Here is a 70,213-nt window from a genome sequence, read left to right as displayed (position 1 = left end):
GTCTCCTTACAACTTTTGAGCCGAAGCCATCAACACCGCATGTCATGCCTCCAATCGGCTCTATCTCCGCAAAGGCTTGAACAAGACTCCCTATGAAATACTCACCGGTAACAAGCCCAACCTCAAGTACTTCCGGGTGTTCGGGTGTAAGTGTTTCATTCTTAAGAAAGGTGTTCGTTTGTCTAAATTTGGGGCTAGAGATCATGAGGGCATATTTGTTGGTTATGCTACAAACTCTCATGCTTACCGTGTCCTCAACAAGTCTACAGGACTCATTGAGGAGACGTGTAACGTGGAGTTTGACGAGAATAACGGCTCCCAAGTGGAGAAAAGTGGTACTTGTGATGTAGGTGATGAAATTCCTCCCCAAGCCATAAGAATAATGGGTGTTGGTCATATCCTACCCATTGAGGAACCCCTTGTGGCCGAAGGAGAAGGACAATGCTCCACTCAAGTGGAGCCATCACCGACCCAAGACCCACACGCTTCCAAAGAACAAAGTGAAGGCCCTCAACCACGTGAACAAGATCAAGGGCAAGATCAACCTCAAGATGTTGGTGAACCACCAAGTGATGCCCAAGGTCAAGTTCTTCCTTTCGAGCAAGTTCAAGATCAAGAGCAAACTCAAGATCAAGAACAAGCTCAAGACGGTGCTCAAGATGATCAAGTTACCCCTCCTCTTTTCACACCCGAGGAGGAATTAGAGCGTCGTGCCGCGAAGATCGCTTCCAAGCTCACAACCAAAGGTCATCTCATGGAGAATGTGGTTGGAAGCCTAAGAAAGGGGGTAAGCACTCGTAGACAATTAGCAAACTATTGTGAACATCATGCGTTTGTTTCTTGTGTCGAACCCCAAAAGGTCTATGAGGCGCTCGAGGATCCGGATTGGCTCAATGCCATGCATGAAGAACTCAACAAGTTCGAGCACAACCAAGTTTGGAAATTAGTGCCAAGGCCAACCGGGAATCATAATGTCATTGGAACCAAGTGGATATTCAAGAACAAGCAAGATGCTCATGGAATCATTGTTCGCAACAAGGCTCGTTTGGTGGCACAAGGCTACTCCCAAGTCGAGGGTATCGACTACGGTGAAACCTTTGCTCCCGTTGCTCGCCTTGAATCTATTCGTTTGTTGATTGCTTATGCTTCTCATCATGATTTCAAGTTGCAACAAATGGATGTGAAGAGTGCTTTTCTTAATGGTCCCATTAATGAGTTGGTGTATGTCAAACAACCCCCAGGGTTCAAGGATCCCTATTTCCCTGATCATGTGTACCAATGCTACGTCTTGAGCTTGCGTTGGTCTTCCTTGAAGAGGAAAGGGTGATGCAGCAATAGTAGCATAAGTATTTCCCTCAGTTTTTGAGAACCAAGGTATCAATCCAGTAGGAGGCTCCTCAAAAGTCCCACGCACCTACACAAACAAACAAGAACTCGCATCCAACGCAATAAAGGGGTTGTCAATCCCTTCACGGCCACTTGCAAAAGTGAGATCTGATAAAGATAATATGATAAGATAAATATTTTTTGGTATTTTATAATATAGATTGGAAAAGTAAAGATGCAAATAAAAGTAGATTGAAAGCTTATATGATAAAAGATAGACCCGGGGGCCATAGGTTTCACTAGTGGCTTCTCTCAAGATAGCATAAGTATTACGGTGGGTGAACAAATTACTGTCGAGCAATTGATAGAAAAGCGAATAATTATGAGATTATCTAGGCATGATCATGTATATAGGCATCACGTCTGTGACAAGTAGACCGACTCCTGCTTGCATCTACTACTATTACTCCACACATCGACCGCTATACAGCATGCATCTAGAGTATTAAGTTCATAAAGAACGGAGTAACGCATTAAGAAGATGACATGATGTAGAGTGATAAACTCATGCAATATGATATAAACCCCATCTTTTTATCCTCGATGGCAATAATACAATATGTGCCTTGCTGCCCTGCTGTCACTGGGAAAGGACACCGCAAGATTGAACCCAAAGCTAAGCACTTCTCCCATTGCAAGAAAGATCAATCTAGTAGGCCAAACCAAACTGATAATTCGAAGAGACTTGCAAAGATAACTTAATCACACATAAAAGAATTCAGAGGAGATTCAAATATTTCTCATAGATAAACTTGATCATAAACCCACAATTCATCGGATCTCGACAAACACACCGCAAAAAGAGTTACATCGAATAGATCTCCAAGAAGATCAAGGAGAACATGGTATTGATATCCAAAAAGAGAGAAGAAGCCATCGAAGGTCTGTGGTAAACTACTCACAACTCATCGGAGAGGCTATGGTGTTGATGTAGAAGCCCTCCGTGGTTGATTCCCCTTCGGCGGAGCGCCGGCGAAGGCTCCAAGATGGGATCTCGCGGATACAGAAGGTTACGGTGGTGGAAATAGTTTTTCGTGGTCGCCTTTGATGTTCTCAGGGTACGTGGGTATATATAGGAGGAAGAAGTAGGTCGGTGGACGCCCGAGGGGCCCACGAGATAGGGGGCGCGCCCAGTAGGGGGGCGCGCCCTCCACCCTCGTGGCCGCCTCGATTGCTTCTTGACTTGCACTCCAAGTCCTCTGGATCACGTTCGTTCCAAAAATCACGCTCCCGAAGGTTTCATTCCGTTTGGACTCCGTTTGATATTCCTTTTCTTCGAAATACTGAAATAGGCAAAAACAGCAATACGGGCTGGGCCTCCAGTTAGTTGGTTAGTCCCAAAAATGATATAAATGTGTAAAGTAAAGCCCATAAACATCCAAAACGGGTAATATAATAGCATGGAACAATCAAAAATTATAGATACGTTGGAGACGTATCAAGCATCCCCAAGCTTAATTCCTGCTCGTCCTCAAGTAGGTAAATGATAAAAACAGAATTTTTGATGTGGAATGCTACCTAGCATAATTCTCAATGTAATTTTCTTTATTGTGGCATGAATGTTCAGATCCAAATGATTCAAAATAAAAGTTCATATTTACATAAGAAATAGTAATACTTCAAGCATACTAATCAAAGTAATCATGTCTTCTCAAAATAACATGGCTAAAGAAAGTTCATCCCTACAAAATCATATAGTTAGGCTACGCTTCATTTTCGTCACACAAAAATGCTCCCATCTTATACACCCCCGATGACAAGCCAAGCAATTGTTTCGTACTTAAATAATCTCAAACTTTTTCAACTTTCACGCAATACATGAGCGTGAGCCATGGATATAGCACTATGGGTGGAATAGAATATGATGATGGGGATTGTGTGGAGAAGACAAAAAAGGAGAAAGTCTCACATTGACGAGGATAATCAACGGGCTATGGAGATGCCCATCAATTGATGTCAACATGAGGAGTAGGGATTGCCATGCAACGGATGCACTAGAGCTATAAATGTATGAAAGCTCAACAAAAAGAAACTAGTGGGTGTGCATCCAACTTGCTTGCTCACGAAGACCTAGGGCATTTTGAGGAAGCCCATCGTAGGAATATACAAGCCAAGTTCTATAATGAAAAATTCCCACTAGTATATGAAAGTGATAACATATGAGACTTGCTATATGAAGAACATGGTGCTACTTTGAAGCACAAGTGTGTAAAAAGAGATAGTAACATTGCCCCCTTTTTATTTTTATTTTTTCCTTTTTTTTCTTTGGGCCTTTCTTTTTTTTTTTTTGGCCTTTTTAATTTTTTTCTTTGGCCTTTCTTTTTTTTGGCCTTTCTTTTTTTTATTTGGGGACAATGCTCTAATAATGATGATCATCACACTTTTATTTGTTTACAACTCATGAATTACAACTCAAAACTAGAACAAGATGTGACTCTATATGAATGGCTCCGGCGGTGTACCGGGATGGGCAATGAATCAAGAGTGACATGTATGAAAAATTATGCATGGTGGCTTTGCCACAAATACGATGTCAACTACATGATCATGCAAGGCAATATGACAATGATAATGTGTGTCATAATAATAAACGGAACGGTGGAAAAGTTGCATGGCAATATATCTCGGAATGGCTATGGAAATGCCATAATAGGTAGGTATGGTGGCTGTTTTGAGGAATATATAAGGAGGTTTATGTGTGATAGAGCGTATCGTATCACGGGGTTTGGATGCATCGGCGAAGTTTGCACCAACTCTCAAGGTGAGAAAGGGCAATGCACGGTACCGAAGAGGCTAGCAATGATGGAAGGGTGAGAGTGCGTATAATCCATGGACTCAACATTAGTCAAAAGAACTCATATACTTATTGCAAAAATCTACAAGTCATCAAAAACCAAGCACTACACGCATGCTCCAAGGGGGATAGATTGGTAGGAAAAGACCATCGCTCGTCCCCGACCGCCACTCATAAGGATGCACAATCTAAGAACACCTCATGTTTCAAATTTGTTACACAACTTTAACCATACGTGCATGCTACGGGACTTGCTAACTTCAACACAAGCATTCTTTAAATTCATAATCACCCAACTAGCATGACTCTAATATCACTACCTCCATATCTCAAAACAATTATCAAGTATCAAATTGATCATATCATCCAATTCACTTCCTATGATAGTTTTTATTATACCCAACTTGGATGCCCACCATTCTAGGACCAATTTTATAACCATAGCAAATACCATGCTGTTCTAAGAGACTCTCAAAATAATATAAGTGAAGCATGAGAGACTAGCAATTTCTACAAAATTAAGCCACCGCCGTGCTCTAAAAGATATAAGTGAAGCACTAGAGCAAAAACTATCTAGCTCAAAAGATATAAGTGAAGCACATAGAGTATTCTAATAAATTCCAATCAAGTGGGTTTCTCACAAAAGGTGTGTACAGCAAGGATGATTGTTTAAACTAAAAAGCAAAGACTAATATAATACAAGATGCTCCAAGCAAAACACATATCATGTGGCGAATAAAAATATAGCTCCAAGTAAAGTTACCGATAAACGAAGACGAAAGAGGGGATGCCTTCCGGGGGCATCCCCAAGCTTAGGCTTTTGGCTATTCTTGAATATCTTGGGGTGCCATGGGCATCCCCAAGCTTAGGCTTTTGCCACTCCTTATTCCATAGTCCATCAAATCTTTACCCAAAACTTGAAAACTTCACAACACAAAACTCAACAGGAAATCTCATAAGCTCCGTTAGTGAAAGAAAGCAAAACCACCACATAAGGTACTGTAATGAACTCATTATTTATTTATATTGGTGTTAAACCTACTGTATTTCAAGTTCTCTATGGTTCATACCACTTAATACTAGCCATAGATGCATCAAAATAAGCAAACAACACACGAAAAACAGAATCTGTCAAAAACAGAACAGTCTGTAGCAATCTGTAACTCCCGAATACTTCTGGAACTCTAAAAATCCTACCAAAACAGGAAGTCCTGGGCAATTTGTCTATTGATCTACATCAAAAAAATCAACACAAAAGCACGTTTCTGTGAATTAACAAAATTATTTTCGTGCGTGCACAGTTTCTGTTTTTCAGCAGAATCAAATTAACTATCACCATAGGTTATCCTATAGGTTCTACTTGGCACAAACACTAATTAAAACATAAAAACACATCTAAACAGAAGGTAGATGCAAAATTTATTACTAAACATAAACAAAAACAAAAAACACAAATAAAATTGGGTTGCCTCCCAACTAGCGCTATCGTTTAACGCCCCTAGCTAGGCATAAAAGCAAGGATAGATCTAAGTAGTGCCATCTTTGGCACTCAATTCATAAGTAGCTCACATGATAGATTCATAAGGTAATTTAACTTTCTTTCTTGGAAAGTGCTCCATGCCTTTCCTTAATGGAAATTGGAATCTAATATTCCCTTCCTTCATATCAATAATCGCACCAGTCGTTCTAAGGAAAGGTCTACCAAGAATAATAGGACAAGAAAGATTGCAATCTATATCAAGAACGATAAAATCTACGGGCACCAAATTCCTATTTGCAATAATGAGAACATCATTGATCCTTCCCATTGGCTTTTTAATGGTGGACTCCGCAAGGTGCAAATTTAAGGAGCAATCATCAAGATCATGGAAACCTAGAATATCACATAAAGTTTTCAGAATCGTGAAAACACTAGCACCCAAATCACACAAAGCATAACACTCATGATCTTTAATTTTAATCTTTATAGTAGGTTCCCACTCATCATTAAGTTTTCTAGGTATAGAAACTTCCAAATTAAGTTTTTCATCATAAAATTGCATCAAGGCATCAACAATATGTTTGGTAAAAGCTTTATTTTGACTATAAGCATGAGGAGAATTCACAACGGATTGCAACAAGGAAATACAACCTTATAAAGAACAATTATCATAATTAAATTCCTTGAAATCCAAGATAGTGGGTTCAATGCTATTTAAAGTTTTGACCTCTCCAATCCCACTTTTACCAAACTTAGCATCAAGATCTAAAAACTCCGAATCATTGGGACGCCTTTTAACTAAAGTTGACTCATATCCAGTCCCATCATTATTAAGATTCATATTGCAAAACAAAGATCTAATAGGGGACACATCAATAACTTTAAGATCTTCATCGTTATTTTCATGGAAACTAGAAGAACACGCCTTTACAAAGCAATCTTTCTTAGCACGCAATCTAGCGGTTCTTTCTTTGCACTCATCAATGGAAATTCTCATAGCTTTGAGAGACTCATTGATATCATGCTTAGGAGGAGTAGATCTAAGTTTCAAAGAATCAACATCAAGCGAAAGTCTATCAACGTTCCTAGCCAAATCATCAACTTTGAGCAATTTTTCTTCAAGCAAGGTATTAAAATTCTTTTGAGAGATCATAAATTCTTTCACACTATTCTTAAAATCAGAGGGCGTCTTATTAAAATTACCATAAGAATTATTGTAGGAATTTCCATAATTATTAGAGGAATTACTAGGGAACGGTCTAGGATTAAAGTTTCCTCTATAAGCATTGTTTCCAAAACTATTCCTACCAACAAAATTCACATCCATAGATTCATTATTATTCTCAATCAAAGTAGACAAAGGCATATCATTGGGATCAAGAGGAGCACTCTTAGGAGCAAACAATTTCATAAGTTCATCCATCTTTCCACTCAAAACATTAATTTCTTCTATAGCATGCACTTTTTTACTAGTAGATCTTTCGGTGTGCCATTGAGAATAATTAGCCATAATATTATCAAGGAGTTTTGTAGCTTCTCCTAAGGTGATTTCCATAAACGTGCCTCCCGCGGCCGAATCTAAAAGATTTCTAGAAGCAAAATTCAATCCGGCATAAAAATTTTGTATGATCATCCATAAATTCAAACCATGAGTAGGGCAATTGCGAATCATCAATTTCATTCTTTCCCGAGATTGGGCAACATGCTCATGATCAAGTTGTTTAAAATTCATAATATCGTTCCTAAGAGTGATGATCTTAGCGGGAGGAAAATACTTAGAGATAAAAGCATCTTTGCACTTGTTCCATGAATCAATGCTATTCTTAGGCAAAGATGAAAACCAAACTTTAGCACGATCTCTAAGTGAAAATGGAAATAACTTCAATTTAACAATATCATTATCCGTATCTTTCTTCTTTAGCATATCACACAAATCAACAAAGTTGTTTAGATGGGTAGCGGCATCTTCACTAGAAAGGCTGGCGAATTGATCTTTCATAACAAGATTCAGCAAAGCAGTATTGATTTCACAAGACTCGACATCATTAAGAGGAGCAACCGGAGTACTAAGGAAATCATTATTATTGGTATTGGAGAAATCACACAATTTGGTATTATCTTGCAGCATTGCGACAAGTAATCCAACACACAAGCAAATAGAAAGGCAAGCGAAAGAGAGAGAAGATTGGGAAAGAGAGGGCGAAAAAACGGCAAGGGTGAAGTGGGGGAGAGGAAAACGAAAGGCAAATGGCAAAGAATGTAAATGCGAGGGAGATGAGTTTGTGATGGGTACTTGGTATGTCTTGACTTGAGCGAAGACCTCCCCGGCAACGGCGCCAGAAATCCTTCTTGCTACGTCTTGAGCTTGCGTTGGTTTTCCTTGAAGAGGAAAGGGTGATGCAGCAATAGTAGCGTAAGTATTTCCCTCAGTTTTTGAGAACCAAGGTATCAATCCAGTAGGAGGCTCCTCAAAAGTCCCACGCACCTACACAAACAAACAAGAACTCACAACCAACGCAATAAAGGGGTTGTCAATCCCTTCACGGCCACTTGCGAAAGTGAGATCTGATAGAGATAATATGATAAGATAAATATATTTTTGGTATTTTATAATATAGATTGGAAAAGTAAAGATGCAAATAAAAGTAGATTGAAAGCTTATATGATAAAAGATAGACCCGGGGGCCATAGGTTTCACTAGTGGCTTCTCTCAAGATAGCATAAGTATTACGGTGGGTGAACAAATTACTGTCGAGCAATTGATAGAAAAGCGAATAATTATGAGATTATCTAGGCATGATCATGTATATAGGCATCACGTCCGTGACAAGTAGACCGACTCCTGCCTACATCTACTACTATTGCTCCACACATCGACCGCTATCCAGCATGCATCTAGAGTATTAAGTTCATAAAGAACGGAGTAACGCATTAAGAAAGATGAGATGATGTAGAGGGATAAACTCATGCAATATGATATAAACCCCATCTTTTTATCCTCGATGGAAACAATACAATACGTGCCTTGCTGCCCCTGCTGTCACTGGGAAAGGACACCGCAAAATTGAACCCAAAGCTAAGCACGACATGCTCAAGAGATTCAAGCTAAGTTATGTCAAGCCGGCCTCCACTCCAATGCCCGTTAAATGCCAACTTGACATTGATCCCAATGGTAAAGCGGTGGATCAAAAGGTATATCGCTCCATGATTGGATCCTTGCTTTACCTTTTTGCATCTAGACCGGATATCATGTTGAGTGTGGGAATTTGTGCACGGTTTCAAACCGCACCTAAGGAAAGCCACTTTGTGGCGGTCAAGCGAATCTTTCGATATTTGGCTCATACCCAAACTTTGGCCTATGGTACCCAAGGGGAGCCAACTTTGATCTTTTGGGCTATACAGATTCAGATTGGGCGGGAGACAAAGTGGATAGGAAATCCACCTCCGGAGGGTGCCAATTGCTTAGTTACTCCTTAGTGAGTTGGTCTTCTAAGAAGCAAATTTGTGCATCTCTCTCGTCCACCGAAGCGGAGTATGTGGCTGCCGGTAGTTGTTGTGCTCAACTTCTATGGATGAGGCAAAGTTTGAAGGATTACGGTGTCACTTGTGACGAAGTGCCTCTTTGGTGTGACAATGAAAGTGCCATCAAGATCTCTCTCAACCCGGTGCAACACTTCAAGATGAAGCATATTGAGATTCAGTATCACTTCATCTGGGATCACATTAGGCAAGGGGAGATCAAGCTCAAGTATGGCAACACTCATGATAACCTTGCAGATATTTTCACGAAGCCCTTGGATGAAGCAAGATTTTGCGAGTTGAGGCATGAGCTAAATATCATTGATTCGAGCAATGTGGCTTGAACTCTTGCACACCCCACCACACTCTTCATGATGTCTTGTTTAGGTGTAGGCATGGACATAGGGGGAGTGTTGTTCTCTCAATGAACTCTCCCTCCCCCCATTATGCATAAATTGATCGAGTCTTTCACATTAGCCATTTTCGATGGTACTTGTGCTTCAAAGACGAGTTATGGTCATGGGCCCAAGGATAATTCTTCGCGGTGCCATACCATTTGCTCAAACATAGGTGGCCTCGGCCACCGCCCTCTCTTCTCGAGAGTTTGTCTGTGTGTTGTTTCTTGTTGCTTGTGCTTCTCTCTTTTGAGTGGTTGTGTTTTGGTGTGGTCGTGTTCGGGTTTGTCTTGGCTTGTCTTGTGTCTTTTGTGTTATTTTTCTCTCGCGAGTCGTGCGTAAGCCATCTTTTCCCCTTGTTCCTGCTTTGGGGCGTCTGAGCGGTACTACCGCGGCGGCAGAGCAGTACTACCTCTTATAAGCGGTACTACGGCCCTGCCGACACAGTACTACCGCGGAGCGGTACGGCTGGGCATGTTGTGCTTCAGATCTGCACCAAAGCAGTACTACCGCGCCTTGCGCGGTACTACCGCTTAGGTCTAGCTGTGTGGGGTATGTATCAGGCAGGGGGAGTTTCCACTCCCCCATACCCGTTCAGTTTGCCCCATCTCCTCGTCCTCTCCTCTCTCGGGTGACTCCCCAAGCACCGGAGTCCGCCGTCGGGCCGCTGGATCCAGGCCGTCTCCCTTGATTCCATCTGGTGGGATCCTTCCCCACCCTCTCCTCTTGCCATGGATGCCGGTATTGCCTCCGTTCTTCTCTCCCTTGGTTCTCTTTCTTGAATCTAGGTTTTGGGCTATACTTGTTGCATCCCTCGATTTAGTTGTGGAATCGAGGCTTAGGAAGGACTTGGGAGACTGGTAGACTAGGTTGTTTGATGATTAGGTATAGAAATATGGTCTTTTGCATCTCCGGTAGTACCGGATCTTGTCGCGGCAGGTGTCAGCCCGCTAACAACCGCTGCATAGCGGTACTACCACTCTGGTGCGCGGTACTACCGCCCTGAGATGCCAATTCCCCTGTTTCTCTACCTAATTCTCATCTTTGGTGTTTGTCTTTCCTTGGCTTATGCTCTCTTGCTCTTGTGGTTCTTGTGTGTGTGTGTGTGTGTTTTCAGGTGGTAGTAGCTCCGGGCATCAGGCTCGCCGCAAGAATCCAGACCGTGCAACAGGTTCCAAGCGTTATCGCTCGTCGGATGTTCCAGAGTCTGCTGTTGCTGGTGATGCGGGTGGCTCGTCAGAGCCGCCCAAACGCAAGGCCAAGGTCCCTACGTCGAAGACCTCCGCTGGGCGCAAGCGTGCTAATCAGATGTCTGCAATGGAGTTCTGTACCAAGAGGAAGCACAATCCCTACCATGTGGACCAGGAGCCTTCTCTTCAGAGGCGTCCGTTCTGGAACAGGTTTCAGCAGTCCATCTATTGCGATGTCTTGAAGCAAAAGAAGAGTTTGTTTGTGAAGGTCAAGTCTGTCGATCTCTCGCACATGGAGAAGGACCTGCCATACTTTGGGAATGCTCTGTAGAGGTGTGAGGAGTTGGACATCAAGAGGATCATTACCTTCAACAAAGACTTTGATGCCGAGCTCGTGGCCCAGTTCTTTGCCACCGTTCACTTTGGGCATGATCAGGCCCGTACTCTGACTTGGATGACCAATGGTCGTCTTCTGTCCGCACCATGGAAGGACTTCATGGTCAGCTTATCGTACAATGATGAGGGTGCCCAGATCCCACTTGGGTTTCGCCCTCATAAGGAGATTGCCGCTACTCATAAGGAGAAGCTTTGGCCATATTCTACCAGGAAAGTGTCTGAGACTGGGAAGGTTACTTATGAGCTCTGGCCCTTTCTAGACATCATGTATCGAATCTTCTGGAACACCCTGTTCCTTGGATTGGCAACTTGGATCAGGTGCACTCTTACCTAGTTGACATGCTTCTATTCTGTCAAGAAGCGGAGGGCTCTCAGCAGGTGCTGGATGTGTCACATGTGATGTGCTCTGAGCTTCACTCTGCTGTCATGGAGCGCAAGTGCATCATTTATGGACCCTATCTTATGCAGCTTATCAAGGACACTTGGGCAGCCAAGTTTCCAGATGAGGAGCATGTCACAGACAACATGGTTTCTCATGACACTATCGAGCTGCGTCAGAAGGAGAAGTGGAGTACGTCTACTCCGACACCTCCAGTGCAGGAGACTGTCTTAGCCGATGAAGATGATGAGGATGATGATGGGCCGGAGTATGTGCCCCCATCTGAGGAGCCCTCTTGGGCGAAGAAACTCAAGGAAAAGATGAAGCGTCGTTTCTGCTTTCAGGCCAATGGCCAGTGCAAGGCTCACAAGGAGGCCAAGATGGCTCGTCGTCGTGACAAGGCCATTATGAGACAGGTTGGCCTTGAGGTTGCAGATGGCTCTGAGGAGCGGATCACTGATGAGGAGTCTTGGATCAGAGTGCACTTCCCGTGGTCTGACACTGAGGAGGACACCGGAGTTCACGCTTCTCCCCATGCTGCAGAGGTCTCTGAGGAGGAGGAGGAGGAGGAGCATGACTGGTGATGCCATGGAGATCTACTACCATCGTGTGTCGTGTCGTCCCTTTCCCTTTGGTGTCTTGCTGCCAAAGGGGGAGAGTTAGGGATTTGCTTTGGGTTTTGTGTTTGCGTGTTCGTGTTCGTTGTGTTCGTTCGTTTTCATTCGCTTTCGTTCGGCTGTGAGTGAGACCATATGGTGTAAGACATATGTGAACTACCCTATCTTATCTACTTCTTTACCAGCACTTATATTATTGCTCTCATGCTTGTCCTTGCTTAGATGTACTTGTTGTTATTCTTATATGCAAGGATGTTGTTGTCTACAAAATATAGGGGGAGTTTGTTCCTAAAGATGTGCACATAGCCTTTCATGCTAATTTCCTTGGTGCACACCTCTAGGGGGAGCCCGTCTATATTTTGTTGGGAGTGGGTTTGCTTAATTTCCAGTAACTATTTTGTGCAAATCCCGTGTTGTCATCAATCCACCAAAAAGGGGGAGATTGTTAAGGCATTATTTTCCCCGGTTGTTTTGGTGATTGATGACAATACGTTTGCGGACTAATCATGTGCATTAAGCTTTTCAGGTTATCTAATATAAGAGCACTATGCGATTGTTACCCCTCAAGGACTTCACTTTAGACGGATTATTTTCCTTCATTTCTTTTCGGTGGAATTGAGTCGTAGGGATAACCGTACTATCAAGAGGGGATCCGTTTCGGAAGAGTATGGGTGGAATCATCACGTTCACATTCTCCTTGCACCCTTGCTTTCTTCCTGCTTCTTTGGAGTTTCCGTGATGTGCAAAACAAGGGGTGATTTGCACTAAGCGGTAGTACCGGCAAGGGCGGTAGTACCGCCTATCGGCGGTAGTACCGCTTGTTAGTGCCGCTGGTACTACCGCCCCTGCTCTGGTATTGATTTTTTGTGTCGGGTTTCCATAAAGGACCACGCACGGGAGCGGTAGTAGGGACGGCAGTAGGGCGCGGTAGTACCGCTCCTACATCCGCTGCAACTGCCGCTCAGCTCGCTGCCTTCCCCTATTTTCCAGCGGCTGTAGGAAGCGGCAGTACCGCCTATCGGCGGTAGTACCGCCCTAGTGCGTGTACTTCTTCTCCCTCAGCCCTGGTTGCCCTATGTCTACTTGCCACAGTGGTAGTACCGCTGTGGCAGCAGTACTACCGCTCCAGCAACGGTAGTACCGCCCAGATGCGGGCTGCGGGCTGCATAACGGTTGGATGTGTCCCCCCATTATATAAAGGGGTCTTCTTCTCCAAGAAGACCTACCTCTTCCATCCCCAAACTCCATTGTTCCTCCAAGCTCCATTTTCGCCCGATCTCTCTCCCTAGCCAATCAAACTTGTTGATTTTTTAGGGATTGGTTGAGAAGGCCCCGATCTACACTTGCACCAAGAGAAATTTGATTCCCCCCACTAATCCCTTGCGGATCTTGTTACTCTTGGGTGTTTGAGCACCCTAGATGGTTGAGGTCACTGCGGAGCCATATTCCATTGTACTGAAGCTTCGTGGTGGTGTTGGGAGCCTCTAATTAAGTTGTGGAGATTGCCCCAACCTTGTTTGTAAAGGTTCGGTCGCCGCCTGTAAGGGCACCAATAGTGGAATCACGGCATCTCGCATTGTGTGAGGGCGTGAGGAGAATACGGTGGCCCTAGTGGCTTCTTGGGGAGCATTGTGCCTCCACACCGCTCCAACGGAGACGTACTTCCCCTCAAAGGGAAGGAACTTTGGTAACACATCCTCGCCTTCACCGCTCCACTCTTGGTTATCTCGTACCTTTACTTGTGCAAGCTTATATTGTGTTGCATCTCTTGCTTGCTTGTGTGCTTGTTGTTGTTGCATCATATAGGTTGCTCACCTAGTTGCATATCTAGACAACCTACTTTGATGCAAAGTTTAAATTGGTAAATAAAAGCTAAAAATTGTTAGTTGCCTATTCACCCCCCCACCCCCTCTAGTCAACTATATCGATCCTTTCAGGCGCCATCGCAGCATCGCCGCTACTGTCATAGCCGAGACACCAATGGAGCATCCATTGCAGCACGGTCATGTCGAGGAAGCACACCGTTGTCGCGGCCCATCGAGCATCACTACACCGCTGTGTCGTGGAAGCATGTGCTCATCATGGTCATCGAGCGTCGCAACACCGTCCAGCCATCGAGCGTCGCATCACCGTCGTGTGATGGAAGCAACCGGGCCATCGCCGCAGCTCCAGCGTCCCCCGCAACATCGGCTCACGACAGCAACTCGCAACAATGCCGTCCATCGAAGCAGCTCGGCCGACCTCGCAGCATCGCCACCCATTGTACCAACTCCGACGGCCTCGCGGCAAGTAGCTCGCAGCTGCGCCGTCCGTCGTACCAACCCTGGTGACCTCATAGCAGCTGACAACATCACTAAACGGCCTTGCAGCAGCGGCTCACAACATCACTAAATGGCCTCGCAGCAGCAGACGACTGGTCGATGTTTTACGGCCCTTGCAGCATTACGTCTCAAGGCTTGTAGGTGCGGTGGCCGGCCTTTATAACGTCAGCGTCTCGTCTTGAGACCGGGATGCCCACCACTTGCAACGTGGCCAGTCATCGAATCACACACAGTGTGTCTCGTGCTCAATACATCCCACGATTCCCCTACCCGCGCCTCCCCCTCACAACATGGTCGCCACTCGCAACATGGATCACAACATCAGTGACGCTTCCATAGCATGGCTCACAATACCTGCTCGTAGTGTGCCTCGCGACACGAAGATAGTCCCTGTAGCATGGCAACTCCGATTGCAACATCACCTCGCAGCACCGATGTCACTCCCGTAGCATGGACATGCCCCTTGTAGCATTGGCTTCAGCATGCCTCGTAGTATATGGCGGTGCTCCCACGACACTGGCTTTCAACATGTTTCACAAGCACGGTGTAATAGTACATCGGCGTCCTCGCAACACCGGGTACAAGCACGGTGGTGTCCTCGCAATACTAGCTCGCAGTGGCGCGGCCGCTCGTTGCAACACTTCTCGTAGCAACTCCGATGACCTCGCAACAACAGCTGATGCTGCCTTGTAACATTCACTCGGATTGCCTCGCAGCGCCGCAACTGGAGCAACATCATTGGCCGCCATCACAACGTCGCTAGGAGTAGCGGCCATCAACCTTTGGAGAAGCGGGCACCAAACAACCTTTCTTGATGCAGAAAACAAAGGCAAGGGTCGGCCATAAAAACATGTGAAAATGGAGTTTTCGAATGAATATAAAATTAAGATGGGAGAGCGGTGGGCGGGCCCCACATGAAACATAATCATTTGGCCGCTAAATATTAGTTCCTATTTGGCTGCTAAACACTGTCCATTGGTGCGAGCCTAAATTGGTCTATCGGTCTAAATATTTTAAATTAAAAGTACTCACTCTGTCCGAAAATACTTGTCATCAAAATGGATAAAAAGAGATGTATCTAGAACTAAAATACGTCTAGATACATCCCTTTTTATTCATTTTGATGACAAGTATTTCCGAACGGAGGGAGTAGACACGATTTGACCACTCAATACCTGTTCTTATTTATGCCTTAATTTGTAGAGTTAAGGGAGTAACAACGGTACTCCCATTTTGTCGTAATTACAGCGAGTAGCTATCAGCTTGCACACGATTAGTACTTAGGATGGGGGGTGCTGGAGGCGTGTGGTAATTTCAAGAACATCTTGAGTTGAATTTCCAATGTACACACATGCATCATCCAGTTCTGTAACTTGTTTATACAATTTTGTCAACTGTTCATCTCCTAATTAAAACTGCAAACTAAGGATAAAAGAATAATAATTATAGGAGTTCACATTTAACAGTTTTGAGCATAGAGATGGGGTCCCCAAATCCGGGCCTGAAGGACTAACATTTAACAGGTCTGAGCATACATAGAGATTAAACTATTTTTGCAACAAAATTATCAGATCTGGTGACTAGTATTGCCTTCTAGTTCGAACGCACCAATTAGGCGGTGTGTTTATCCTTAGAAAGTTAGAAGACAAGGAGATTATTCATCTGCTATATCATAGGCTCCTCATGAAGTGATGCAACGTCTGGCGAAAATGTTGCAGAAGATGATCTTTTAAGCCCAAAGATCATTCACACTGGTAACAATATCATGTATTGATTACTAAGAGATTGATTCATGAATTTCTAATATTACCTCAGCAACATTGTTTCCTAATCCAATCCGATATGCTGGTTTTTTTCCCTACCGCTAAGATCCAAAAGCGCCATTTTGAGTGGTACAAAACTACAAATATCACAACATGCCTCACATAAAAAACATGCATGTATCAACTACCTCGGGGTGCCTTTTTATCACGTCTCGGTGCCTTTTTCCAATGTGTAACACATTGCTGCATCATTCGGATATATACAATTGCATCATCCATATAAATCTGACACTTTCTGTTTGGTTTTTTGTAGGGTTCTGTCTAACCAACAAAGGCACCATTTTGAGCAGTACAAACATCAGGCAATACCTCACACCAACACACACACATGTATCAACTACCTAGGGTGTCTTTTATCACCCCTGAGAATGTCTTTTCTTCAATGTACAATGTATCGTTGCATCTTCTGGATATATACCATGCATCATCTAGATAAATATGACAATTTCTGTTTTTTAGGGTTCCACCTAAGCAACAAAGGCACCATTTCACGCACGCGTGCGAGCGCGCACACACCAACCCACAACAACCTATAGTGTCTTTTTCAATTTACACAACACATCATTGCATCATCCAGATATATACAACCTTTTATGTTTGGTTTATTGTAAGGTTCCATCATCCATGTCTATAAGAAGGGATCAGTGGTGCACTACTAAGTTAACCTATTTGGAATTCCATCCTTCTTTGCTTGGGTGTTTATTCCTGGAGACATGGAGGTCGACAAGGTCAAGATGGCAAGCTTGTGCTTAATTTTGCTCATGGCACTCCTCTTGCTTCCTGGTAAGCCTTGCCTGGAATAATTATCTGAATAATATAATAGTTTCTCAGTGTTTTGTTTTCTAATGTTGTTATTCAAATGTTGCCCATATTTTACAGTAGGATCTGAAGGCCCCTGCAGGCGGTTAAGCAAGACGTACCCTACTGCGCAATGCAAGGGTGACCAATGCACAGAGCACTGCGAACATGAGGGTTACCCGTATGCGGAGTGTGACACGGACCATCAATATCCTGAACTTAGTTACTGCGCCTGCTTCTTTCCATGCTGATTCTGCCTCAAGTTGCTTCAGGATGTGAAGCAACATGCAATAAGATCTTAAGGCGAGCCGTCTGTAACATCCAAATATTTCGAAATTTGGAATGTTGAATAAATTAGCCAATCAATAAATATAGTTGATTTCCCTTGTTTGTGGTTGTATTTTCGAAGGTATTAAAACTTATTATGGGCTTGTTTAAATTTGTCTGTAACCTTATTTGAAATATTCTTCAAGAACGAACTAACACCATTATCAAAAATATAAAATATTGGTCAGTAGTTATATCATAAAAATCCAAGTTATTTAAGTTGATTGTGTTTGGACTCAATTGGAATTTTAAAGCCATTAAAAAAGGACGCCAGGGGGTGGGGGCATTTTTAAAAACTGCCATGGCAATTCGTTTAAATCTGGGGATTTTTTCGTCCAAAAGTGCCACCATCGCACACAAGAAACTGGCTTACTGTCCAAACTTCGATGAAATGAAAACCGGCTGCAACCATACATAGGATTGAGATGAAAACCGGCTGCAACCATACACAATTTTCTGTTTTTTTTTTCTTTTCCATCATTAGTGGCTACCTAGCCTCTGCAACAAACCCTGCTGAATCTGATGCTGCCTCAAGATGTTGCGGCCGATGCAATGAGTGATAAGATCCATCTTAACGTCGATGCACAACTTATAACTGCAACAGATTTCCTTCTCTACATACAATCTTTGAACTCCCAGTAACAACTGCAAGCTATATAAATTTATAACACATCCAAGTAAAAACTGTTTCTGCAACAAAGCTATCAGATCAAGGGCATGTGCCTTCTGAAGCAAACCACATGAAACAAATCAAGTCATCTGCTATATCACAGGTTCAGTTCTGAAGTAATTCAATGTCTCACAGAAATGCTGCAAAGTTGATTCTGTAAACTACAAATGTAGTAGCTGAAATATCATTGCACAATCCTTGCAAATATTCAGAGATTGATTCATGAGGAGAACAGCAAGCTTTATTCATCAACCCGGATGTCTTCAGACATATGTTTCATAGTATTTATGCATAACACGCCAAACACGGGGAATGGGAGAGCATGATACACGATATGTTTATAGTTGCAGTAACATTCTGGGTGATTTTACATAATGAACCGCTGCACACATTGTTGATGCTTGCATACGGTGCAGGCTTAGGTAACAAGGCCATCAGCTATAGCGCAGCAGAGTTTCTTCAAGTCTTCAAAGTCACCATCTTGGAACGAGAACGAAGCCATCCTATTGGAAATTCCGGTCTCAAGAATCCATTTCTCAAAGTAATGGAAACCATTCTCTTATAGGAAATGGTTCGAAAATCGCTATTCCACCTTTTAGGTATCGTGAAAAGTGATACCTGTGAAGATCGTGCATTTCAGTCAAATTCAGATCCGTTTTTGCGAGTCCATGATATAATATAACCAAATTGGATAGATCTTCCACCTGTTTAGCTAAGAAAGAATAGATACAGAGGTGGACAATAGATCGATATGAAGATCATGAGCTGCCCCATAATGAAATCGCCAGTAGTCGCGAATATCTCCTTCTTCCCTAATCCAAGATTGGAGAAAGAAGATCTAAGAGGGACCTATGGAGAATGTAGTAGAAATCCATAATAGAGTCCGACCACAACGACCGAATTAATTATCCTCATCGAGAAACTTAGACTACTAAATAGAAAAGATTTGAAAATCATGGCAGGGATACTACTAATTGATTAAGTAATCAAATTGTTGTATCAATTCTTTTCTTTAATGGATCATTTTGCATTAATCATTTTGTCAAACGTTATTCTTTAATCTTTTTTTTTAGTTTTGTTTCACTCCTGTAAGAAACTCTTGTATTGTAAGTTGTAATGTAAGAAAGAGCCATTATACCAATTCAGAATTTCTACTAGAAGCTCGGTCGAAATCAACTTTGGTGTGATAAACAAAGTAGCCACAGCACTCCCAGGCAGAAAGACAGCAGCCAGTGACCAGATTTTTCACCTAAAATCAAACACCAGAGATTAACACCTAACAATTCCTTTGTTGATAAAACATTTATTTAGAGATGGAACACAATGTATTAGCGAGTTTCACCTGGGGAATAAGAAAACATTTCTGCCGTGGTTGGACATCATTAGGCTGTGCACAATATTGTTCTCGTGCAAAGCCAAGCATGCTTCACTTACTACATCGACAAGTGCAATTACCCCAGCAACATTATTTCCTAATCCAATGCGTGATACGCTGGGTGTTTTTTTCCTACTGCTAAGATCCAAAGGCACCATTTTGAGCGATACAAATATCATGACATACCTCACATAAAAGACATGCATGTATCAACTAACCCGGGGTGCCTTTTTATCATGTCTCGGTGTCTTTTTCCAGTGTGTGACACATTGCTGCATCATTCGGATATATACAATTGCATCATCCATATAATGACATTTTCTGTTTGCCTTTTGTAGGGTTCTGTCTAACCAACAAATGCACCATTTTGAGCAGTACAAACATCAGGCAATACCTCACACCAACACACACACACACATGTATCAACTACCTAGGGTGTCTTTTATCACCCCTGAGAATGTCTTTTCTTCAATGTACAATGTATCGTTGCATCTTCTGGATATATACCATGCATCATCCAGATAAATATGACAATTTCTGTTTTTTAGGGTTCCACCTAAGCAACAAAGGCACCATTCCACGCACGCGTGCGAGCGCGCACACACCAACCCACAACAACCTATAGTGTCTTTTCAATTTACACAACACATCATTGCATCATCCAGATATATACAACCTTTTCTGTTTGGTTTATTGTAAGGTTCCATCATCCATCTCTATAAGAAGGGATCAGTGGTGCACTACTAAGTTAACCTATTTGGAATTCCATCCTTCTTTGCTTGGGTGTTTATTCCTGGAGATATGGAGGTCGACAAGGTCAAGATGGCAAGCTTGTGCTTAATTTTGCTCATGTCACTCCTCTTGCTTCCTGGTAAGCCTTGCCTGGAATAATTATCTGAATAATATAATAGTTTCTCAGTGTTTTGTTTTCTAATGTTGTTATTCAAATGTTGCCCATATTTTACAGCAGGATCTGAAGGCCACTGCAGGCGGTTAAGCCAGACGTACCCTACTTCGCAATGCAAGGGTGACCAATGCACAGAGGACTGCGAACATGAGGGTTACCCGTATGCGGAGTGTGACACGGACCATCAATATCCTGAACTTAGTTACTGCGCCTGCTTCTTTCCATGCTGATTCTGCCTCAAGTTGCTTCAGGATGTGAAGCAACGTGCAATAAGATCTTAAGGCGAGCCGTCTGTAACATCCAAATATTTCGAAATTTGGAATGTTGAATAAATTAGCCAATCAATAAATATAGTTGATTTCCCTTGTTTGTGGTTGTATTTTCGAAGGTATTAAAACTTATTATGGGCTTGTTTAAATTTGTCTGTAACCTTATTTGAATATTCTTCAAGAACGAACTAACACCATTATCAAAAATATAAAATATTGGTCAGTAGTTATTTCATAAAAATCCAAGTTATTTAAGTTGATTGTGTTTGGACTCAATTGGACTTCTAAAGCCATTAAAAAAAGGACGCCAGGGGGTAGGGGGCATTTTTTAAAACTGCCATGGCAATTCATTTAAATCTAGGGATTTTTTTGGTCCAAAACTGCCACCATCACACACAAGAAACTGGCTTACTGTCCAAACTGCCATGAAATGAAAACCGGCTGCAACCATACATAGGATCGAGATGAAAACCGGCTGCAACCATACACAATTTTCTGTTTTTTTTTCTTTTCCATCATGCAACAAACCCTGCTGAATCTGATGCTGCCTCAGGATGTTGCGGCCGATGCAATGAGTGATAAGATCCATCTTAACGTCGATGCACAACTTATAACTGCAACAGATTTCCTTCTCTACATACAATCTTTGAACTCCCAGTAACAACTGCAAGCTATATAAATTTATAACACATCCACGTAAAAACTGTTTCTGCAACAAAGCTATCAGATCAAGGGCATGTGCCTTCTGAAGCAAACCACATGAAACAAACCAAGTCATCTGCTATATCACAGGTTCAGTTCTGAAGTAATTCAATGTCTCACAGACTGCAAAGTTGATTCTGTAAACTGCAAATGTAGTAGCTGAAATATCATTGCACAATCCTTGCAAATATTCAGAGATTGATTCATGAGGAGAACAGCAAGCTTTATTCATCAACCCGGATGTCTTGAGACATATGTTTCATAGTATTTAGGCATAACACGCTAAACACGGGGAATGGGAGAGCATGATACACGATATGTTTATAGTTGCAGTAACATTCTGGGTGATTTTACATAATGAACCGCTGCACACATTGTTGATGCTTGCATACGGTGCAGGCTTAGGTAACAAGGCCATCAGCTATAGCGCAGCAGAGTTTCTTCAAGTCTTCAAAGTCACCATCTTGGAACGAGAACGAAGCCATCCTATTGGAAATTCCGGTCTCAGAAGCTCGGTCGAAATCAACTTTGGTGTGATAAACAAAGTAGCCACAGCACTCCCAGGCAGAAAGACAGCAGCCAGTGACCAGATTTTTCACCTAAAATCAAACACCAGAGATTAACACCTAACAATTCCTTTGTTGATAAAACATTTGTTTAGAGATGGAACACAATGTATTAGCGAGTTTCACCTGGGGGAATAAGAAAACATTTCTGCCGTTGTTGGACATCATTAGGCTGTGCACAGTATTGTTCTCATGCAAAGCCAAGCATGCTTCACTCACTACATCGACAAGTGCATTTACATTGGTGCTCGTGAACACAAGTGCTTTTAGAGGGTAATCAACTATTTCAGACACACAAATGCCTGATCTGGTTGCCCCATCATATAATGCAACAGTTGAGGAAGACTCCACTGGTAAAGGATTGGCAAAGTAACAGGCCTGTAATATTTAGCAAAAATAACACCATGAGATTCTCCTTAAGCAACCACTGCAAACTAGTAGTTCTAGTATCTTAGCAATATCTTATTATGGAAAAAAATCTACTCAGTTATTTTGATTCAGTAATAACAGAACAATAAAACAATTACAAGGATCAATCTTCCCTTTAAAATCTTACTCATCATGGCAATTAAAGTACTTTGAAGTATGCTGTAAATCGGTGACAATACATTACAGCACAAAGTCGAATGCTTAGTGAAGATGAGACCACCAGACAACTAAATGAGTACTCCCATTATATTGGGTATTCAGGTCTGTATAGCACATGGCAGGTGAATAGTAATGTACTTTGGAGTAAGTTCAAAACATTAAGCACTAGAACTAGAAGGTATTACCTGAAAAAACATGTGCTTTGGCACAATAGATGTACCATCATCAAAGAAAACCCGGAACGCTGCACTGTTTACTTCAGAGGCAATCTTTGTAATCAGCCCAAACATCCTTTTATCCCAAAAGGAAGATAGCTGATTAGTTGCATTTGGGACCAAGAAAATGTGACCATATTCAACAGGATATGCCTTCAGGAAAAGATGTCCATCAGAAATGGAAAAACATGATGCAGATGGCAACTAGCACTTGTATCTATATTCACATTCACAAAGGGTTGGGGAGGGGTTAGGGGTTAAGGTGCGTACATTCGCGATCAGCAGTACTCCATTGTTTGGGGGTGTAATCGAAGGAACAACCTCCGGTTCATTATTTTCTCCTTCTGCGATGCACAAAAGTAATTCCTCGTAGCTTCTAGCAGAATTTGGCTTCAAGCATCCGAAAGGATGGCCGAACTTGTCATATTTCTTGAGGGAAAATGAATTCCATTTATCATTCATCTGAATAACAAAATCCCTTTGACCTTCAATGACCTGTACAACCATTCAAAACCAATTATTCCAGTCAAGCTCAGGGCATATCATTAACAGGATTGATGGCTTAATAAGCCTTTTGAAAGGGAAATACATAAGTTTAACAGACTGTCAATGGTATGTCTGGCAGAAAAAAATGTTGGTTGGTTGATTACACTTCTAGAATCGCAATATTTCTTCAAAGTTAAACTTCTGCCACCTAAGATGAAATAGTTATGTGCTTTAAGATGTGGATAACTATAAGTGGCAACCACTATTATTTATCGAATCTTTCCCGCTCCTTTCTCTCTTATTTCCCACTGCTATGTTTCCTAACATCCCCATCCGTACTATCCCCCCATAGCCATCACGATTGGCAGCACAGGAAAGGCAGACTGTTCCAATGAGGGCAGCAACAGTGGCAATTAGTGGGAATGTGAACAATTTGGTAGGTGGTGTTGCAGGAATATTTGGTATTAGCATGCCACTCTGCAGTTTGATTGTGGAAACTGAGGAAGGGAAGAGGTTAAGTATAAAATGTATAAAACTATATTTCACATCTCTGGCTTTGTGTTTTTTAGTTTGGGTATCAGAATCCAACATGCACAAGCAAATGTTTAAAGTTACTTTGATCTAGGACACAAGAATTAGGGGGGATCCAAGAAGCACCTTAAGTTCGCAAGTAGTAACATCATATCCCAACTGGCCCTTCTGAGCAAAGTTCTCCCACTGTTACAAAGAAAATCATCTATTAAAAATGGTGCCATGATAACTCATAAAGATTGTGTGAACTCTCAGGTAATACAAACCTGAGAAAGAATGATTGTATCAAGTAAACTTGGGCTGCCTTCACCAGCACATGCAAAGCTTTTGAGGGCATCATGTTCACGCTGTTCTATTCCAAGACGGTAAAGATGTATCTTCACACCTGAAGCTCAAAGAGAAATGTATGAATACTACAATGCCACAATAATATATAACTGGCCATGTGCTGTTATTTTAAAGGGTTAATAAAGGTGATTACACAGCTAGGTTTGGTAAAAAGAAAGTGCTTGTGTAAAATTATCTAGGGATACTTCAGTATTCCAAACTGCAATTGTAGCATCAAAGCAGGCGCATATCATTGAATTCAACTATAACATACTCCCTCCGTAAAGAAATATAAGAGCGTTTAGATCACTAACAGAGGGAGTAGCTATCTAACTCGGCAGAGAGTTCAAATATGTGGAAAAACAAACGGATAAGTTTACATACACAGCTCATCCTTTTTGGTTTTGTTTGTGGTGCCAGAAAATAGTAAAGGATGACTAAATACTTAGACAAGAAAAAAAATACTAATTTTTTTTTCGTGCCAGAACAGTGTAGAGGACAATTACAGTTTTACACAGGCAAAAGAAGAAATTCATGATGCTAGGATTAAAGAATATTATAGACAGTCATTCCGAAAAGAGAGAAACATTTGGAAGTTCAAAGCACTTTTATTTACCTTCAGGTTGATCGAGAGGAGAGTTCTTGCTGTGAAAACAATATCCACCTTCTAGTTTGGTGGCCGACACCATACTTACAACTCTTAATATTATGGACTACTAACTGAACTAACTATGATGCTAAAGGCCTACTTCAGAATTGTGCAGCACCACCACCAGCAAGGTAGGTCAGATCAGAAGGATGCCCCCCTGCAGATGGGAGGGCACCACGGCCACCGTGGAAAGAAGGCGATGCAAGCAGAAACTTAGGAAAGCGATGGACACATTGCCTTTCCCTTCTTGGTGTAACACGGGTTACTCTCCTTAGAGCCGTGGCTGATCTTCTGAAGCCAGCCCTGCCGGACCAGCTATCCAATTTTGCAGGATCAACTTGGCTCTTCTTCTAGGAGCTCCTCACAAGTTCTCCGATCATAAAATGCAGTATTTTTGCAGGACAATCTGAACATGAACAAAGCGTCAGCCAACCGAAACAGTAACCCAGGTCCTAAAAGGAAAATAATCTGAAATTGCAAGCATTCATACAAGCACATACTTCCTCCGTCCTGAATTAGTTGATGCTCAAACGGATGTATCTAGCACTGAAATACGTGTAGATACATCCGTTTGAGCGTCAACCGATTCCAGACGGAGGGAGTAATATTCAATCAAATACCACAAAGGATCTATGCCGGACCATACTCCGACTTGTGAGCAAGCTAGACAATGAATTTCTTCTCAAGTAAAGGTTGTGAAATCACGGCATCATGCCGCCTGTGTCCGCATAGTGCCAACGAAAACATCCTAATTTCCCAACGACAGCATGAAACATTCAGATTTTTTTGCTCCGTGAGCAAATAATCGGGGGGCCTTCAACGCGAACCATCTAACCTAGAAACTGCATCATAGCAGATTGCTCCACACAAGATAATTGAAGGAACAGCACCCCCCCCCCCCCCCCCGCCGTGCATTTGCTTGAACAGGAGCAATTTCGAGAAACCAAAACCCGAATCGGGCGGAAGAATGCGAGAATCTCGCCCACCCACCCTCTATTCCGTGACAAGCTATACCAATTTGCGCCGGCTGGACTCCATGAGGAACACACAAAATCGATCGAGAGAAAACACTCAGAGATTCCGGTGAAAGCTAGCGGATTTCGATCTCGCGGACGCGAATAAACAAGAATGGTTGGATGGATCGGTACCTGGAGGAGGCGCTCGCTCGGGGTGGGTGGGTGTCCGTCCGGCCAAGAAGAGGAAAGGGAGCCGGGGAGAGGGATGTTTGCGCTGGAGAGGAGAGGAGTTTGGAGCCGCCAGGAAGGAAGGTTCCAGGAAAATTGGCACTTGGCTTCTTTATTTGCACAAGTGGTATTTTCCTGGACAGATATTCTTTGGATATAGCCTTAAAAAAATGCTTGGATGAATTTTGGTTAAATTTCCATGGATTTGAAAGATTCCGCAAAATACAAGTGCAAGCAAAAAAGGTAATTATATTTCCTGATTTTATTGAATGCCACATGCCAAGTGTTTATGTTTTTGCAGTGTGTAAAACATATGGTTTTATGCGATTTTGTGCAGGTGGTTATGTGAGGTGGGTCATTACTCTTCACAAAATGTACCATAAAATGTAGGGATTTCCGTATATAAATAGGTATGTTTACATAGGTAATTGTTTTTTTTTTGGTAAGGATAGGAAATGGAAAAGTCATGCAATTATTTGAACACAACTTAGTTTAATCTGGGGTGGGGAGAGAATCGACAATGAGGAGGAAGAATAAAGGGTACGTGTGAGGCCCTCGATCGCCGTGTGTTTCGTTCGTCAGAATCCACTCAATCCGATCTCAAGGATGAAGAGCTCCATGATGTGGTTCTGGTGACGGAGGAAGCCAAAAAGTTTGACTGTTTGAGGTGGCTGACGATGCGGTGCTTCCGGAGCTTATATGCCCCCATGTTCCAGGAGCACATGGGCCATCGGATCAGAGATCCAACGGTGTTCAAACCGTCTGCTATGTTAAAGACTTTGAAGTATGCATGGGGCTGGCCCAGGAACCTAAGTATAGAAGGCTGGGAGAATCTGTTTAGATGTACGAGTAGTGTTTAGGCGACAAAGAAAATGATGCACGAAAATCCTTGGAATGTATCTTCCGAGGTATGGGGACTTGCTAGAACAATTACTACATCTCTCGAGGCGGGGATGTCATGTAAGGGTATCTCCAATAGCAGCCCGCAAAATTTCTCATGCATCTGTCCGCGAACACGGAAGCGAGAGGCCGCCATCGAACCATAGGTGCATACATTTTAACCTCTTTTTTAACAAACCAGATGAAGTTTCTGCAAACACGGCGAGCGAGGGAGGAGGGGTCTCGATGGGCCAGGGAGGTCAGAAGCGAACGTGAGAGTAGCCCGGACTCCCGCAAAGTCCCCCACGTTTGTCTCCGGTTTGCGGAAGAAAGTACATCCTGATCGCACCATGGACCGATACAAAACCGTATTGGATGACTTCCACGGGTAACGCGGTCTCTCCGGACGTATGCGGGAGGTTTGCGGGTCCGTGTTGGAAATTCCCCAAGTAAAGCGTGTCATTGATGCCAAAATGATGGGGTACATGTATCCTCTATAACACTAAGCTTCCTAATTTTAAAGAGCTCACGTTCAATTGAATCACCTGATTTTGACCGGGTCAACAATTTTTCAAAGCTTTCTTATTCAATTCGTTTATACTATACACCATGCTTTCAAATTTTAAGGTCTCACAATTAATTGAGGTATTCAATTTTGACCGGGTCAACAATTTCTCAAATTCTCCCATTTAATTCTTTTAATTCACTATGTTCCCTAATTTTGAAGCTCTTTCATTCAATTGAAATATTCAATTTTGAATTTGATTTACGATTTTGACCGGGCCAACGATTTTTCGAATCAATCAGCAGCAACGGGCCATTAAAACATCAATCCTGCACACCCTCCCACCACCTAGAAAAAAAAATGCCACAATGTGATATTGTAGCACTAATATAATAAATGCAACCACGACGGATTTTTTTCCCCACATAAACATAGGTTGGTTAGCACATAACACAAAATCACATCACAAAAGACCCACCAAATCACCACATTATAAATAAAAATAAAACTCACTCTATCATCTCCCCACCCACCAAACTAAATATTCCACAAGCTCCAAAATATAAAGGGTATTAGTTTTTTTGGAGAGTCAAATTTCTTTAACTTTGACCATGTTCACAGCAAAAATATCAACATCCACAATATTAAATAAAATAAGTATGGAAATTCATTTCATTGATGAATCTAAAAATACCAAGATGATATTATGAATCCTATATATTTCTCCACAAATTTGATCAAATTTAAAAGGTTTGACTTTTTAAAAAGTAATACACCATATATTTCGAAGCAGAGTGATTTTTTTAAGAAACCCAACAATACCAACGGTGCAGCAAAAAACGTCCAACCCTTCTAGTACATGTGATACATGAACGCACGCGAACATGCGTCGAGTACATTAGCTGCGGTGAGAAGGAGCAAAATTAACTAAGTACAGGCCGGAATACCCAGTCCCATCATCGCCTTAGCCTGATTAGTTCGGTCCCTACAAATTATTCATCATGGGCGCATCGTGTGCTGTATTTGAACAGATAAGGGAAAATCATCACGGGCGCATTGCCCTCAACTCATGCCAGATATGAATGGTGGTGGATGCAGTGAACAGGGCACACACCTCTTTATCAACAGCAAGTGGCAAGCCATGCCATGCCTTATCTTGTCTTCCTTGAGTGATTTATGTCTGCTCGCCATCTTGCCTGCTAGCATGGCACCACGCTGGTCTGGAGGAAGTTACGGCGTGTGTGTGAGAGAGATACATTTTTTCTCCGGGACTTCCCTGAGCTCAAGGTTCTAGGACATGAACAACATTGCGATGGTCGGCGCTGCAGAGGAACTCAAGGGCGACCTCGTAGCCATCCGAAAAGGAAGCAAACCCCGTACATCCCAGCAGCCTAAAATCAGAACCAACTACTGCAGGGGCTGGGATCGGATCTATCTTCATCGCCTCGAGCGCGACAGAGTTCCTCAGGATGTGAAGCGCCAGCTCCAGCTGACCTTTCCAGCCGTAAAATCCCGTGATTTCGACCAGCCTGAGATGCAGGTGAGGCTCGGAGGGAAGGCTCCGTAGGTCTCCCTGGTCAGTGGTGTACCTTGGATGCTCGCAGCGCAGCACCATCTGTAAATAAAAAGGAAGAATGTGACTACTTTTTACGCATCGTCAGTGAGCTTAGTAATCATAAAATACAACAGTTATAAACACAAGACAAGACTTGGTGAAGTGAAGAACTTTGTAAGTATCGCCAGTAAAGACATCGGATTGCTGCTATATATAATAGCGCCCTGTTTATTCCACAAGTACAACTGATGATAGGCCCAAAACAGTACGTACTCAATTTGCTAATGGTTAGTTCATGACTTCATCTACAAATGTATATTTGAAGACTGTTTCCCCTTTATTTCCATGGAACGAGCCAAATATCTTCCAAAATATATTTGAAGACTTGAAATGCAGACTTACGTGAAATTCCAGCTTTTCCAGGAAAGGAGCAGCAATTTAAAGGCAGGCGAAATCGAGGATATCACTCTTGCTTCTCGGAGCACCCAAAAAAGTCAACTCCAGTCTCAGGTGCTTCAGATAAGAAAATTTGTGCAGCTTTCCTGGCAATGAAGCCCTCTGAAACACACAGATAAATAAATATGAAAACCGATAAGGAAAATTCACCTCAAGAAAAATCAAATAGGGATGCACAAAAAACTGGAAATAGGAACGGTGAATAGCAAACCTTTGACTCGGTGCAATGAAGAGTCAGCATCTCAAGACGAGGCACGTTATTATCAAGTTTCGTAAAGATGTATTCCAGAGAAGGACACATATCATTCAACTCGATGCACATATTTTTGAGAAGCAAAGTTCCAGGAGGTGATAACAGTATCGATGGGCCACTGTACTCAAGTTCTACCAGACCAAAGTTTAACTCCATCGCCTGAAGCAAGCGACAGTCATGTACGTGCAAATGCTTCAGTGGATTTGAAGGATGAGATAGCTGTACCCTTGTAAGCATTCTACAGCTAGCAATTCCAAGTAACTCCAAAACACAGCAGCTGGACACTAAAAGTTGAAGGTCATCATCGGTAATATTCGTGCCTGCCAAGCAAATCCATTTAAGGTTCTGAAAACCGTTGAAATCCGCAGGCACCTTGAGAGAAACGGAACAGAGTTTTACATCGCAAGTGTAAACTATTACTGTCATCGAGAAGCCGCAAATCGAAGTTATATGGTGGCCTCATAGGGCTGGCAGTTAAGAAATCAAATATAAGCTGTTTCGCTTTGGATGCAATAGCAAAGTTCACCCATCTATTTATCTGATCCCTTTGGTCATCTTCAAATGGAGCCCGAAACTGAACGTTCTCAACCCCCACACCACTGTGCTGCTGTAGGACTGCATCGACTCTCTGAGTAAACTCATGTTTCCTTAGCTCATCATCATTGGGTGTTAACGGTAAGGTACGAGGAATTGGCAACATCGAGCTAAGAGTAAATACTAGATTTGGGTGGTGATGCCAAAGACATTTCCACTGTTCTGACAGTATGCTCGTCCGTACAGCTTCTTTTATCGGCAATTGTGACAGGATACTGCAGAGAATATCCTACAGCAAAGACAAACGGCATTTAGATTGTTGAACAAGAACAATAAGCGGACTTGTTCTGCATTATGGCGCGAAGGAAGGAAAAGGAAAGCACACTGATATAGTTACTAGATTATAACTTGGCATGAGTCCATTCGGATATTCCATACCGTTGGCAGGTTGGTCAGTTGAAGCCCTTGTTTCTTTCGTTTCACCATTGTTCTATGCAGACGCAGGTCTTCATCTGAACCAATATTTCTCTTTGTCATCAAACTATCTTAGCCTCTGTCTGCAAGAGAAGTTACATAGAAACATCAAAAAAGTGATAACAGAGTCAGACATCAAAAAGCTCAACATCTCACCTGATATTACTTTGGTTATAAATCGGAAAAAAAGAGAGACATTACTTAAGTTTCTAAAAGTAAAGCATATGCTATATTGCTATTACTTTCTATGATGAAGTGTGCTCTTTTGTTCTAGTCAGAGGACATGATGAATCTGGAACGGATGATGAATGAAACCTGTAAAACGTTGGAGATACGGAGGAAGAGAGGTGTGGGTACCGTATAAGCACGGCGGCGGGTGGTTGACGGAGCTGACGATAAACTAGACGGGTGGGAAGGAACTCGGATCGGACTCGCGAGAAAGGAATCATGAGGAAAGCAAGGCGCTCCACCAGGCTATGTATAAGGACCGAGACAAATCCAATCCACCGTCGCCGTCTGGTTGTTCCAACAAGTGTACCCTTTGGGCGAAATCCCCCGAACCTAGCGGCGAGGCGAGGCAATGGCCGGCGAGGAGCGCGCCGCTGAAATGAACGCGGACGGACCAGCCGAGTCTGATCGCCCGGGAAGGAGTCCCGTACCAAGGAGCCACAGGAGGAGGGTGGTCCGGTAGTTTCGAGCCGCCGGCGGCATCCGCGGGATTCTCCTAACACCTGTAGTGCATTGAGACGTTTCACATCGACACGTTCACCTCTCTGCACAGTATTACCAGCTTAATCTGTTCCATTAACTGGGTAGCACAGCGATCACTGGCAAAACACAAAAGAAACATGACAGAAGTTTGACATAATCACCAATCTAATCTCTCTAAACACAATTCCACTACATGTGAAGTACCACTAAAACACGTACGCTGTTAGCAGGCATTCTCAAACACCTCAAGGCCTATAAAATGATGGCCTAGACATTCGAAGGCATTTTCAAATTCTGCTAGAGATACTCACGAAGGCAAAAGGCCTTCCAAGACACTTTTCTGAAACACCCGAGAAACACAGTATGGAGGCATTTCCAGAACGCCTACAAGCACAATTTGTGGAATTTTTAACAAGGCATCCAAAGTTCATATGGCGCATTTCTCATGCCGCCTCAAAAAAAAAAATTTGTGGCGTTTTTCAAATTGCCTTCACAAGGTTTTTGTAGCATCCTCCGAAACCATTTTGTGGCGTCTTGCAAACTGCCTCAGAAATGTTATCGAGGCACATCTGAAGAACGCCACAAAGTTCGTAGAGGCACAAAATATCCACAACTCTAGTTGATATACAGAACCTTTATGAAAAAGATGTGTCGACGCTTTTGGTCCCATCATGAGCGAACGTATATAGTTTGGGCCAGATGGGGCGACCACACAAGCCTGTTGTACTGCAAAATCAATGCAGGCGTGTAGAACTAATCAACGTTGCTGCACCATCGACCGATTAAACACTAGAGATGACGAACATGGCATAGTATTGACAGCGCCAAAACACCCGGTATTTGTTGGAGTTGTGTCAAATATTGTGTACAAGGTAGGTTACAGTTGGACTTGTAGTTGTATTGTGTTTAGATAGGATATGGAGTCGTGTCCTAGTAGGACACTTGTATCATAGGCCTCTCATATATAGCGGGTAGACACACGATGTAACCTATGCCAACATAATAGCACAGGAACGCAAGGGAAGCCGACGGCATATGCCGGCGTCCAGGGCGACCGGGTGCGGTATTATAGCGGTGTCATGGGGAGGAGCGTCCATAGTCAGGCCCCGGGGATGTAGCCATATCGGTGAACCTCGTTAACAAATCTCGGTGTCGTGCTCGTGTGATTGCTTGGTCCTCGGATGATCGACGGTATGCCTCATATTTATTCTAACAAGTGGTATCATGAGCAAGGTTACGAAGAGGCGGTGGATTATTGATCTAGAGCTGAAAATATCGCGGAAGAATTATCGTCGGCGAGATCGGAAGAATCGGTGTGGGTCACGATCGCGTGGACGCCGAGTTGAGTACTCGGAGTCGGCGAGATTGATACGTGGCCCGCGGCAAGGCAGACAGGCCCAAGCGGCGGAGGACATGCGCAGGGGGCAGCTGAGCGTGGACTCGATCGGTCACGGGACGTGCAGATTCTAGCAAGATGTGTGGTGCAATTGGAAACAGCCGTACATACGAGATTTGTTTTTTTGACCAAAAAGAGGACCGAGTCCTCGTATGCGACGCGAAGGAAGGCTGAGACAGATCGATTCAAGCGAAGAAATCGATGGAAGCAGCGGGGCGTAATGCGTGCAAGCTGGCGGTGATTTGTTCAGAGTCTTGACGAGGTGTGATCGAAATCAGCGGCGTCAGGAGAGTCGTGCGGCTGTCGGTCGACGGATTGATGGTGCGAGCGTACTCTAGGTGGGCGCTGAGATCGCTGGCGCCTGGTGGCTCATTGGGCAGGCAAGCCCAGGCGGGGCTGGCCGTAGCGACCCGTGCAGGTGGGCAGGGCAAGGCGTGGCAACGCGAGCAGGTTCAGATGGCCGGTGAAGCACACAGGAAACGCTACAAAGCAGCGAAATGAGTTTTCTTTTGGAACAAAAAAAGGACCGAGTCATTGTGTGACACGGACGGAGGTAGATCAATCGGCAAGGAAAAAGTCTATCAAGGGATATGCGTACATCGGGAAGGCTAAGGATTTGACAAAGCAAATAGCTAGCATTGAGAGTTGAGCCTAGGAGCTACACCACGTGAAGACCAACATTGTTTTGGTTGAATTGCTACTAGTACTAGGAGGTGATCACGTTTGGTTTGCTTATGTACTTTGGCATCGTGGAAAGAAGCTCGGTTAATTTTTCGCAAGGTCAGCCATACAAAGAATCATGACGCCATCGGGCATCGGGTTTGAGGTGGAGAAGTTCATCGAAACTGAAAACCTTGGGTTATTGCAGACAAGAGTGAAAGATTTGTTGGCACGATAGGGATGCTTGAAGGCATTGCGGGAAGTCGTGACAGCTGAGATGGAAGTATCATGTGATGGATGGGAATTCGCCGAAGACGGTATGGGAGCCTCAAGTGTGTCGTACAGTCGAACGAGATCGGCTGGGTCGGACTAGACAGTCTGACGGATTGACGCAAGTCGGTTGGTACAGAAGAAGGTGTTGGATCGGCGACGACGACATAGGTGCGTGATGCTGATGGTGACCGACTTCTAGGGCGTGGAAACACGTGGCACAGGCCCCGAGGGCTTGTGTGGCTTCGAAGACTATGGCGCGGGATTGATTCAAGGTGATGTGCACACGGAGCTTGAAGTCGACGAGGCGCGAGGGTGGACTGGTCATCTACCATGGAGTCATGTTGAAGGTGGAGCTGGATTGAGGGGCTACGGTGTAAGGATCCAGAGAATCGAAGCCTATTCAGCAAGGGGGAAAAGCGAGTGACATGCAGTTCGGACTGGAGCCTAGTGGTCCGATGAAAGCTTGAAACTCGTCATCGGTCGGTGATGATCGGTGGTACTCTGCAGTGGGGGTTGAGTGGTGTGGGTTCGCGACCCTTGAGACTCGACCGGAACAGCGGAGGCTTGACGCGGTAATAGCGGCAAGGCGTGTGGTACGCACGGGACATGGAGACGGGCCAGGGCTCTGGTGGTCATACATGTGGTGAGACAACTGCGAATTTGACTCGGGATGACTACAAGCAATGGTGAAATTCCTTCAAGTTTCAGACAGGCGGTCAAGAAAGGAGCGGTGATGTTGAGTTCAGGTAACTCTTATGTGTGACACCCAATATGTGAGTTGTTCACTTTCACGCAGGTTAGTGATCAGTGTATGATGGCGTTGGACTGATACTCTGGAAGTTGGGAGCACAAACTAGAGTAACAAGGAACTTAACTTTGCTCGAGTGTTGACTGTGGTCAAGAAAAGAAGGGACTACAAGTTGCAGGTGGAGTCACATGGAGTCTTTGGAGTAGCAGCAGTGCTCACGGGATAAACTCAAGTCCAATGTACATGAAAGTTTGATGCATGGACGAATTCAAGGTGGTGGAGAATATTCGTCAGGGTGGAGTTTGTTGGAGTTGTGTCGAATATTGTGTACAAGGTAGGTTACAGTTGGACTTGTAGTTGTATTGTGTTTAGATAGGATATGGAGTCGTGTCCTAGTAGGACACTTGTATCCTAGGCCTCTCATATATAGCGGGGGTAGACACACGATGTAACCTATGCCAACATAATAGCACAGGAACGCAGGGGAAGCCGGCGGCATGTGCCGGCGTCCAGGGCGATTATAGCAGTGTCATGGGGAGGAGTGTCCATAGTCAGACCCGGGGATGTAGCAATATCGGTGAACCTCGTTAACAAATCTCGGTGTCGTGCTCGTGTGATTGCTTGGTCCTCGGATGATCGACGGTATGCTGAGATTTATTCTAACAGTATTAACAGCTAACATGCACAAATTTCAACAGGGAAAGCTGCCACACTCCAATTGTATCATAGCAAAATGATTCTTCATGCAGAACATCTAGCATCAAGACAAAAGTAGAATTAACATGAACTATAAACATTAAGGGGCATTACCTCAAACACCTTGCGTGCAACGTAGCGTCCGATCAGTAGCAACAGAACTTGGCGTGTCTGACGTGGGGAGGAGGACCGCCAATGCGAGCGTGGCCTGGAACAAGATCGGCTTACTCTCCCCTCTCCTTCACCGCGCCTGCTGCAGTTCCACCCGGAGATCGGGGACGAGAGAACAAGAGGCGCGTTGTGGGACGTCGGCGGCGGTGGCGGAGTCAGCAGTTCCAGAGTGGTACCTTGTTGGCTGCGGCAGCTCCGGCGTGGGACACCGATGGCGAGGAGGCTCCGGTGACCACGGCGCCGGCCGCCGAGGCAGCGCCAGAGATGCGATGCGGTTTTTTTTTTAGCTACGATTTCCCTTCTTTTTTTTTATCTTTTTTTATTTTGAAACATATAGAGGTGGGACTTTGGGGAGAATAATCTAATACCGGAGCTTCTATCTATGTGTAAAATAAATATAGCATTTTTTCTATACATACAATAAATAAAGCATTTGAGACCATTTTTTTATTAGAACACCAGTTAAGGGCATCTCCAACGGTGACTTATAAATTTCCTTCCCTCTCTCCATGGACACGGATACGGGAGGCTGCCATCTAACGCTATTTGCATATATTTCAACTACTATCCAAACAACAGGACGAAATTTATGCAAACAGAGCCAAATTTGCATACAAACCAGAAGAGATTCATGCAAACACAACGAACTTTATATAAACATGACGGAATTCATTACATTTCGGATAAACTTTGTAACACCCCTGTAATTATGCTACAGTGATCCCTGACTAATGATGCCATGTCATCCTATTTTTGCTTAGCTTAATCTCTCCGGGATATAAACCTAAGTCGAATTTAAATTCAAATTGCGAGTGAAATTTAAAGCACAAACATGATTGAAAAATAATTCATCATTTAGCAAAACCGTACCTCTCACAGAAGATTTTTTTTTAGAGAAAACACTTTTCTTTTCCGTTTCAGAGAGGCCGTGCCTCTCACAGAAAAATAAAAAGAGAAATCACGCTTTTTGTCAGTTTCCTAGAGGCACGGCCATACCTCTCATGAAAGCAAACATGTGCTCTCACGGAAGCGAAAAATGTGTTTTTTCGTTTAATTTTTTTCTGTTTTTTTTGCCGAAAAACTAAGAAAGACCGATGAAAAACTGAAGAGCTGAAAAAAAAACATCAAAAAAGCCGAGAACATGTGCGGAAAAAAATCCGAAGGAAGCACCCAGAGCGCGACACATGGTGGATGTTGAGAGCGTGCCAGGCTCCCGAAGGAGCGATCCTCAATTAGTTGTTCTCCTATTTTCCGGGTAGATCGCTGAGTACCCACATACCCTCTCACACGCCCAGCCTCTCTATGGGCTGAGCCGATTTTTCCTTTTTTTTTCTTCCTTATTTCTTAGTTTTTTCTTCTGTTATTTCCTTCATTTTAATTTTTTGTCTTTTAATTTTATTTTGTGTTTTTATCTTATTTAAAAAAAATCATGAAGATTTCTTAAAATGTAAGAACATTTTTTGAACCCATGATATTTTTATTCCTGAACAATTATATGGAATTTATGAACAATTTTTGAATTCACAAACATAATTTTCAAATCATGAATATTTTTTCATTCATGAACCCTTTTTTATGAACACTATTGAATCCTCGGACATTTTTTGAATTCGTGAACATTTTTGTGAATTTGTGACGTTTTTGAAATTCATAAGAAAAATGAATTCGCGAACATTTTTTTGTAATCATGGACATTTTTTGAATTCAGGAAATTTTAAAAAAATTAGAACTTATTTTGACTTCGTAATTTCGAACTCGTAAACATTTTTTGATTTCATGAACAATTTTTGGAATTTGATTTTTGTTTGAAATCCAACATGGGTTGGCTCAAAGCACTCGCGGGTGGCATGAGGGGTGCACGTGGTAGGCTATCTGCCGACCCCCGTGCGAACTAGGAGGTCCCCAGATTACACGGTAAGAAAGATTACAAATGCCAATGGGGCACAAACCATAGATATTTTTTTAGCAAAACGAACTATAGATGCTCAGATAGCAGGCGCGTCCGTACCTCTCGCTCACGGAAGCAAAACTGTGCCTCTCATGGAAGAAAAAAAAGAAGAGAAAACGTGTTTTTTTTTTATTTCCGAGAGGCACGGCCGTGCCTCTTGCAAAAGCAAAACCTTGCCTCTCACAGAAAAAAAAGAGAAAACGTAATTTTTCTGTTTTCAAGAGACACGACCGTGCCTCTCGCGGAAGCAAAACCATGCCTCTCACAAAAGGAAAAGAAGAGCAAACACGCTTTTTTTTTGTTTTCTAGAGGCACACTTGTGCCTCTCGCGGAAGCAAAACCGTGCCTCTCACGGAAGAAAAAAAAGAGAATACACATTTTTTTTGTTTTCTAGAGGCACGCCCGTGCCTTTCGCGGAAGCAAAAAAAGAAACGGTTTTTTGCGCAAAAAAAAATTGATGTTTTTTTGGCTGAGAAGCTAAAAAGGCAGGTGAAATACCGAAAAGCCAAAAATCAAAAGAAAAAAACCATCTAAAAAGCCGAAAACACGTGTGATAAAATAAAACTAAAAACAAAATTCGGAGTGAACCCTTTTTTATGAACACTATTGAATCCTCGGACATTTTTTGAATTCGTGAACATTTTTGTGAATTTGTGACGTTTTTGAAATTCATAAGAAAAATGAATTCGCGAACATTTTTTTGTAATCATGGACATTTTTTGAATTCAGGAAATTTTAAAAAAATTAGAACTTATTTTGACTTCGTAATTTCGAACTCGTAAACATTTTTTGATTTCATGAACAATTTTTGGAATTTGATTTTTGTTTGAAATCCAACATGGGTTGGCTCAAAGCACTCGCGGGTGGCATGAGGGGTGCACGTGGTAGGCTATCTGCCGACCCCCGTGCGAACTAGGAGGTCCCCAGATTACACGGTAAGAAAGATTACAAATGCCAATGGGGCACAAACCATAGATATTTTTTTAGCAAAACGAACTATAGATGCTCAGATAGCAGGCGCGTCCGTACCTCTCGCTCACGGAAGCAAAACTGTGCCTCTCATGGAAGAAAAAAAAGAAGAGAAAACGTGTTTTTTTTATTTCCGAGAGGCACGGCCGTGCCTCTTGCAAAAGCAAAACCTTGCCTCTCACAGAAAAAAAGAGAAAACGTAATTTTTCTGTTTTCAAGAGACACGACCGTGCCTCTCGCGGAAGCAAAACCATGCCTCTCACAAAAGGAAAAGAAGAGCAAACACGCTTTTTTTTTGTTTTCTAGAGGCACACTTGTGCCTCTCGCGGAAGCAAAACCGTGCCTCTCACGGAAGAAAAAAAAGAGAATACACATTTTTTTTGTTTTCTAGAGGCACGCCCGTGCCTTTCGCGGAAGCAAAAAAAGAAACGGTTTTTTGCGCAAAAAAAAATTGATGTTTTTTTGGCTGAGAAGCTAAAAAGGCAGGTGAAATACCGAAAAGCCAAAAATCAAAAGAAAAAAACCATCTAAAAAGCCGAAAACACGTGTGATAAAATAAAACTAAAAACAAAATTCGGAGTGAACCCTTTTTTATGAACACTATTGAATCCTCGGACATTTTTTGAATTCGTGAACATTTTTGTGAATTTGTGACGTTTTTGAAATTCATAAGAAAAATGAATTCGCGAACATTTTTTTGTAATCATGGACATTTTTTGAATTCAGGAAATTTTAAAAAAATTAGAACTTATTTTGACTTCGTAATTTCGAACTCGTAAACATTTTTTGATTTCATGAACAATTTTTGGAATTTGATTTTTGTTTGAAATCCAACATGGGTTGGCTCAAAGCACTCGCGGGTGGCATGAGGGGTGCACGTGGTAGGCTATCTGCCGACCCCCGTGCGAACTAGGAGGTCCCCAGATTACACGGTAAGAAAGATTACAAATGCCAATGGGGCACAAACCATAGATATTTTTTTAGCAAAACGAACTATAGATGCTCAGATAGCAGGCGCGTCCGTACCTCTCGCTCACGGAAGCAAAACTGTGCCTCTCATGGAAGAAAAAAAAGAAGAGAAAACGTGTTTTTTTTTTTATTTCCGAGAGGCACGGCCGTGCCTCTTGCAAAAGCAAAACCTTGCCTCTCACAGAAAAAAAAGAGAAAACGTAATTTTTCTGTTTTCAAGAGACACGACCGTGCCTCTCGCGGAAGCAAAACCATGCCTCTCACAAAAGGAAAAGAAGAGCAAACACGCTTTTTTTTTTGTTTTCTAGAGGCACACTTGTGCCTCTCGCGGAAGCAAAACCGTGCCTCTCACGGAAGAAAAAAAAGAGAATACACTTTTTTTTGTTTTCTAGAGGCACGCCCGTGCCTTTCGCGGAAGCAAAAAAAGAAACGGTTTTTTGCGCAAAAAAAAATTGATGTTTTTTTGGCTGAGAAGCTAAAAAGGCAGGTGAAATACCGAAAAGCCAAAAATCAAAAGAAAAAAACCATCTAAAAAGCCGAAAACACGTGTGATAAAATAAAACTAAAAACAAAATTCGGAGTGAACCCTTTTTTATGAACACTATTGAATCCTCGGACATTTTTTGAATTCGTGAACATTTTTGTGAATTTGTGACGTTTTTGAAACTCATAAGAAAAATGAATTCGCGAACATTTTTTTGTAATCATGGACATTTTTTGAATTCAGGAAATTTTAAAAAAATTAGAACTTATTTTGACTTCGTAATTTCGAACTCGTAAACATTTTTTGATTTCATGAACAATTTTTGGAATTTGATTTTTGTTTGAAATCCAACATGGGTTGGCTCAAAGCACTCGCGGGTGGCATGAGGGGTGCACGTGGTAGGCTATCTGCCGACCCCCGTGCGAACTAGGAGGTCCCCAGATTACACGGTAAGAAAGATTACAAATGCCAATGGGGCACAAACCATAGATATTTTTTTAGCAAAACGAACTATAGATGCTCAGATAGCAGGCGCGTCCGTACCTCTCGCTCACGGAAGCAAAACTGTGCCTCTCATGGAAGAAAAAAAAGAAGAGAAAACGTGTTTTTTTTTATTTCCGAGAGGCACGGCCGTGCCTCTTGCAAAAGCAAAACCTTGCCTCTCACAGAAAAAAAAGAGAAAACGTAATTTTTCTGTTTTCAAGAGACACGACCGTGCCTCTCGCGGAAGCAAAACCATGCCTCTCACAAAAGGAAAAGAAGAGCAAACACGCTTTTTTTTTTGTTTTCTAGAGGCACACTTGTGCCTCTCGCGGAAGCAAAACCGTGCCTCTCACGGAAGAAAAAAAAGAGAATACACGTTTTTTTGTTTTCTAGAGGCACGCCCGTGCCTTTCGCGGAAGCAAAAAAGAAACGGTTTTTTGCGCAAAAAAAAATTGATGTTTTTTTGGCTGAGAAGCTAAAAAGGCAGGTGAAATACCGAAAAGCCAAAAATCAAAAGAAAAAAACCATCTAAAAAGCCGAAAACACGTGTGATAAAATAAAACTAAAAACAAAATTCGGAGTGAACCCTTTTTTATGAACACTATTGAATCCTCGGACATTTTTTGAATTCGTGAACATTTTTGTGAATTTGTGACGTTTTTGAAATTCATAAGAAAAATGAATTCGCTAACATTTTTTGTAATCATGGACATTTTTTGAATTCAGGAAATTTTAAAAAAATTAGAACTTATTTTGACTTCGTAATTTCGAACTCGTAAACATTTTTTGATTTCATGAACAATTTTTGGAATTTGATTTTTGTTTGAAATCCAACATGGGTTGGCTCAAAGCACTCGCGGGTGGCATGAGGGGTGCACGTGGTAGGCTATCTGCCGACCCCCGTGCGAACTAGGAGGTCCCCAGATTACACGGTAAGAAAGATTACAAATGCCAATGGGGCACAAACCATAGATATTTTTTTAGCAAAACGAACTATAGATGCTCAGATAGCAGGCGCGTCCGTACCTCTCGCTCACGGAAGCAAAACTGTGCCTCTCATGGAAGAAAAAAAAGAAGAGAAAACGTGTTTTTTTTTTATTTCCGAGAGGCACGGCCGTGCCTCTTGCAAAAGCAAAACCTTGCCTCTCACAGAAAAAAAAGAGAAAACGTAATTTTTCTGTTTTCAAGAGACACGACCGTGCCTCTCGCGGAAGCAAAACCATGCCTCTCACAAAAGGAAAAGAAGAGCAAACACGCTTTTTTTTGTTTTCTAGAGGCACACTTGTGCCTCTCGCGGAAGCAAAACCGTGCCTCTCACGGAAGAAAAAAAAGAGAATACACGTTTTTTTTGTTTTCTAGAGGCACGCCCGTGCCTTTCGCAGAAGCAAAAAAAGAAACGGTTTTTTGCGCAAAAAAAAATTGATGTTTTTTTGGCTGAGAAGCTAAAAAGGCAGGTGAAATACCGAAAAGCCAAAAATCAAAAGAAAAAACCATCTAAAAAGCCGAAAACACGTGTGATAAAATAAAACTAAAAACAAAATTCGGAGTGAGCACTCAGAGCGCGACACATGGCGGCAGCTGAGAGCGTGCCCCAAGTGATCATTGGGAAGGCAGTCGAAGGAGCGCTCCTCAATTGGTTGCTCTCCTTTTACCGGGTAGATCGCTGAGTGCCGACGTATCACGTACCCTCTCGCGCGCCCGGCCTCTCTATGGGCTGAACCGATTTTTTCCTTTTTTCTTTGTTATTTGTTAGTTTTTTCTTCTAGTATTTACTTTTTTTATTTTTTATTTTAATTTTATTTTGTGTTTTTATCTAATTTTATTTTAAAAAAAATCGTGAACATTTCTGAAAAATTTACGAACATTTTTTAAATTTGTCAAGATTTTTTGAACCCATGATATTTTTATTCCTGAATAATTATTGGGAATTCGTGAACAAACTTTGAATTCACAAACATTTTTTTCAAATCGTGAATGTTTTAAGAAAGTCTTGAATATTTTTTAATTCATGAACCATCTTTTTTAGAACATTTATTGAATCCTCGGACCTTTTTTGAGTTCATGAACATTTTTGTGAATTTTTGACTTTTTTTGAAATTCATGAGCATTGTTTGAATTCACAAATATTTTTTTGTAATCATGGTAATTTTTTGAATTCAGGAACTTTTATAAATTTGAGATTTGTTTTGAATTCATAATTTTTTTCAAACTCATAAACATTTTTCGAATTCATGAACAATTTTTGGAATTTTATTTTTGTTTGAAATCCAAACATGTGTTGGCTCAAAGCGCTCGCGGGTGGCATGAGGGGGTACGCGATAGTAGGCTATCTGCCGACCCCCGCGCGAACTAGGAAGTCCCTAGGTTACACGATAAGCAAGATGATAATAATGAAGAAGAAAACGAAAGGTTACAAACGCCGGCACCGTCCTAGTCCTCTAGGAAGAAGAATTGTTTTTTAGTCCAAACTAGAAAGAAGATCTGAAGATATACTTTTGCATAGACTACTACTTCCTCTGTAAACTACTCTCTCCGTCCCATAAGGCAAGAGTGTTTTTTACACTACAGTAGTGTCAAAAACGCTCTTATATTATGGAACAGAGGGAGTAATATAGAGGGAGGGAGTAACTTTTTTGGAGAGAGCCAACGGGCACACAAACCATAGATAATTGGGTTCTGAATTCTGATCCTGAGATAGCAGACCAGTCATCTACTCGCGGCCCGTACGTTCCTCCTCACCCTCTTGGCGTTGGGTACGCAGCGCGAAGCGGCAGAGCGGGCAGAGGTGGCTGACGCTGAGCCACACGGAGATGCAGTCCTCGTGGAACGCGTGGGAGCATTCCAATCCCCTGAGCATCTCCCCCTCCTCGAAGGCCTCCATGCACACGGAGCAGCCCTTCTCCCTGTAGGGTAGGCCAGCGATGGCCTTCTCCGACGCCGGGACGGCGCTAAAGCCGCTGTTCCTGTAGGGCGGCGCCGCTGCAGCGACGACCGGCGGATCATGATCGTACGTCCGCCAACTGAACGGCACACGCCGGGCCGGCCTCTGCCACCGCGGCGGCCACTCGAAAAGGGTGCGTGTTGGCGCACCTACGGCCGCGGGCTCCGGCCGCCTCGGGCCGAAAAATGAGTGCGGCAGTGGATACACCGCTGCTGTGGCGGTGGCGCGCTCCACGTCCATTGGTGCCGGACTTATTAGTTCGATGCTGCTCAGGCGAGGAGCGCGATCGAGATGGAGATTTATTTATGACGATGATGAACTTACGTAGTAGTACCAATCCTGTAGTACGACTACGAGGCCGATACTTGTAGATTCACGCGAACGCTGAGGCGAGATGATCCTTTCCGACTCGGTGCCGGCGTCGGCTTCGTGTCGCCTGCAAATTCCATGCCATGTCGGATCCCTCCGTTCGAAACTCGGAAGCTAAACTGCGTTTTGTTTTTGATGAAAGATGATGTTTTTTTTTCGAGAACACCTCGAAAGGGGCAGGGGTTCCTGCATTTCATTAAGAGGAAGAGAGTTGGTCCAGTTTATAAGGAAAACCGGACCTGAAAACCTAACATTCTCGGCTAATCACGAAAAACCGAAAGAAAACCCAAAAAGAAAACGAGAAAAAAGGCACTAGAACTTGGGGACAGGGACAAGACAACTATGATTTACGGAAGGATTTCTGTACGACGCTATGCAATCTGCCGCGCCTCCGCCTCCGCGTCGCGCCGGTCCCCGCCAATCTAGCAAACGTTCGCCGCTATCAAATCCCGACGAACAGCCCCAGAACCATCAGATATGCATCCGACAGTTTTTTGAAAAAAAAACAATTTTAAACAAACTTGCATGGCAGTTTTGCAAAATGTCAACCCACCCTCAACCCGTCGTGAAACTGCCACGGGGATGTTCGCAACTGCCATGCGCCCAGTCAACGTTCGCCGGTGAAAGAACATGCGGTGCCCCCATGTTTGGTTTTGGTAATTGATGACAATCTCTATGGACTAATGGTTGCCTTGAGTTATATTTGAAGGATTTGTCCATAGGCATTTCTTGAAGTTTATGTGTTGGTTTCAAGAAGTTTATGTGGTGACCAAGGTGTTATTAAGGAATTATCCAAAGATTGGTCATGTGAGAGTTGAGCTTATTGCAAGCATGTCTTGGAGAAGAAGATTGTGTGATCATTCATGTATATCTTCAAGACATCATCCAAATGAAGAGAGTTGAAAAAATTCAAGGTTGATCAAGACTAAGTCAAGAGTGAATCAACTTGATCAACTCACAAAGCGTAGAAGATGTACCGAGAGGGATCAAGCGATCCCATGGTGTGATAAGCATTGTCAATTACGCTTTATGTACTAACCCATGATCTTTGTGAGAGTTCTTTGTGGGGTTAGGTTGCGGTGTGCAAGTTCAAGTGAAGCATCATGAAGAGATCAAATGCTTGAAGCTTGCCGTCCATTGTGGTGACAATGGACTTGTGAAGATGTTGCGGTGTGCAAGTTCAAGTGAAGCATCATGAAGAGATCAAATGCTTGAAGCTTGCCGTCCATTGTGGTGACAATGGACTTGTGAAGATGTGCGAAAGAGTTGCTCACCCATAGTGGAGTATGGGGGAGCAATCAACTAGTCTTCATCGAGCCAACGCAACCAAAAAAGGTGGTCCAACTTGAGGGAGTCAAGATCGTCATCATTTAGCTCAAGTGGATCATGTGCAAGGCAAAGGTTTGCCCTTGATAGGTTTTCTATTTTACCGGTCTCATGATGGTAGTTGGGAGACCGGGTTATAGGATCGATTGCCGTACTATCAAGGGGGGCTCTCGATGAGTAGCTTGATCGTATAATTCGTAGAGAGCTCAAACCATTGCATCCTTGCATCATCTTTCTTGGTTCTTGTTTGGTTTTTCTCTTTGTGATTTTTGAAGCTTATGGTCATCTTGATGACAAGCTCGAGTTCATCGAAAGCGGAGTTCACTCGCATCTTCTATGATGTTTTCGATGTTGGAAGGTTATGCCGGTTCTTCTCGGTTGGAGGTTTCACTCCTCTATTTTGTTGGCATACCTTCCCTGCCTCTTCTTACTATAACCTCCATCCAACAAGCTTGAGTTTGCTCAATTCGGAGCTCATTTGCAGAAGTTATGGCAGTTTTGGTTTCCCGTGGAGTATACTTGTTTTCGTGGAAGTGGCTTTAGGATGGTCCCAGCGGTAGTACCGCGGTACCCAGCGGTAGTACCGCTTAGGGGTCACAAGCGGCAGTACCGCTCCGCAGCGGTAGTACCGCTGGTGGGTCCTCAGCAGTAGTACCGCTACGGTACCAGGCCCCTACCGCGTCGACTCGAGGGGTCATTTTTCGTGTCGGATAGTGCGGTACTTCGCAGCGGCAGTAGGGCGGCAGTACCGCTCACGAGCGGTAGTACCACCCAACCACCGCGGCAGTACCGCTCGGGTCTGTCACTCTCCTGCCCTCCAGACTCCACGGTAGTACCGCCCGGGGGAGCGGTAGTACCGCTGTGATCAGCGGTAGTACCGCTGCCTCCTGCGGTAGTACCGCCCTCTGCGGGGCTGTTTTGGGGGTAACGGTTGGATTGTTCCCCCCACTATATAAGGGGGTCTTCTTCCCCATTCTACCTTATCTCTTGAGCTCGTGTTCTTCCCCCATTGTTGACATTCTTCGAGCTTGCTAACTCTCAATCCCTTCATGGATTCTTGCTAGTTTTTGAGGGAAAAGAGAGAGGAGATCTAGATCCATATTTCCACCAATCACTTTCTCCTCTATGTGAGGGGAACCCCTTGGATCTAGATCTTGGAGTTCTTGGTGTTCTCCTTCTTGTTCTTCCTCTAAATTTCCTCCCTAGCATTAGTTGCTTCAGTGGATTTGAGAGAGAAGGACTTGGGCACTCCGTGTGCCCTTGCCATTGCATTTGGTGCATCGGTTTGAGTTCTCCACGGTGATACGTGGAAGTTACAAGTTGAGAAGCTTATTACTCTTGGGTGCTTGGTACCCTTGAGCTTGTTCCTTTTGGGTGCTTGGGCGCCCTAGACGGTTGGTGGTGTTCGGAGCTCAATCATTGTGGTGTAAAGCTCCGGGCAAGCGTCGGGGTCTCCAATTAGGTTGTGGAAATCGCCCCGAGCAATTTGACGTGTTCCGGTGACCGCCCCAAGGGTTGCCAAAGTGTACGGGTTCGGTGACCGCCCCCAAGGGTTGCCATTTGTACGGGTTCGGTGACCGCCCTCAAGGGTCCCTTAGTGGAATCACGGCATCTTGTATTGTGCGAGGGCATGAGGAGATTACGGTGCCCTAGTGGCTTCTTGGGGAGCATTGTGCCTCCACACCGCTCCAAACGGAGATTAGCATCCGCAAGGGTGTGAACTTCGGGATACATCGTCGTCTCCGCGTGCCTCGGTTATCTCTTACCCGAGCCCTTTACTTATGCACTTTACCTCGTGATAGCCATATTGTTTCTTGTCATATATCTTGCTATCACCTAAGTAGTTTTTCTTGCTTAGCATAAGTTGTTGGTGCACATAGGTGAGCCTAGTTGTTGTAGGTTTTGTGCTTGACAAATTAACCGCTAGGTTTATTCCGCATTTGTTCAAGCCTCGACCGTAATTATTTTAAAGCGCCTATTCACCCCCCCCTCTAGGCGACATTCACGATCTTTCAGCCGGAGATTGGCGTCCTTTAATTGAAACATAAGGAAACGACGGTAATACACTAGACACAATTCACATGCATGTTTGTGATGCTAATTTTCTTGGCTTGCAACCAAGCCCCCCCCCCTCCTTCCTCTCCCACCGCTGCTAGCAGGCATCGGCGGGCAAAGTCTTGTTTCCCCTCCGCTCATCCATCAGCAGCTGACGCACGGCAGCCCGGATGCACGAAGGCATTGTGCTCAGGGGGGGCACAACGACGGGCGTTCAGGGCGACGGAATGCACATGGAGGCGACACGGCGGTTACGGGGTGGGTGTCATCAGGCGGTTGTCTGTCCATCCAGATCTAACGGTTGGATCCTGGCGGGAGGCGCGGGTGTGGCAGCGATCTAGTGTGGTTGCTTCTTTGGCCGTAGGCCCTGGCGGTGTGGTGTGGTCTAGCCTCCGGGGTGCGCTGGCCTTCCAGTGGCTCGGCGGGTCCAACTGTGGTGACGGTTGGCCTATGTTCCAGCACTGGCTCATTTGTAGGCCGCCCGTTTCAGCCTTCGATCCAGTCCCTCGTGGCCCGGATGCTCTCCCCATTAGTGTCCAGCTAAGTCAAAGGGTTGATGCTCTCCCCATTAGTGTCCATCGTTGAGGGATGATTTTGTCGCCACGAGGGCAGCAGAGTCATCCTTGCCTCTCATTTGGTCGTGGTGTGCCACCGGGGAGCTCGTCCCTTGCACGGGCACGGAAGAGCGGGGGGTGGAGGCCAGATCTGGCCAGCCCAGGTTGGTGTCGGAGCTGGGGACCGTCCAGGGGTGGCAAGGAGGTGCCTTTTTTGCTTGTCTCTTTGGTCGTAATGGCTACAAGTCTCAGTTGGGGTGGTGTCAGGGCGGCGGTCTTGGTGGTGGGATCCACGGTTCTCGTGGGGGGAGCTCGTGACTCGAGTGTTGGCTGGTTGCCATGGTCATGTAGGAGGCGTGGTGGCTAGTGTGTGACGGCCAGTGGCAGTGGTACAACAAGCGTGGGCAGCATCTTAATCATCAATTCATATGGTATATTTTAAACTGCAGGCATAATAAAAGTGCATATGTACATTCTAAAATTCATTGTAAGATATGTTTTCACTTATATGAATCACAGTTAATAGTAGAGCTAATGGTTGTTCTTATTATTTGCCATGTCTAATTGTGTATACTATTGATATCAATAAAGCTACCAGTTCACTAAAAAGGAAAATTGTGTATGCTCTCGTGTTAGCTAGATGTTAAAAGATAAACGCTTCATGCATGGTTCATATACTGAGGCATGTTGTCTTACGTATTTTATTGTTCAAAAAAGCCATACGTTCCTGTTGTTCTTTCCTAAAGATTGACAAACACTTTACATCAGCATATTTATATTAACAACATTTAAGAGTTCAGACAATTAAAAGAATGACAATATTTACTGGTCTATGTAGCGCTAAGGATTAACATTACACCTGTTCAATCCATGCTGGCCACACGCTTACAGCATATTCAGTAGCTAGAGTGCCTCTCGGAAGTCAGAAGAAACCTGCAATCGGTAGGATATTCAGAATTTACTTGGTCAAAAGAAGATCGTTTTCATCTCGCGTGCTATTGGAGTTCAATATAATCCAGGCTATTTTGTAGATGAACTGCACCAGACAGCAGGCTACCGTCTTCTTTGTTTTCCCATGAACAATGTTAACAATTGAGAGGATTGTTACTAACCTGAAAAGAATTGAGCATTCGGCACGGCTGCTGCTGTTGGGCTTCCGTCTCGACGTCCATCTCCATCGGTGCCGCTGTCGCTGTGGTGGTGTCTTGTTCTTTGCTGAACTTGAATGGTGGCTCTGAAGATTTTCCCCGAGATACGGTGCTCACCTTGTGATGGAAAATGGTTGGCGCACTGGCAGTAGCAGTAGCAGTTAGAGCATGTGCAAGTGGTTCATCATCTTCCATCATGTCGAGAACCGCGCCATCCTGGCAAAATCACCCAACTTCTTCTGAAGTTCAACTTCCATGGCCTGAAGTTCCTCCTTGGTGATATAGATAATGGCACTCTCACCATCGCCTCTAGTTTGATTTGTGGTCTTACCCATTGCCCAACTAACTAAGGAACTTGGAGATCTAGGATTTTACTAGATGACCAGGGTGTTCTTCTAGCCAATTCTCCAAAACCAAGCACCCAATGTCTCCACGGTACCCCTAGTTCTAAACTTGTGCGGACCGGTTGCGGAATTTTACAAGGGAAGAGCTCCTCAAACCCTCGCCAGATCTTCGACAGGGATGAAGAAGTAAGACCAGTTTCACTGCTCTAATATCACTTTTGTCACAACCTACACTAGAAATCCTCAATCGTTTGCTAAATTCGGAGCAGGAGGTCAGAAATTCAGAGCATATGTGAGGATTCAGAGAAAGAGGCGAGAGACGCCTAGCCAACTAACAACGCTAGGTTTCTTGTATCAAGGTAAAGTGCTGGATGGATCTCACTAATTACATTCCTGGCTTTATAACTCAGCGTAGGCGACATAGTCAAACATAAATGGAAGAAAGCAAGTGGTAAAAACGATAGCTTCAGAGATAGAGTTGACAACGTTGTGCGCGAAAAGTGATGGCCACCTATCACTTGAACTTGGGCCACACGATCTTCATAATGTGAAGAGGTATTGGTCAATTTGGTATGTCCATTCAACTGTTGTCAAATTCTTCGGGCTACTATCGAAAATCTTCACTCTCAGGGGTGTGACAACTCCAATGACTCCGCGCCCCTGTGGCTCGGGGTGGTCACCATGACTAACTTGACAAACAATAATTTTTTGAACTGGGATTTGAATCCCTAGTTTCAACAGAATGAGACAGTAATAGTCAAGTTGTAACCTTGGTATATGCTTCCATCAACAGTGGTAAGAAATTCACTCAGGATTATTTGTATATGCTCCCTTGGTCCATATTTACATGGCGCACGCGTATTTCGAGGCTCAACTTTGACCATGAATTTGATCAACAAAACAGGGATTACATGTAAAAAAAATCCCATTCAATTCGTAGTAAATTTTAGTTTCAAACAATATAATTTATAAAAAAAGTAAATCTTGTCGGTGAAATTTGTTGTCGAAGTTTAATCAAAGAAATCGATGGCGCTATGTAAATCCCGCGGAAATTGTTGCTCAGCACATTGAAGCGGTCTACTCCCTCTGAAAACAAATATAAGAGCGTTTAGATCACTACTTTTAGTGATCTAAACGCTCTTATATTTCTTTTCAGAGGGAGTACTACTTAGCATACAACAAAATCTTCACAAAGAAATCACTGCTTTTGCAGAATAGCTTATTCTACTTTATCCCATACCGATGTACATGCTCGAACTACAGGAAAGAGCACATACTGCATCACTAAAATTTGTTTTTTCAATTAAAGAAACACTACAGAATCTCATGATGTTTTACCAATCCTAGCCTCACCTCATATATGCAACAAAATGAAGAGATGCACTACTTCCATCACTTGTAGGCATACTTGGTCAAGAAGTCAGATACTTGTGAGGCACTCTCGTACGCACCCTCGATGCATCGGCCCAAGGCAACTCCTGCGACGTAGTTTCCTCCTAGGAACAACCCGTCATAGCCGCCTCGGCCCAGTGCAGATTTTGCAGCAGCAAGGCGATCAAGGTGCCCAATCAAAAACTGTGGTATTGCTTGTGGCCACACTCGAACCCCTAATGCTAAAGGGTCTGCTGCTCTAGGATTTATCAACATTTTTCTGAGGTCACTATCCACGGCTTCTACTAAATCGCTCTCAGTCTGCAAATAAAATAGGATCAGCAGAAATACGATCAGTAACAAGCAATCTAACAATACCATCACGACTGAATGTAGCACCTAACAGGTGGTTCACATCTATCATAATTTCATAATTGCAGCTGATGGTGAGAAATGCAGTCAAATTGTTTACATTAATCCCAAAGGAAGACATAGGTGATCAACACAAAATGAATACTGCAAAAATATATCATGTAATAAGAAAATGACACAAGGATCAGGCAGGTTGAGAGAACCTTGGAGACGATCCCTGTATTTGTAGAACCCCCGATATAGTTCAGAAGTAACACTCTTCCAGCAGGAGCACGATTAGGAAAGAGAGAAGAGCTATATATTGTCCCTAGATAAAAAACACAACTAATTAGTAATCACTGACAAGATAAATGCAAACAAAGAAGCAAGAGTAATGTTCGTAGTTGTTTGAAGCTAAGAATCTATTCCCGATCGACATACCTAAAGTCTCGACTCCTTGGCTACGTGGATGCAACTGGCCGAAACCCTGGAGCTCCCCATCAATTAAGCATTCTTTTCTAATAGCTTCTTTTGGATATGAAACAGTTACAGCAGCAACTGGCGGATAATAGAATTTTGAGAGTGCATCTGCTGCATCAATCTGCAGAAGGGGTTCAATGAACACAGGAGGAAGTATGGTTAGACTACTTTAGAAAACCTAAGAAATGTGAAAGAAAGTTACTGCTTGCAACTGCAAACTATGGGTTAGACATATATGTTCGCCAAATGGTACGTCGAACTAGGCTTGAAACGCCCTGACAGGCAGCTAGTGGAACAGATTCCGTTTAGTGTGTAACAAATTTAGAAAGTTAGGAATAAGCACCCACCAGAAAAATTTTGCCAACTACTTTTTTTTTGCGGGAGACTAGTTAACTTCATGTAGAAAGTTCGGAACTGTTCTGTCCCGGAAGAAATAAGCCTGTTCCATGCCAAGTAGAAAAGATGGCCATAAAAACATACATGATAGGGCAAGCTATCTGGTGTGTAGGGAAAATAGCAAATATCACCTAAAGTAATTAGTGCACCTTGTAAGACATGCATTAAGAACAGCATGGAGTGGCTTGTCAGGTTCAATTAAGATAGCAAAGTGAAAGGAGAAACAAAACATTAAGGCATCCTCCTACCAATGAAGTGGATGCTGTTAGTCTTATTTGTGCTTAATGCTGAGGCTTCTAATATGCTGAGGAATTTGGGTCCTGTGGGCTTTATATTTTCCATTTCTGGATCAAAATTTGTTTTCTACTAAAAATCTTCTTTTAATATGTAGTATGACGCATACTGATGTCTTGTCTCATTTTGTCAAAACCAGATACAACTTTCAGAACATATAATTATTGTAAATTTAGTTCTTTGAAAACATAGAGTTTGGTTGTTGAAGATATAGTACGACTTGTGAATTAGCGAATAGTTTGACGAGGTTGATCAATGCAATCCTGCTATAATTATAATCTGAAAAACCATAACTTCCTGCATAAAATCGCAATAATGCGTTACACTAAGATTACAGGAAATGGTTGTTAAGATGCAGTCATATTTTTTGGCAAGTCTATTTAGTGGAAGTGCACTAGTGCAACATTTCATGTTTCCTAGAAAACAAATAGGGAGGATCCCAGAAAGTTAAGAGTAATAGTAGTAATGGCCCATTGTATTTTAAAAACATGAATTTTAATAATAGAAGCACTTACTGAAAGTGGGCGCAAGATATCACTAGCAACATATGACGGGATGGTCATGATAACACTTTTAGCCTGCACTGAAACAAGTCCCTCTGGTGTTTCATAACCTAATACATATCCTTGGTTGTCCGCCTTTGTAATGCTCGTAAGCTTCCATGACAGCTTGACTTTACTACCCAACCTGGAAAAGAAGGAAATACAGAACAGAACATGGTTAAGTGACGCCTAGGATTGAGTCAATTGCAAGAAACCACCACATTTGTGGCTAGGTTTGCAGAAAACCACCAACTCGTTAATCCGTTGCAAACCTAGCCACAAATGTGGTGGTTTTTTGCAACGGATTAACGAGTTGGTGGTTTGCAACGGAGGGGGGTGTTTTTTGCAACGGAGGGGGTGTTTTTTGCAACGGATTAACGAGTTGGTGGTTTTCTGCAAACCTAGCCACAAATGTGGTGGTTTCTTGCAATTGACTCCCTAGGATTACATCATTGCTGGTTCATGATCATGTCTACGTACAACGGCACAAGGTCCACACCGAAACACCAAACAACTTGTATTGGTAATAACAGAAATTCATAATTGCACAAAGAAACGATAACAAACCTAGATGCGATAGCATTCGGGAGCATGGCTAGACCCTTCCTGAAAGATGCCACCGTCTGTCCCTTTGGTGCCGGAAGTCGGCTAAAAGTGGTGAAAACAGGTTAGTACAACGGAACAGTTAACTGACCAAATAAAAAAAAAAGTTTGGTCTTCACTTACGGATCCCTTGGCGGTTTGGGGTTCTTCCCTTTATCCTGAATTGCCTTGATGGTTCCACCAATAATACTACCTCCAATCTCCTCCAACCTCCAGACCTTCCCAAATGCAGCCTTCATACTGAGCTTCGAAGGATCACCAGCATATACACCTTAATGTTAATATCGAAATGTTACATTCCTAGCTATCACAGTCGTTGCACGCAACAAGAAGACATTGCTCATTATAATAAGGGAATACCTGAGCAGAAAGGCTCGATGAGGCGCTCAAAGACCTCGGCGCCGAGGTTGCGGCGCACAAACTCCTCCACCGACTCCTCGCGCCCCTGAAACCTTCGCCGGAGACGCTCAGGCCCATCAATGCTGACGGCAAAGCAACAAATTCAGAAAAGAATCAAGAATGCAGCACACACTGGAGGAGGTGGGCGAATGCCGAGGGCGCCAAGGCCGGCCCTGAGCTTCCCGGGAATGCTCATGAGGCTGAAGAAAGGCAGGTCGCCTGGCTTGGACGGCACCGGCCTCAGCTTCCCCTCCCACAGCACGAACCGGGGCGCGTTGGGGTCCCCGAACACCAAGTCATCCTTGAGCCCGCTGTCCACCTGCCCAACCAACCAATCCGTCCATGAAGCGCTTACATCATTCTGCACACGAATGTCTCGAACAATCACGATCGGAGAGGCGAGCAAGAAGCGTACGGCCATGGTGAGCACCGGGTCGGAGGGCTGGAAGCTGTTGGGCCCCTCCTCCCACAGGTACCCCTCGTCGGGGCGCTCGACGGTGGTGATGTTGCCGCCCGGGCGGTCGCGGGCCTCCGTGATGAGCAGGTCGCCGACGCCGTATCGGGTGGCCAGCGCCTGCGCGGTGCAGAGGCCGCTGATGCCGGCGCCCACAATGACGCAGTCCGCGGACAGCCGCACACCGGGCGCCGCGGGAGTCTCGGTCGCGCCGCTCGCGGCCGCGCAACGCGGGCGGACGCGGCGTGGACGCCCGGTGACCCTGCCGCGGAGCGGCGACGCGGCCGTGACGGTGGCGGTGGCCATGGTTGCGCCGACCATTTCTGTCGCTCGGGGCGAATGTCAGTGCGGCGGGGTGGATAACGCGATCAGGTTGCGGCTGTGTTGGTTTGTTGCTTTGGGCTTTCGAAGTTGGAACGGCCCACTGTAGATGGATAGAATGGCTCGTTTCTCGAGAGCAACTAGTTAACGCGCTCCTTTGGGAGCCTCGCAACAATCAGCGCCACTTGGCGCGCTCTTAGCCATTGACCACGTGTCGCGTTTTGGGCACTCTCTCCGGATTTTGTTTTTTATTTTATTTTTCAGCACGCGTTTTTGGCTTTTTAAACGGGTTTTTTCGACGTTTTGGTTTTCCACCGGTTTTCCTTAGCATTCCAATAAAAAAAAATTTAAAAAAAAATTTTATGCGAAAAAGCGTGCTTTTTTTCTTTCGCGAGAGTCACGGCCGTGCCTCTTAGAAACGGAAAAAACGTGTTTTTTGTTTTTTTTTCTTTCGCGAGAGTCACGGTTTTGCTTCCGCGAGAGGCACGGTTGTGCTTTCGCGAGAGTCACGGCCGTGCCTCTCGGAAATGGAAAAAAAAGTGTTTTCTGTTTTTTTTTCTTTCGCGATAGTCACGGTTGTGCTTTCGCGAGAGTCACGGCCGTGCCTCTCAGAAAGAGAAAAAAAACGCGTTTTTTGTTTTTTCCCTTTCGCGAGAGTCACTGTTTTGCTTCCACAAGAGGCACGGTTGTGCTTTCACAAGAGTCACGGCCGTGCCTCCTCGAAAACAAAAAAGTGCATTTTCTTTTTTTTTCCTTCCGCAAGAGTCACGGTTTTGCTTCCGTGAGAGGCACGGTTGTGATTTCGTGAGGGGCACAGACATGCCTCTTTTGGAAAGGGAAAAACCCATGCTCCCGGTTCGGTTTTTCGTTCGTTTTTTTTCGTGAAAAAAACGTTCGTCAAAACCTACCAACATGGGATCTAGTTTTGAAGATCTCGACGCGAGGGATCCAACGGTGGAAGCGGTTCGAGATTTGGACGCACGGTTTGAGAAAACGTTTTGAATAAACGGATCTACGAAAAAAGGGAAAACTCCCATGTTGCGACAAGTGGCGCGCTGCATGTGCGCCACTTGTCGTAACCAGGAGAATTGGAATGATCTTTGCAATAGTGATTTCGTCGTTTCTCTTAGAAATCCTATATCAACCCCTAAAAAAAAAGAATCCTATATCTCCGCCAAGTATTTCGGAGTACAAAAAGATCAGTTTTGCAAAAACACATGTAGATGTGCTCTAAGTTTTGCACATCACTGTATACTTTCTCGTTCTATTGCTATCATGGGTCTTATGCAATAAATCGGATTATATAGATATCTCCTCAACACAACATAGCTCATTGAAGAGATCTCAGACGACTCACCAAAGCACGAAAGCCAGTTCAAAAATGAATTCCTATTTGAAGAGTGCCTAACCGCATGGATAAGCTCACATTAACCCGTCAATTTTATTCCAGTTAGTAAGAGGGATCTTAAACTAAAAAACAGACCTAGCAGCTAAAAGAGGGTATCCTGATCAATTGCAAGAACGGGGTTCATTAATATTCCTGGTATAGTAGATGCTATCACGCATATTAGTCATACTCAATTCGATCAAATTGTTTGATCTTAAAGGGATCTTCTATAATTTCGCACATAAGAGGTATATTTTGCACATCTAAGTCCTATATCATTAATTTTATGTGAAGATTCATGCGGGCATTTTCTGTTGTCATTTTCTTTTGTTTTCTTTGTTTGACTGAGTCATTTATATGTACAATAACTAAGGCACATCTAGATGTGCCCTAGACATACCCTACAAATATAATTGATCGTCCGTAATCCAATTATCTACAACTATGCCAAATCATTATGTCATCATACATGTCCCCACTACATTTAATTCTTACAACATGCAACTATGCCAACTACCATACCATCATGCATGGGAAAAGGGCCACCGTAACTTGCACCAGGTATGTTACTTTTAATAAAGAAATAAAAAGTTTTACAACTATATAATAATATCTACTTTGTTTTAATTCTTATATTGCTAATCCAAATACTAAAGTTTCAAACAGCCAAATCTCACAGAAATAACTACATCCATTTCTCGCTGCAACTCGCGATTATCATCTCCACTTAATCAGAGAGCAACTAGTCAAGGGGTACCCCTTGCGGAGCCTAGCAAGCATCCCTTTTGTGGGCTGAGAGCGCGCCAAGTGATGCGTCTAGCCGCCGCCATGTGTCACGTGTTGGGCGTTCCCTCAGGACTTTTTATTTATTTTTCTATACGTGTTTTTGGATTTGAGATGAGTTTTTTTCCGTGTTTTTCAGGGTTTCAGTTTTCCTTAGGATTTTGAGAAAACCAAATTAGAAAAAAGTTTTTATGCTTCCACGAGAAACTCATATATGCTTTCGTGGAGGCACAGAAAAGTACGCATTTTTTTTGCTTCAACGAGAAGCACAAATTTACTTTTCATTGGAGGCATGGATTTGCTTGCGAGAAGCACAATTGTGCTTTTCGAAAAGGGAAAAACGTTTTTTTTACTTTCACCAGAAGCACAAATTTGCTTTGAGGAAGAACACATCTATACTTCTCGGAAAGAAAAAAACGCAACAGATGTGCTTTCGTGGAGGCACAAATTTGCTTTCGCGAGAAGCACAATATGTCATGTGCTGGGCGTTCCCACAGGAAAACAAGGTGAAACAAGAAAAAACGTGTTTCTGGCTCCGGTTCTTTTTCTTTTGGTTTTCCATTTTTGCATGATAAAAAAATTCGTCAAAACCTACTAATATGGGATCTAGTTTCGAAGATCTCGATGCGAAAAATCCAACCGTACAAATGTTCGAGATTTGGATGCACACTTCAAAATATAAAACATTTTGAAGAAATGAATCTACAAAAAAGAAAACTCCCAAGTTGTGACAAGTGGCACAACGCGTTAATTATTAGTGCTTGAAAAGGTTTTTTTTTTGAGAAATCTCGCCACTTTATTATATAATAGCAATGTTCATAGGTACACGAAGCTGGTCATGGAGGACTCCCAGCCAAACATGCCGACCTACCCCTAAGTTACAAGCGAACTTGGCGAGATTATGAGCCTCGAAATTGTGATTTCTACGCTAAAAAACAAAAGCAACCGAATCGAAATTGCTTCTCCAATGCATTATTTCATGTACTATAGCTGAATGCGGACCTCCTGTTCCTTCGTTTATATCCAGAACCACTCCTTTGCAATCCGAGGCAATCATCATGTTTGTCACCTAGATCCTCTGCAAGAGCTAAAGCCTCCCTGCACGCAAACGTTTATTAGTGCCTGAGAAGGTGGGAGTAACCTTTGCAAGGGGTACCACGATTCCGAATTAATCAGCCATCTGAAGGGGACGCAGCTATGTGCCACCCGCTGCGAGTCCTACCAAGGCTCACCTGCAGTGAGCACTCGTTCGGCCGACCCAGTAACCGCATGCCATCTAATGTCACGTTCTTCTTTTTCATTTTTTATTCACACTTTTTTCCTTTTTTATTTATAGTTTTATTTATATTTAAAGATATTCTAGATATATATATATATATGTATTACAGTAAATACTTTAAATAAATTTTAAAAAATAATCATGCAATTGAAAAATGTTAAGATGTGTATAGAAAAATGTTATACGAAAAATGTTTGTGACCTTTAAAAAATATCACGTGTTTAAAAAGGTATATGACATATAAAAATATTTATAAAATGTACAAAAATTTATAATAATTTAAAAATAATTTTTTACATTCAAAAAATGTACGTTACATTTTATAAAATGTTCACAAGTTTCAAAATGTATTTGTGGCATTTTTAGAAAATGGTGTATACAATGTAAAAAAATGTTTCGGAATGTTAAAATATGTTTTGTACCATCGAAAAATTTATGGCATTTTAAAGAAAATTTGGCGATTCAAAAAAATGTTCATATTGTTTTAGAGAATATTTATACAATGTAAAAAAAAACTTCTTGTAGGTTCAAAAAAAATGTTATCCCCGTCCCAGCAGGGTTCAATGTAAAAAACGTTTCCGTAATTTGAATGCGAACCAACTTGTGGTGAATGATTCGGTGGACAGTGATATCCCCATCGCACGAGGGTTCAAGTTCTAGAGTTGGCATTAGTGCGCGCATTTTCCTGGATTTATTACAGGCCTTCTGGCTATGTGTGTCCAGTGGGAGGAGACGTTCCCGTCGACCACGAAGTCGTCCGTAGAGACTTCGTCAATCTTAAGATGATACGCATGCTCAGTCTCTCGGAGGTATTCATAGGGATAGCGTGTGTGTGCGCGCGTGTTCATAGGAGTGAGTGCATGAGCATTTGCATCTGTACTATGTTAAACAAAAGGTTCAAAATGTTTCTTTCCATTAAAAAATGTAGGTGGCATTATAAAGGAATATTCAAGTTTTTCCACAAAATATCTATGGAAATTTAAGAAATGTTTATACAATATAAAAAATAGTTGTGTAGTTTTAAAAAATGTTTACTACCATTAAAAAAAATACAATGTTTATTTGGAAAATGTTACCATGTATTCGAAAAAGCATTCAAAACATGTATACCATGTATTTGAAAAATGTTCAAAGTGTACTAAAAAAATGTTTCACGTGTGCGCTGGAAATGTACATTCTTCGCTACTTTTTGTTGGAAAAAAACTACCAGCAGTACATTCTTCAATAGTAACCACAATTTCTTCTCTCTTTATTTCTGATTTCTTTTCACCTTTTTAAAATTCCTTACATTTTTTACTTTTCCCTCATTTTTGCTACATGGTTGGCCTGCTTGACAAGCAAGAAGCAACACATGTGTGCGCACTTCACACAAAAGTCAAGTTTTTTGGAGAGCAAAGACCAAGCTCCATGGAGCTCGTTTTAAAAAAAATCAAAATGTATTTAAAAGTTTCATAATGTCAATTTTTTTCTACAAATACATATGTATATTCTTCAAGTATCATTTTTTAATAAAATTTCATCAACTAATTTTATTATTTGCATGCTACACAAGACAAATATCTTGCCCAAATACAACAAAGAAAAGGCCCATTTTAATATGTGTATTTGTCTATTTTGTGTACATCACATATGAATATAGATGTTCATGAAATTCTATACATGTATACTACAACGATATGTCTACATGTATATTTTTTCAGATTTTTTTGAGGTGTGGAAAAAGTATTTCCTCTGAAAACTAATAAAGAGCTCTATGGAGCTCAGCCTCTGCTTGCACTTTTCGAGATTTTTGCCCCTATGTATTTTTCTTGTGTTTCTTTGTGTCAGCCCAACCCAAATTGCCAAGGGACAAACAACAGTACAAGCAAAGACAAAAAAAAACACAGCACAATTGGAACACCCAACATATCGACAGAAGCAGAAAAAACAGCCACAAAAAACAAAGGACAGGCGGAGGGGGAACATGACAAAACATTAATGATGTCATCTTACTTGAACACTAAGTGCTCATCTAGATGAGCCCTAGAGGGACCCATAGATTAATACTCCCTCCGTCTCACAATGTAAGATATTTTTTGACACTATACTAGTGGAAAAAACGTCTTACATTATGGGACGGAGGGAGTAACATTTAAGAGTTCAAAAAGGTAGATTAACAACATTTACTAGTCCAGGTGGTACTAAAGATTAGCAATACACTGCATGAAACAGATATGTTCAATCTATATGCTGGCCACACGCTTACACCACTATATTCAGTAGAGTGCCACTCGGGAAATCAGAAGAAACCTGCAAGCGGTAGGATATTCAGAATTCACATGGCTATAAAAAGATCTTTCATCTCGCATGCTAGCGTCTTTCTATTTTCCATGAAAATGTTAACAATTGAGATGATTGTCACTAACCCGAAAAGAAAGGAGCATTCCGGCATGGCTGGTGTTGTTGGGCTTCTGCCTCGACGTCCATCGGTGTCGCTGCAGCAGTGTCCTGTTCTTCACTGAACTTGAATGGTGGCTCTGAAGATTTGCCCCCAGATACAATGTTCACCTTCTCATGGACCATGGTTGGTGCACTAGCAGTAGGAGTTAGAGCACGTGCCGGTGGTTCGTCATCTTCCATCATGTCCAGAATCATGCCATCCTAATGAATTGAGTTGAGTTAATGCAAGCTTATCACATGAAGTGGACCGAGTTAACACAATAAGCTTATGTATCATGAAATGAATCGAGTTAATCTTGGTATGTTTGCCATGTGGATCGCCGGATGCTTTCACTGTGATCCTGTGGATGACTTAATTGACCATTGGGTGTACTGATCCAATAAGGCCAAGAAGTTCTTAGGATCGTCTTAGATCTGATATGGTACTACCACTGCTAATTACCTGCTAACTATCCAGGTCAATTACTGCCAGTTCCTAACTTGGCATAATAAACGAACTATGTTTCTTTACTACTCCCTCCGTAAAGAATTAGTGATCTAAACGCTCTTATATTCCTTTACAGAGGGAGTACCAATCTAGCTAGAACTCATGAAACAAAATTGTATGCTATGCGGAGGATACTACTTACCATACCATATGGAGGCAGCAGCTCTAGTTTGATCCTCTTAGGATCAAGGAAGATGGAGAATCCATGGCTGGCCACCACCTCAACACCCTTCCTCTTCATATTCATATTCATCGGCGCCGCAAGGTCAGTCATCTTCCTCAGGACAAACCCAAGACACTAGCAGTACTTGGGGTACTTATAGCCTAATTAATTGTCCTGATTCACAGGATTTTACCCTGTAATGGCGTCCGGGAACGAAGAAGAGTTGACCCGCGAACCATGGTGACCTGGATCCTGATGTCGCCTCACAAATCCAGAAATAGTTTAAACCATGTGGTGTGCAATCGTCTATTGACTAATCCTAGCTAACGTTTTGCGCGTTGGCGATTAAGTTTCGTAATCTTGTCGCGATAAAAAATAAAGACCTCTCTGACTAATAATCGGTGCAAGTCTTGTGTGTACTTTGTAGGCACCTCACCCTTTTGACTTTCAAAGCGAATATGGGGTCATGGCCTCATGGGGCCAGAGGTTTTTCTTTTCTTGATGCACCAATGGTACCAATACAAGTCTGTCAAATTACATTAATATTTTTATTTTAATATATTTTTGTTGGCTGGATTATTTATAAGTTTATTTGCGGTGGATTTATATTCATGCCATGAATCCATCATGAGTTTACATATCATCCCCATTGAGATGATGAGACAAATTTGTCCAAATGCTTCCATTAACAGGTTGGCACTACTGCAATTCATACTTCTTTCCAGTTCACAAAAATGGACTGCAGAAAACTGCACTAGTAGCCCTGAAGAAAATTGCACTAGTTACAACTTACAGATGCATAAACGCAGTCAATACGATACAAACTAGGACTGACTTATACACATTCACTGAGAGTAAAGCTGGGACTATAACAAGCTGCCTTGCTGCAAGCAGAGAAACAATCACCCGATTTTCTCAGAAAACAGAGAAATGGTACAATCCAACCTGAAAGCTATAATGAACACAAGCGAACCCTACGGATTTTATCGACAACTACAAACTGCACACTGATATGATACAAATGAAGCCTAAGAAAAGAGATCACCCTGGTCACACTAGCAATCGAATAATGCTGTCTACTACTTTGACTGCAACTATGTTTATTAGTTAACATCTTGTTTTCCTCCTGTAAGTCACTGCAAAAACTTGCTATTCTCAGGATCTGTCCAAGTCAAACGTATTCAAGTGCTGTTAATGTTTTAACAAAGTGTTGTATTGCTCAATACTTTCTCCTTTCAACACCTTATGAGCTACATTCAGAATCTCGGTCACCTGCGAGAATTGCGGAAAACGATTATGAATTGTAGAACCTTCACGCTAAAAGCTGCATGTCCATATTATTATAAAAAAAAGTGCAGGACTAGTTCCATGGATATTTATGCAGTAATGCTCTTACCCCAGGGTAGTGCTTCAGGACAGGAGAGTAATGGTCAAGTGCTATATAGATTTTACCAAGAACCTTTAAGAGGGTCTCGACCTCATCGCCAAGTACATCAACCTGAATCACATTAGGAAAAGAATTATGAATTATATCACCACCTACATAAAATGGATAGTTAACAAATGGAGGAGTCCCATTTGGATTTAAAAATTCACTCCATCTTGTCTAGATTCCAGAACCACGTTTTTATTTGGGTGGACTGCAAAACAAGCATCATGTGTTTCTCTAAGAGAAATGTATATGTAATTAACCATTAGGCATTCTTTCCTATTTTTACTTTAGAATCTTGAGATACCATTCTTCCTCTACATAAGTCCCAACTTCGAAAATTACTTGGAATTTTGTTGAACACGTCACCTTAGAACTCAAACCAATCGAAAAGCAAAATGAAGCGACGCAAAGAAGGCTAACCTCAGCTTCTGCTTTTTCGAGATTCGAGCATTTAATCTCGAGTATTTGTTTATACCAGAATTCCTTCTTCTTTAGTACAGCAACTTGCTGCACCAGTGGGTTGAACTGACGAATTATTCTAGTCAACCTGCACCAAATTATAAAAAATGGCCAGTGCATTAGGAAATATGAAATAGACAGTCCTCTTCAGTAACATGCATATATTTTATTTTTGAACAGTAACATGCAGATGTTTAGAATAGGTCTGCATACTCTGGTGAAGTGAGCTTGCTGAGCAGGTGCGATTTTAATTAAATAAACATCAACATAAAAAAAGGGGGGGGGGGGGGGGGGCGGAATGAGTGTTAACAAATCTGTGCACCTTATATCATTTTGTTTCATACTTTGCGCTAATCTGCTTTCGAAATCACTGTATGCTTTAGATAGTTTCTCCATGCTAACAAGGGTGAATTGCTCTAGGGGGCCTGCATCATCTCCTATATGACCATCTGTGCACGGCACTGATGTTCTCTTCATTTCCCGGACAGTCGCGTCAAGTGAAGCATTTTGCTCTTTTGCTTCCTCCAAAGCAACAGACATGGAAGCTAAGCTTTCAGTCAGCCCAACTATCTCTTGCTTGCACACATGGATTTGCTGGATGGCCTCATCCAGACAGCTCTTCATTGAACTCGACTCGCCTTTGAACTCCAAGATCAGCAGCTCTTGCTCGCACACTTTCTCCCTGAACATCGTAAGCTCATCGTTAACCAAGTCGAATTCCTCATGATGCTGAACCAGTTTTGATCCTACCATAGATACAAGCTGCTCATTTTCATACTTGAGCTTACGTTTATCCCCAGACATGGTAAGTAACCGCTCTTCTTTCTCCAGAAGCAACTCTCTGAGGAAGCACTCCTCCTGGTTGTGATCATCAATCTGATTTTCATAACTGCCAAAAACTTCTCTTAATATAGACAGTTCCAATAGCTCTTTCAAGTGGCTCTCAATCTTCAGATCTTGAAGCTCATCACTGAGTTTTGACTCGGACAGTGAGTGGCGTGCGACATCGGTCTGCGCATCGACTACTTGTGCAGAGAGCTGCTTAGCTTCCTTTCTTCTGTCAGACAGCAAACCTCGGAGATGCTCATTTTCGTCGAGCAGAGAACCAATCCTGTCCTTCAATCTGCATAGCTCATCATCCTCATTGCGATCAAAACCAGAGCCCTCTTTCCTCGAGATAATTCCATCCATTTTGGAGATAGTCTGAAGCAGCTTTGATTTGATGAACTCAAGCTCTCTCTCTTTCCTAAAAGGCAGCACGGCTCCATCCTTTGCAAAATGCCTTTTCAGCCTGAACAGCTCTTCAGTCGTCTGATGCAGCTCGTACTCGTGCTGCCTTCTCAACTTGAGCCATTCAGACTTCAGAAAAGCCGTGATCTCTTCGCCCCGCAGGTGCTTCAGGAGCGAAAAGTCCGGGATGTCATTGTCATCTTTCATCTCCAGAGAGTTCGTCTCCTCTGCTTTCTCGAGACTGCTGTGGGGAGGGAGTACGCTGGACTCTGAAGCTGCCACAGCGGTCAGGATACAGGTAAGCTCGTCTCGTAGCGCGGCGATCTCGGAAAGGTTTTCCCTGCAGCTCTTGCTCAGTGTGCTGATACAGTTGTGGTTCTCACATAGCTTCATCTCAAACTCTCGTCGCAGACCACAAATGTAGCCCTGGATCATGATGTCCGAGAGCTCTCTCTGCAGATCATACTCTAACTGCAGAAAGATAAGAAAACCATAGAAGCTGTTACTCCCAAATATGGGATTATTACAATGACAAAGCCATGGAATTTGTTAAGTCTACGAAAGGTCGGATCATTATTAAAATTAGCAAAGATGATAATCAAATATTAAAGTTTTTATTCGAATTATTAGTAATAAAGGAACCGAGGACATAGTGTTAATGGGCCAGTGGCAACTGCCTGCCAAGCAAGGCAAACAAATCACAGATATAGTGGCAGTGGCAACTGCCTGCCAAGCAAAGCAAAATGCAGCGCATCAACCTTCCATAGTCGACAGCAGTTACCGGGCAGGCAGTTGAGAAGCAGAGGCTGTGTTGGGGTGACGAATATTTGGGGCCAAACTGTTTGGATCACTGGTTTTGAAGTCAGACTGCTTGGATTGCTGGAATTTTTTTTTGTTTCCCCTCTCTGTTTTTTTAAGCTACACGTTAGTATACAAGATTGCAACAGGATTATGTGTGGAGTCTGTATATATCTATCTATCCACGCCATGAAGCAGTCAATTGCCCTACCCACAGACTAAGTGCTCATTTATTAATTGATTGAATTGAATGAAACAAGGAGCAGCGAAGAAGTGAAATGAATTGAAGCCAGTTGACCGACCAAGAATGGCGGCTGCTGTTTCTCGGAAGGGGGAGAAACATTGAAGGGAATAAATAAATAAACCGAAGAAGAAGAAGAAGAAAAAGGAGGGGTGGTGTGAGGAACTCACGGGTTCGGCCGCCGGCGCCGGCGCCATGTCCGCGGAGCCAGACCCAGCCGTCCGCCTCGGCGCCGCCGAGGACGAGAAGCGGTGCCGCCTCTCAAATTTCGCCGGGGCTTCGGGGGCGGGAAACCAATACGAAAAGAGTGCGGGGGGAAGCAGCAGAGAGGGAGGCGCGATGAGAGAGAGGCGGAGAGGGATACAGCAGTGCGCGGCGCACTTTTGCAGCAAAGGCGGCTGCTTTCGCTCTGGCTGTCCCGTCTCGCTCGGCGCTCGCTCGTTGGTGGGGAGAGGGGCGGTTGCTTGCCAGTTGGAAAGAACGAGAGGAAGAAGAAAAAATGAGCAGGAAGGAAACTGCTGGAGGAGCGTCCGGGACGGGGAGGATGATGCGGCGGCGGTTGCTGGCTCCGCTCCGCTGGTCGTGGTTGCCAGTGGCCACACGCACGCTCAAGCCGGGTCAGCCGGTCAGGGAGCGGGGAGAAGGGGGCGAGCGGCGACGTTGACATCGAGGGCGGGGGTTCCGTGACAGCGCGGGGTGGTTTGTCGGAGGGCGGTTGGATGCCTCATCACGACCAAAACGAGGAACGAGGGGGTCGTTGGCGGTCGCTGGCTCACTCACGGGTCGCCCGCTCCGTTCGTTGCCTTGAGATTCGCGACACCTCACTTGCCCTTTGATGTGGACTATTTTTACACTGTGCTCCTCCTACTACGCCAGTAGACTGGCAGCATCAGCACATGTTTTTTTTTGAGGACCACGAGTGAATTACTCAGTGGTTAGGTTACATTCTGACACCATGATCTGGTGCAGTCTACTGGGAACCTTTGCAAACAGCAGAAAATCCTCTGCCCTTCTCGCTTCAGCTGCCAGTTCATGAGCTAGCGTATTCTGCTTCCTTCCCGTATGTATTATGGTGTGATCCAAGAAATCGTTCAGGCAAGCCTTAATGTCCGCTATCCAGGGAAAACACTTCGACCGGTTTTGGTTTTGCATGGACAGGTTTTTCACCAGGTCAGCGCAGTCCAATTCCAGCGCAGTATGCCCCCTGTATATTTTCCTTAATTCCGTCAGTCCTATCAGCGCAGCCGCAGCCTCAGCTTCCTCCACGCTAGAGCAGCTGCCGATATGGCGTCCGACAGATATGATAACCGATCCGTGCCAGTCTCTAGCAACAGCACCTGCCCAGCTTTCCCCAGATCCCATGAGAAAGGACGCGTCAGTATTAATCTAATCTTGACTACCCCTGTATCCGGCGCATTCCACTGCTTTGCATCTGGTTGTGTGTTGCTGTCTTGCTCAACATCAAGTGTCATCCTGTTCCCTTGTTCAGTCTCGAGCCCTGCATTTGCATAGCTTCTTCTAGCTCCTCCTCGTACCTCAGCAGGAAACGCGTTGATCCCAGGACAGTATCTCTTCCATCACCATGTACCACATTATTCCTGAGATGCCATGCTTGCCAGAGTAGCAACATGATTCTGTTCCTGGTGTTCTCAGGTTGTGATCCAAGCAGCAGCTGTAACCAGTCCTCTCCCGTGTAACTAAAGCTCTCTTCCTTCGGCAGACCCCATGTTTCTCTCAGCGCCTGTCTGAGTGCCCTGCTCCTTGTGCAGGCAATCACCGCGTGGTGCTCATCCTCCCTCCCATTTCCACAGATCTCACATGTGTTGTCAAGAGCAATAGTACGCCTGAAGACATTGTGTTTTGTTGCTAAGGAGTTGGTAGCGACCCGCCATCCGAAAATCTTTATTTTCTCAGGGATGCTTGCTTTCCAGATCAAATCCCATATGCTTCGGTCTCCCACTTCATTGGAAGAACTCGATGCTGCTGCTTTGGAATTTCTTTTCAAAGAATCTGCGAGTTTATAAGCACTCCTAACAGTGAAAGCTCCTGACTTTTCATAATGCCACGCCACACAGTCCTGTGCATCACACTCCGGGATTTTAATTTTGCATATCTCTTCGGCGTCGAAGGAGTGAAAAATCTGTTTGATTAGCGCCGTATTCCACTCTTTTGTACCCTGCATCATAAGTTGGTTCACCCATCTAAGCCTTGAACTCCGAGTGAACTTTGCAGCATGTAGTCCATTCTTTCTCGGGATCCATGGATCCCTTTGAATCTGAATGTTTTTTCCATTTCCCACTCTCCAAACCAACCCTTTCTTTAAGAGTTCCAAGCCAAACTCGATTCCTCTCCACACGGGTGAAGCATCCGAGGAAAAAACCTTGTCTAGGAGATTACCATGAGGGTAGTATTTTGACTTAAGAACCCTTGCGCAAAGGCTATTTGGGTTCTGAATTAACCGCCACGCTTGCCTTGCCAACAAGGATTGATTAAATAGGTGCATATCCCTAAATCCAATGCCCCCATCCCTCTTTGGTTTTGTCATGTTCTCCCATGACATCCAATGTACTTTCCGGCGGTCATCTTTGTCACCCCACCAGAAGTCTCTGATAATCTTCTCATACTTGTCACAGAAACTTTGGTGCAGCTTGAATACTCCCATGACATGAGTTGGCAAGGCCTGAACCACCGACTTGACATGCACCTCTTTTACTGCCTGTGACATGAATCTTTCGTTCCAGTCATTGCACCTTTTACCGAATCTGTCCATGATGGGCTGAAAATGCTCATTCTTCATTCTCCCTTCAGGTGTAGGCAATCCTAGATACTTGCTTTCAAAAGTTGTTGACTCCACACCTAGAATTCCTTTAATTTCCTCTCTAGTTTGTGTAGGACAACACTACTGAATAAGAGCGAACATTTGTTCTGGCTAAGCAATTGTCCCGAACTTTTCTGGAATAAGTTGAGGGTCTCTTTGATCTTTACTGCTTGGTCCGATGAGGCTTTGAAAAATAGGAGGCTATCATCCGCGAATAGCAGATTCGCAATGCCCGGGCTCCCCCGGGCAATCTTCAGCGCTGAGATGCCACCTTCTGCAATCTCTTTATTCAGTGCACAAGCTAGCGCATCTGCCACAAAGAGGAAAAGGTAAGGACTAAGCGGATCCCCTTGCCTTAATCCTCTAGATGGGGAGAAAGCCTCGAGAAGTTCTCCATTGCATTTCACAGAAAATCTAACTGTCTTTACGCAAGTCATAACCCATGAGATCCACTTTTGATGGAAACGTAGCTTCTGAAGGGTGCCTTCCAAGAATCCCCAATCGACACGATCATATTCGTTTGCCAAGTCCAATTTGTAAGCACAGTATGTGTCTCTTGGATTTCTGCTATGCTGAATCTTGTGGAAACACTCAAAGGCAATGATTGCATTATCCGTGATCAATCTTCCTGGTATAAAGGCACTTTGAGATTCTGAAATAATTTCATCCAGGAAAGGCCTAAGCCGATTCACCATGATCTTCGAAATGACCTTATATATGACATTGCAAAGGCTTATGGGTCGATAGTCCTTTATGCTCTGTGGGTTGTTACCTTTGGGGATTAAGACTATGACAGTCTCATTTATTCCTTCGGGCATGATGCCGTCCTCAAAGAACATTATCACAGCCTTGGTCACCTCTTCTTTCATCACACCCCAATTCCTTTGAAAAAACCTCGCCGGAAAGCCGTCCGGCCCCGGTGCCTTGAGTGGACCGATCTGGAATAGAGCGTCACTCACCTCTTCTTCCGTGACCTGTTTTATGAGGGTATTGTTCATATGTTCATCCACTCTTTCTGGCATCAGATCGATCAGATCCTTTGGCACCACTCCCTCATCCTTTCGATACAGTGTTGGGGTTTTCTTTTAGGCCAACTCTACCGTGCGACCCCAAACGGACGTCCGCTTTATCCGGATTCAGTCCGTTTGGGCAGGGCAATGGGGTCGTGTCCGGGCCTGTCTTGAAATGCGGTGGCCGTGCGCCCATCGCGCGACCACATCCTTTGGCCCCATCCTGTCCGCCACGGTAAAAAATGCTCATATATTCATATAAAAACAAGTTTGCGCGTCTAAATATTAATTGTCTGAAAATAAAAATAGTTTTACAACCCAATCGAAATTGTCTCTAATAAAATAGTTTTACAACCAAATCGAAATTGTCTTGAATGAACATAATGAACCAATACATCTATTGGTTGCCAATGTGACTCCACGCGTGCTCAACCAAGTCATTTTAAAGATCCAAATGCGAGTGCCAATCATGCAGTTCACGATGAAATTGGACAAACTGTTCAAACGTGGCCGGTTCTTGGTGCAGGGGCTCAACATTTTCACCTTGATAATCAAATCCTTGGTCGAAGATCCTGTCATCACGCTCGTCCTCGACGATCATGTTGTGCATGATCACACAAGCAGTTATCACCTCCCAAAGCTTCCCTTCATCCCATGACAGTGCAGGGTTTCGAACGATACCCCATCGGGATTGAAGCACACCAAAAGCACGTTCCACATCATTTCTAGCACTCTCTTGCATTTGGGCAAATCTCTTTCTCTTCTCACCTTGGGGGTTCGAGATTGTCTTCACAAAAGTTGACCACCGAGGATATATACCATCAGCTAGATAGTATCCCTTGTTGTACTGGTGGCCATTGATCTCAAAGTTGACAGGTGGGGAGTGGCCTTCTACGAGCCTTGCGAAGACTGGAGAACGCCTGCAACACGTTGATATCATTGTGAGAACCTGCCATGCCGAAGAAAGAATGTCATATCCAAAGATCCTGCGAAGCCACCGCTTCTAATATGATAGTGCACGCTTTGACATGCCCCTTGTACTGGCCCTGCCAAGCAAATGGACAGTTCTTCCACTCCCAGTGCATACAATCTATGCTGCCAAGCATGCCTGGATAGCCTCTAGCTGCGTTGGTCGCCAACAATCTCTCTGTATCGGCGGCAGTTGGCTGCCTCAAGTACTCAGGGCCAAACACTGCCACCACGGCCTGGCAGAACTTGTACAGTGACATTAGACATGTGGTCTCACTCATACGCACATACTCATCCACCGGATCACCTGAAATTCCATATGCAAGCATGCGGATTACCGCGGTGCATTTCTGGTAAGAGGAGAATCCAAGCTTGCCAAGGGCATCCGTCTTGCACTCGAAGTATGGGTCATGAGCAACCACTCCCTCTCGGATACGATTGAACAGATGCCTTGCCATACGAAAACGGCGACGAAATTTATCTGGCTTGAAGAGCGGGGTGTTCGCAAAGTAATCGGCATAGAGCAGGGCATGGCCTCTCTCCCTGTTGCGGTTCAGGTTGGGAGCACGGCCAGGGAGTGACCCCCTGTACCGAGGAAGTTGTCGTTCAATGTGGTCGTGAACGACCAGTGCAGCCACCACAAGATCTTAATCATCTGACGACGAATCGTCCGATGAATAAATGAAGTGGTGGAAGAAAAATTCATCTCCAC

General features: G+C 43.4%; 5 protein-coding genes, 3 long non-coding RNA genes and 1 pseudogene across 9 annotated transcripts; 2 read left to right on the top strand and 7 right to left on the bottom strand.

Moving 5' to 3' along the window:
* The first annotated feature begins 16,640 nt into the window (after window positions 1-16,640).
* LOC123124297 (uncharacterized) lies at window positions 16,641-17,481 on the top strand. Its single transcript, XR_006461033.1, has 2 exons — window positions 16,641-17,083; window positions 17,180-17,481. It is a non-coding gene; the product is annotated as an uncharacterized lncRNA (long non-coding RNA).
* An 837-nt stretch (window positions 17,482-18,318) lies between these two features.
* On the bottom strand, window positions 18,319-19,594 carry LOC123124296 (uncharacterized). Its single transcript, XR_006461032.1, has 3 exons — window positions 19,438-19,594; window positions 19,234-19,344; window positions 18,319-18,713 (listed from the first exon to the last, which is right to left on the bottom strand). It is a non-coding gene; the product is annotated as an uncharacterized lncRNA (long non-coding RNA).
* A 237-nt stretch (window positions 19,595-19,831) lies between these two features.
* Window positions 19,832-20,746, top strand: LOC123119398 (uncharacterized). The gene is made up of 2 exons (XR_006458643.1): window positions 19,832-20,341; window positions 20,438-20,746. It is a non-coding gene; the product is annotated as an uncharacterized lncRNA (long non-coding RNA).
* Window positions 20,747-21,554: 808 nt separating this feature from the next.
* Window positions 21,555-26,031, bottom strand: LOC123119397 (GDP-L-galactose phosphorylase 1). 2 transcript variants are annotated; one of them, XM_044539200.1, is made up of 8 exons: window positions 25,859-26,031; window positions 24,678-25,116; window positions 24,001-24,119; window positions 23,861-23,920; window positions 22,988-23,212; window positions 22,688-22,870; window positions 22,041-22,292; window positions 21,555-21,947 (listed from the first exon to the last, which is right to left on the bottom strand). In XM_044539200.1, the coding sequence occupies exons 2-8, from the start codon at window positions 24,748-24,750 to the stop codon at window positions 21,750-21,752; spliced, it is 1,110 nt and encodes a 369-aa protein (XP_044395135.1). In that variant the 5' UTR covers window positions 24,751-25,116; window positions 25,859-26,031; the 3' UTR covers window positions 21,555-21,749. The 2 variants fall into 2 exon arrangements, with proteins under 2 accessions (XP_044395135.1, XP_044395136.1); XM_044539201.1 differs by lacking the exon at window positions 25,859-26,031 and adding an exon at window positions 25,701-25,825.
* A 2,071-nt stretch (window positions 26,032-28,102) lies between these two features.
* On the bottom strand, window positions 28,103-31,274 carry LOC123124295 (F-box/FBD/LRR-repeat protein At1g13570-like; annotated as a pseudogene).
* An 11,166-nt stretch (window positions 31,275-42,440) lies between these two features.
* On the bottom strand, window positions 42,441-43,348 carry LOC123124294 (E3 ubiquitin-protein ligase RING1-like). Its single transcript, XM_044544941.1, has one exon. It carries the CDS (start codon window positions 43,237-43,239, stop codon window positions 42,769-42,771), a length of 471 nt encoding a protein of 156 aa, XP_044400876.1. The 5' UTR covers window positions 43,240-43,348; the 3' UTR covers window positions 42,441-42,768.
* A 6,633-nt stretch (window positions 43,349-49,981) lies between these two features.
* LOC123119396 (protoporphyrinogen oxidase, chloroplastic) lies at window positions 49,982-54,087 on the bottom strand. Its single transcript, XM_044539199.1, has 9 exons — window positions 53,647-54,087; window positions 53,365-53,550; window positions 53,193-53,277; window positions 52,956-53,103; window positions 52,797-52,877; window positions 52,203-52,374; window positions 50,959-51,118; window positions 50,742-50,845; window positions 49,982-50,487 (listed from the first exon to the last, which is right to left on the bottom strand). Exons 1-9 carry the CDS (start codon window positions 54,004-54,006, stop codon window positions 50,188-50,190), a joined length of 1,596 nt encoding a protein of 531 aa, XP_044395134.1. The 5' UTR covers window positions 54,007-54,087; the 3' UTR covers window positions 49,982-50,187.
* A 4,753-nt stretch (window positions 54,088-58,840) lies between these two features.
* On the bottom strand, window positions 58,841-60,759 carry LOC123124293 (uncharacterized). Its single transcript, XM_044544940.1, has 3 exons — window positions 60,524-60,759; window positions 59,861-60,095; window positions 58,841-59,744 (listed from the first exon to the last, which is right to left on the bottom strand). The coding sequence occupies exons 1-3, from the start codon at window positions 60,653-60,655 to the stop codon at window positions 59,734-59,736; spliced, it is 378 nt and encodes a 125-aa protein (XP_044400875.1). The 5' UTR covers window positions 60,656-60,759; the 3' UTR covers window positions 58,841-59,733.
* A 555-nt stretch (window positions 60,760-61,314) lies between these two features.
* Window positions 61,315-65,363, bottom strand: LOC123119395 (WPP domain-associated protein). Its single transcript, XM_044539198.1, has 5 exons — window positions 64,875-65,363; window positions 62,758-64,136; window positions 62,397-62,523; window positions 61,941-62,042; window positions 61,315-61,816 (listed from the first exon to the last, which is right to left on the bottom strand). Exons 1-5 carry the CDS (start codon window positions 64,899-64,901, stop codon window positions 61,736-61,738), a joined length of 1,716 nt encoding a protein of 571 aa, XP_044395133.1. The 5' UTR covers window positions 64,902-65,363; the 3' UTR covers window positions 61,315-61,735.
* Between the last annotated feature and the right edge of the window lie 4,850 nt (window positions 65,364-70,213).

This window comes from Triticum aestivum, chromosome 5D, assembly GCF_018294505.1.
Source record: "Triticum aestivum cultivar Chinese Spring chromosome 5D, IWGSC CS RefSeq v2.1, whole genome shotgun sequence".
NCBI lineage: Eukaryota > Viridiplantae > Streptophyta > Magnoliopsida > Poales > Poaceae > Triticum > Triticum aestivum.
Note: the sequence above shows the minus strand (reverse complement) of the source record. Positions and strands in the feature narration are given on the sequence as shown.

Bases quoted from the DNA above. Each gene is read 5' to 3' on its own strand.
- LOC123119395 (XM_044539198.1), bottom strand. From the start codon at position 64,901: ATGGCGCCGGCGCCGGCGGCCGAACCC. The intron at 62,043-62,396 runs GTTAGCCTTCTT...AATGTGATTCAG, and splicing joins TCGAAAAAGCAGAAGCTGAG to GTTGATGTACTTGGCGATGA. The intron at 61,817-61,940 runs GTAAGAGCATTA...CAATTCTCGCAG, and splicing joins TCCTGAAGCACTACCCTGGG to GTGACCGAGATTCTGAATGT.
- LOC123124293 (XM_044544940.1), bottom strand. From the start codon at position 60,655: ATGACTGACCTTGCGGCGCCGATGAATATGAATATGAAGAGGAAGGGT. The intron at 60,096-60,523 runs GTAAGTAGTATC...TCAATTCATTAG, and splicing joins TGCTGCCTCCATATGGTATG to GATGGCATGATTCTGGACAT.
- LOC123119397 (XM_044539200.1), bottom strand. From the start codon at position 24,750: ATGGTGTCGGCCACCAAACTAGAAGGTGGATATTGTTTTCACAGCAAG. The intron at 24,120-24,677 runs GTAAATAAAAGT...TTTGAGCTTCAG, and splicing joins TCCTCTCGATCAACCTGAAG to GTGTGAAGATACATCTTTAC. The intron at 23,921-24,000 runs GTTTGTATTACC...TCTTTGTAACAG, and splicing joins ATACAATCATTCTTTCTCAG to TGGGAGAACTTTGCTCAGAA.
- LOC123119396 (XM_044539199.1), bottom strand. From the start codon at position 54,006: ATGGTCGGCGCAACCATGGCCACCGCCACCGTCACGGCCGCGTCGCCG. The intron at 53,278-53,364 runs GTGTGTGCTGCA...CGAAGGTTTCAG, and splicing joins GCATTCGCCCACCTCCTCCA to GGGCGCGAGGAGTCGGTGGA. The intron at 53,104-53,192 runs GTATTCCCTTAT...ATTAACATTAAG, and splicing joins CATCGAGCCTTTCTGCTCAG to GTGTATATGCTGGTGATCCT.
- LOC123124294 (XM_044544941.1), bottom strand. From the start codon at position 43,239: ATGGACGTGGAGCGCGCCACCGCCACAGCAGCGGTGTATCCACTGCCG.